At 35.5% G+C, this 67,203-nt stretch overlaps 2 protein-coding genes across 3 annotated transcripts in view; both read left to right on the top strand.

Annotated features, from left to right (window-relative positions):
• Window positions 1-6,525: 6,525 nt before the first annotated feature.
• HIF1A (hypoxia inducible factor 1 alpha subunit) lies at window positions 6,526-43,199 on the top strand. 2 transcript variants are annotated; one of them, XM_011384682.2, is made up of 15 exons: window positions 6,526-6,969; window positions 23,612-23,802; window positions 24,270-24,415; window positions 24,500-24,584; window positions 27,104-27,216; window positions 27,872-28,074; window positions 31,135-31,241; window positions 32,393-32,540; window positions 34,345-34,565; window positions 35,250-35,536; window positions 37,574-37,696; window positions 37,819-38,243; window positions 40,576-40,684; window positions 41,284-41,410; window positions 41,887-43,197. In XM_011384682.2, exons 1-15 carry the CDS (start codon window positions 6,935-6,937, stop codon window positions 42,036-42,038), a joined length of 2,472 nt encoding a protein of 823 aa, XP_011382984.1. In that variant the 5' UTR covers window positions 6,526-6,934; the 3' UTR covers window positions 42,039-43,197. The 2 variants fall into 2 exon arrangements, with proteins under 2 accessions (XP_011382984.1, XP_023382899.1); XM_023527131.1 differs by lacking the exon at window positions 6,526-6,969 and adding an exon at window positions 17,939-18,105 and having other exon boundaries at window positions 41,887-43,199.
• Window positions 43,200-56,915: 13,716 nt separating this feature from the next.
• SNAPC1 (small nuclear RNA activating complex polypeptide 1) overlaps window positions 56,916-67,203 on the top strand; it is a 25,146-nt gene continuing 14,858 nt past the window's right edge. Inside the window, exons 1-8 of the mRNA XM_011384670.2 lie at window positions 56,916-57,131; window positions 59,274-59,433; window positions 59,596-59,736; window positions 60,410-60,514; window positions 61,295-61,453; window positions 62,908-62,973; window positions 63,668-63,730; window positions 66,389-66,539. Of these exons, the coding sequence (XP_011382972.1) occupies window positions 57,004-57,131; window positions 59,274-59,433; window positions 59,596-59,736; window positions 60,410-60,514; window positions 61,295-61,453; window positions 62,908-62,973; window positions 63,668-63,730; window positions 66,389-66,539 (973 nt within the window). The 5' untranslated portion in view covers window positions 56,916-57,003. The remainder of the gene's footprint in view (window positions 57,132-59,273; window positions 59,434-59,595; window positions 59,737-60,409; window positions 60,515-61,294; window positions 61,454-62,907; window positions 62,974-63,667; window positions 63,731-66,388; window positions 66,540-67,203) is intronic.

The raw sequence follows: 67,203 nt of genomic DNA, 5'->3' as shown, positions 1-67,203 counted from the left end.
GATTTGGATTACACTGAGTCTATAGATCAACTGGGGGAAAGACTGACATCTTAACGACATTGTTTTCCTATCCATGAACATAAATTATCCTTCCATTTATTTAGATCTTTGATTTCTTTCATGAGAGTTTTACAGTTTTCCTTTTACAGATCTTGTACATATTAAGTTAGATTTATACCTGGTTTTTTGTTTGTTTGTTTGTTTTTGTTTTTTGTTTTTTGTTTTTTGGTGCTTATGTAAAGATGTTTCGTCTCCCACCCTGGCTTTGTTGAGATATAATTGATGTATAACATTGTATAAGCTTAAGATGTACAATGTGATTATTTGCTACACATATATGTTGCAAAATGCTTACCACAATAAGGTTAGTTAACACATTCTTTATCTCACATAGTTACCATTTTGTTATTCTTGTTATGGGGAGAACACTTAAGCTCCACTCTCACAGAATCCCTCAAGAATAAAATACAGTATTGTTAACTATAGTCAATGGGGTTATGTTTTTAACTCAAATTCCTATTGCTCGTTATTATATGTAGGAAAGCAACTGACATTTTTATAGTAATATTATATCCTAATATTATAATCTTGCTATATAATTGCTTATTAATTCCAGTTTTCCTGATTGTTTTGTTGTCATTATTGTTGATTCTTTGTAATTCTATATGTTGCACTCGTCCTTTGTTTCTTGTCTTCCACTGCTTTTCTGCCTTCTATGGTTTTAAAAAGAAGGATTCCGTATGATTCATTCTGTATGATCACATTTTCTCTCCTCTCTTAGTATATCAATTATACTTTAAAAAAATTTTAGTGGTTGCTCTAGAGTTTGCAATATACATTTATGACCAATCCAAGTCCATTTTCAAATAACATTATACTGCTTCACAATAATATAAATACATTCTAAGAGTTTTCCCAATTCCTCCCTTCTGTCCCTTTTAACATTGCTGCCATTCATTTCACTTATCCATAATATATAATCATTGAATATACTTTTAGTATTTTCTGAACAAATTGTTATTTGCTAGATCAACTAAGAATCAGAAAAAATTACAATTCATTTTACCTTCATTTATTCCTTTTATAGCACTCCTTTTATTATGTGAATTTGAATTTCTAACCTCTATTGTTTTTCTTCTCTCTGAAAAGCTTCTAACATTTCTTACAAGGCAGGTCTACTGGCAATAAATTTACTCAATTTTATTTCTCCTTGACTTCTGAAGGATAATTTTTCTAGGCTGAATTCTAGGTTGGTATTTTTATTTTTCTTTCAACACTTTAAATATTTCACTCTACTCTCTTTTTGCTTGCATAGCTTCTAAAGATAAGTCCAATGTAATTCTTATCCTTCTTCTTTATAGGTAAGGTATTTTCACTCTCCCTCCCTCCACCCCTCCACACATGCACACTCCTCTGGCTTCTTTCAAACTTTTCTCTTCGTCTTTGATTTTCTGCAGGTTGAATATGATATACCTAGTGTTACCAAACCAAAGTCCATGTGCCCAATGTTTCAAAAAGCCCAAATTCAAACGTGACAGTTTGGAGTAAGAAAAGTTTTATTGGTTGAGAAGGGACCAACTGAGAAGTTGGGAGACCTAATGGTGCTTCAAATTCATCTTGCTTTCTGGACTAGGTTAAGGGTTATTAAGGGGTTAGGGGGAACAGGTATGAGGAAGTACTAGTGGGGCAAGTTTTCATTGGAGGAACTTGGAACTTGGCCATTTATGGTAAAGGGGCATCAATACTGGCTCTTCCTGGACAACCAGTATTGGCTTCGGAAGGAGTTCTGGTGTTCAAGTTCCAGTTATATCCTGGTCATTTGGCTGGGGTGGGGGCAAAACTTTCATTTCAGGTGCAACTGGAGGTCAAATCTCTCTCCTCTGCACATGCCCTGGCTTTATGTCTTGCAGTCTTGGTCTATTGTCTCTGAAAATCAATTCAATATCTAGTTAAATAGGATAGGACCATTCTGAGCTTGTTCTGCAGTTACAATAGGAGTCATTTTGGATATTTATCCTGCTTGGTGTTCTCTGAGCTTCCTGAATCCGTGGTTTGGTGTCTGCCATTAATTTTGGAAAATTATCAGCCATAATTTCTTCAAATATTTATGCTCCTCTCTCTTCCCTTTCTGGTATTCTCACTACAGTGAGATTACATCTTTTGTTATTGTCCTATAGCTCTTGAATATTCTGTTGCATCGTTTTTATTAATTTTTTTCTTTGAATTCTGTCTTGTGAGTTTGTATTGGCATATCAGCTGTGTCCAGTCTACTGATGAGCCCTTCAAAAGCATTCTTCATTTTTGTCACATTATTTTTCATTTGTAGCATTTTCTTTTAATTCTTCCTTAGTTTCCAAATGTTAAATTGCCCATCCGTTCTTACATGTTGTTCACTTTTTCCTTTAGACTCCGTAGTATATGATTATTTTAAAGTCCTTCTTTGATAATTCCAAAATCTCCGCCGTATCTGAGTCTTGTTCTAATGTTTGGTTTATCTTTTCAGATTTTTATTTTGCTTTTTAGCATGTCTTGTAATTTTTTTTTGTTGTTGTTGTTGAAAGCCAGACATGTATTAGATAAAAGGAACTTAGGTGGATAGGCCTTTACTATAAAGTTTCATGTTTATCTGGGTAGGGGTTTGGCTGTGTTATTGTTTACTGTAGCTGTGGTGTTTGAGCTAAAATTTACTCTAGTGTCCTTGTTTTTGTTTCTCTTGTTGTCTTTGAATTCTTTAAATAGGGTCTGAGGCTTGCCGTTCTTTTAGCTATAATCCCATTATTACACAGGAACCCTACTGTTGTGGTGTTATGGTAAAGTGTGGGAGGAGCAAAAGCATTTTCTAGTCCTATGATTAGGTCTTAGAGAGCGTGATGAGGTATGTGCCTTCTCCCATATTGAAAGCTGGAGAGGGCTGGAGTTGGGTGTTTCCCTTCCCCAAGGTTGGTTAGGCTCTGGTAAAATAGCTTCCCTTGAGGGAAGACCTTTAAAAAAAGAACAGAGTGCTCTGGAACTATTCCAAAAGAGTTGGTTTTCCCTTCCTCCTGCAAAAAGCAAGGAGAAGTTTTTCACAGTGAGAACCTGTTAGGGTACCTGGAGGTAAAACTCAAGAAAGTTGTGGGGGCCCCTCTAAGGCTGAGCCCCCCTTGGAGTTTTTAACTCTCAAGTTGGTCTACACAAAGCCTCCAGCAATTCCTCAATTACAGTTTAAAGTATCCCTACTAATATTGGCTCCAAATATGATGTTGGCTTAAGCTGCTGTTTTCTGCTCCTGGTAAATTGTGATCCTCTGGTAAGCAGTGATTCTCTATATCTGTCTCTCTCGTTTTTAGAGCAGCAGTTTTCCTTGTGACCTCGATTCTCTGATAGATCTAAAAGTTGTTGGTTTTCAGTTTCTTCAGCTTTTTTTCTTAGTGTGAGGATGAGAGCTTCCAATCTCTTTACATGTTGCACAAGAAACTGAAAATTCTTTGGCATTCCTTTGTAAATTTAGGCTTAAAATGTCTATCAATTGAAAAGTGCTAGTGTCAAATTTTCAGTCTATTCTTATTCTCAATTAACTCAGGCAAATATACACATTTATTTGGTTTTGATTCTTGAAAGAAAAAAAAGCATTTTTAATATCTTTTATCTTCTCAGCACTTATCTTCCAAATGATATACTTTTTGTTGTTGTTCTTATAATACAATAGGCCTACGGGGGTGGGCAATTTAGAGTGATAATAAGCCAAGAGTCACTTATTGATCACTAAGTCTACTTACATAGTTTGATACATTCTGAGTTATCCGAATCTGATGTTTCACTCTTTAAAAGGGTCAGTGCTCTATATATTATTTAGTAGCAATCCAAATTTCAAGTTTCACTTGTCTCCTCCTGAATCACTGCCCAACTTTCTACGAACTATGGGTTCATGGTCAACTGAGTCATTTGCAAGTAATCTTTCAGTCTACTTAGAAAGTTCTGCGAATTGATTTGGAATGAAATTCGAACACTTATGAATATTAGAAAATGATTGAATAAGAATGTTCATCATGGTTTATTTACATCGTAATAACCTAAGTGCATTTATTAATAGATAATTGTAAAGAAGATGATTTATAACTTTATCCCATAGAAATTTTTGCCCTTTAGAATTTCGCTAAACAGGTTTGATTGAATTAAAGAATGTTATTTGGCTCGGCTGTAATTAGTTGAAAACAAGTTGGTCGACTATTATTGTTTTCCATGTTCATGTATGTATGTGTGTGTACATATATATACATACGCATGTATACATATACACATAAAATACTGTATTTTATACATTTTTAAAAAGGAAAATTGAACTCGGGGCAAATTTAATGACTTTTCAAACATATCTTTTGAATTGAATTATCTTTCTGCTTTCAACTTTTTAAATGCTTAAAAAATTTTAATGATTTAGATTTGCTATTATGAAATGCTCAGGTTTTATGTAACAAGTATTATGCACTTTAGCTATATCCACTGTCCAGAGGGAATTTCTTACAAGTATATTAAGAAAGGAAATGATTAAGGATCTCTGCAACCATGCTTATATATGAGGGCGAGAACACTATTGGCAGTTCCGAAGTTGAAAATAGAGAATCTATGTAGATTTATATTACCATAATTGGCATTCTTGTAAGTTAAAACTGGTTGAACTCTGGCATAAACCCAAGCAACTACTGGAGTACTAATAATGATAAAAATAATAAAAAGATTACCAGCAATACTAATGGCTAACATTTATTGATTGCTTGCATCTATAAATTACATTTATTGAAGTGCTTTACATGTATTATCTCATTTAATCATCCCATAATTCGGTGATATAGATACAAATGAGTAAACCAAAGAATAGAGAGGTTAAGTGACTTGTTAGTTTCAGAGCCCGTATTCAATGTCACTCTTGACTCTGACACCAGTGTTAACACTGAGTTTTCAAAATGTTAAATCTAAAAGTTTGTAATTTACGGTTGTTCTTTCCACAATTAAAAAAGAAAACGAGTAGTTATGTTTGGTCCTTTCCTCTTTTCAGGCATGTCTCACAGTACTTTTCAAGAAGACACATCATTCAGCGTTGTAGGCTGGAAACAAAAATAGCATTAAAATCAATCTTTAAACCTTATCTTTATGGGCCTACTGACCAGTTCAAAAGAGGTGCTGTATGAATTGGTTATCTTATCAGAATTTAATGCTATATTATATAGACCATTGTTTTTACACACCAATGTAAATGAAATCTACTACCGATATCTATATTAATATACAACCTATATTAATATATTATCTATATTAATATATCTGTATTAATATACAACCCAAAGCTAGATTGTAACAATATTAACTATATAAAAAGGCAAAGGTGAGAAAAAAAATAATCCAGTGTCAAGTGGAAATATATATATTTATGCGCAATACTTCTTTACTGAACTCAAAATATTCCTTTTTCATTTAAAAGTTTGACAGTCTTGAAAGATACGCTTCCAAGGCCTAAAAGTATTTAAGTCCTACTCAGCAGCTTGCAAAGTCACGTTAGCAAATAGGCAATACTGGCCGCCACCACTGTATCTAATTGACCCCGGTTCAAAGGTCCCCTGCCCAGGTCTAGGTGGGTGGTTGGAGAATCCATCCTCTTTTCCAGTCCACACAGTGAACTCAACTCCAGGTGATGTCTCAAACTAAAGGTCGTATTCTCTTTTTTCGAATCCATCTAAGATTAGTTTGGGTTCTTTTAAAACTAACAAGTGAAATAAAAGTCTACCTAAGGCCTTTTTTTCCTGCACTTTCCCTAAAATTCAGGTTTATGCTTTTATCAAAGCCATTTGTATCTATTTGTAAATGTTTAATATAATTTCGGATTTTAAGATTTTCTTACTCCTTAACTACTTCCTTTGAGAGGTTTACAGCAAGAGGGGTTTTTGTATTTTTATTTGCATTACTCAGGAACCAAACTTCATCACAGAAAAATAGTGGACAGGAGAGTACTCTTATGTTCCATGGCAAAAAGTGCGGTCGGTGACATGGCCCGTGGTTAAGGAACCTGGAAGAAAGACCCCACTGTCACATATCTGAGCAAAGGGACCAAAAGGATTGCTGCCACGACGCGCAACGTCTACTTTCCTAACTGGCACTCAGTAGAGCTGGCGGCAACCCTGCACAGCCGCCAAAGAGAAAGAGAGCGAGAGACTTCGCTGCACTGAGAGCAGGAAATGTGATAAAGGCTTGGGACCCACAAACCGAAATCCCTACTCAGCAGCGCCTCCCAAAGCCAGCCACTGCCTTCCCTAGCTGAAGGCGCAAGGTCCCCAGACCCAGGTTGGCCGCACCCCAGCTCCTTTTTCTTTCCTCCGCAGCTGCACACAGACAGAGCACGTGAGCGCGGCAGTGTGTCCCAGCTGTGCCTCAGCTGACCGCCTCCCGATTGGCTGAGACCGACGTGGGCTGGGGTGGGGACTGGCCGCCTGCGTCGCTCGCCATTGGCTCGCAGGGAACCCGCCTCCCCTCAGGTGAGGCGGGCTCGCGGGAGCGCGCGCCAGGCTTTGCGGGCGGGCGCGTTCTCGACACTCCTTCCCGCCCCCGAGCGCGCCCCCGAGCGCGCCTCCGCCCTCGCCCGCCCCCTGCCGCTGCCTCAGCTTCTCAGAGCCCAGAGCCGCCTCGTCTGAGGGGACGCGAGGATCGCCGCCGCCGCCGCCGCTTCGGCCCGTGAGTCGGGCCAGGCCCTGACCAGCAGCCCGAGGGGAGGCTCTTCTGAGCCCAGCCTGGAGCCCTGCGATTGCTGCCTGCTCCTCCTGCGTCTGGTCTCACGAGGGGTTTCCCGCCTTGCACCTCTGGACCAGCCTTTCCTTCTCTCCCCGCGTGCGGAGGGAGCCAGCGCTTAGGCCGGAGCGAGCCTGGGGGCCGCCGGCCGAGAAGGCGTCGCGGGGACCGATTCGCCATGGAGGGCGCCGGCGGCGCGAACGACAAGAAAAAGTAAGCCTGTCCCTTCCGCCCGCCGCGTTCTGCGCCGGCGCCCCTGCCCGCCCGCCCGCCCGCCCGCCGCCCCGGGCTCGCGGGCCGGCCTCGGCGTTTCGGGGGCCGCCTTTTTGTTTCTGCCTCTTCTCTCCTCCCCTCTCTTTCCCCCAACCTCGCGGGCCGGGCTCCCCCTCTGCCCACGTCGCCATCTTGTCGTGGGGGGCGGGAGACGCATCGAAAGTGCTTTCAGGGGCCGGGGGCTGGGCCCCGCTCGCTCTCCCTTCCGGGCCTCCGGGGCCTCGCACCGCCCTCCCTACCTGCCTCAAAAAAGCCAGCCTGCCCTGTGCCCCCATGCGGGGGGACTTCCCCGAGCTTGAAAGCCCCAGGAGAGAAATGAGCCGCAGCTCGGTGGCCGCCGTTTGTACCCGAGCTTCCGCTCCTTCTCGCCCCCGTCCTCTCCGGTTCCATTGAAAACTCGGCCCCGGGGCGGACCCTGCACTCCGGTCCTGGCTTCCCCTTGGGCTCGCGGCCCTGGGTTCCCGACGGTGGCTGGCGTGGTCGGATGCGATCCTGCCCTGCGGTTGACCAACCGCGGCGGGTGTCTCTGCCTTTGTGCTTTAGGGGTTTGCCGCGATGGCCTAAAGATGCTAACTTTTTAGTTCGCACGTGCAGGTTTTGTGTCGTTTCGTTTTTATCGCCTTGAAAAACTTTCCTCGTCTGAGAGTCGGAGTAGCACGAATTTAGAGAAATAGCAACATTTTAAAGAGAATATTAGAATTGGATACTTGGGTTTTTATCACCTGTCAAGAGAGCCCAGACGTTACAAATGAATGTATGCCTCATTCATTCTTGACAATATTTTAGTGAAAATGTAATAGCTAGCTAAATTTAGGCAAACATTTTTAATTAGATTGGAGAAAAAGTATGTGACCAGAGCAAATGAAATGCAACACTATAAAGTTGCAGAATTTTTAGAACTTTCATTTTCCTGAAATAAAGTATATTAAAGGAACACCTTCGAAATATATCTGAAGTAAATAATCATTCTGATAGAACTTAATGCGGGTTTTTAGAACACCTCGAAGTTTGAGTCTAAATTGTATATTACAGGATTAAGAACTGTTGGTTCAACCCGTGGGATTAAGAGTGACCTTCCCTCACCCCCACACGCACACAGTTTGGTCCAGTTTGGTATTTTAACCTTTGAGAAAATCATTTTAAGAAATTGAAGATTTATATTAAGAGTTGTGGTTAGTAGACAGGCTTTACTGTTAAGTCCTTCCACTCTTCTAGGAGAGATTAACTTCCCTAATCAGTATCAGCAGAAGATAAACTTGTTTATGTTCTTGCTATTTTGTAGGTGCCTTTTTGGTCCTTATTCAGTTGAATGATAAATTCTCAATTTGTATGCACCAGAGAAAGCACTTATAAAATTCAAAAAGTGACTAAACAGGTCTAGACTTAATTCCAAGAGTTGCCAGGAATAAATCGCAATTAATTTTGTGGAAGTGATTACAATGCTTTTGATGAAATGTGGTTGCTGTATTGTAAACCAAAGGCAGATTACCTCTGTGTGGTGCCAATTTTGTCCTTATTATATGTTGAATCATAATACTGTGCATCAAGTTATGCACTAATCACTTCTTTTTTATAGGCAATATTGTATTCTCCTTTGCAATTCATGAGTTGAGAATATCATAAGCAGCATTAATAAAGAAATTAGCTACTATGCATCACCCCCAATTCTAAACCAGTTCTTAGATTTTCCTCCATCCTATCTGTTATCTAAAAAAATTTCTCATTTGAAAATTTAGCAGATTTGGATCAGATAGAATCATATTTCTTAATAAAGAGGTTCTTAACACTGAAAGTTAAGCACTTACCAAATGGTGGCCACTCAGCAATTTTAGGTGCCATTTGATAAAGCTGTCAGTTTTTTTTCCTTTACTAATAATTTTTTAACTTTTTGAAAAGATAACTGAGAGATTGAGGGGCAGGGGTTTTCTCCTTACAGTTTTTCCATCTCAAATGAGCCTTCAGAGTTCAGGTGCGGGAGACAAATTTGTCTTTTTAAAAAAAGATCTAGGAAGCTCATAGCTGAAGTATTGGAATAAATCAGAACAGAGAATGGGAATGGTTATAATAGATTTAACATAGGGCCTTTGATGTTGATTCCTTAGGTGTAGGGACTAGGGCTGGCTTTATTTAATAGCACATTGATACAGATTTTTAGATTTCAGAGGAATGTCAAGAGGTTGGTTCATCAGTCAGTTTCAGGTTTCAGGCTAGCCTCTCAGTTTTCTAAACCAAATAATTATTGGATCATTAAAGTAAAATCTCTGAGAATGAACACTTCTTAACTTAGGTCATTAAACGTCAGAAAGCTCTCTCATTTATTAGTAACTTTTCTTGTTTTACTTTGATTTTCCACTTGTTTAAAGAACAGCATGTTTTGTAGTTAAGAGCATAGAATTTTGAGCCATACACCTCTGAATCGAGTCCAGCCTCTTCACTTTGTTAGCTTTGTGAACTTGGGCAAATTACTGAATGCTTCTGAGCCTATGTATTTCTTTTGAAATGATGATAATAATAGCCATATTAGCGATTATTGTGAAGATTAAATGAGATAGTGCCCAGTGCCTGGTTTAGGAGTCTTGGTAACACTATATACCAAAGGATTACCTGTTGAAGTTCTATTTTAAACTTCCATACACTGAAAAACTTTTTGTAAGTCCTTCCAAATATTTCTTTGTTTTAGTTCCTCTTCTCCCCACCTCATGCATCTTTTCTATACCTTCTGAAAATGAAGACTAACAATTGATCCAGAGCTTTAAAAGGGGTTCATTCTGGTTAAAACAGTACATCCCTGGGTTATGTTGGCATCTTAGCATCAGTTATTCTTCTTGAGCATCTAATCCACTGTCTGTCTACTCTAGGCCATTTTCTTCACAATTCCTTACTCCTTTGTTTCCTCTCCAAATAGGTTACTTTGAATTTACTCTGTCTTTAGAGACTAGAGTAATAAACGTCTACTAGTCACATAGTTCATTTCAGCAAGATACGTGCAAGGCACTGCAGTCTTAGGACTGGCAGTAACTTAAAACATTTTTTTTGTCTTGGCACCATAGTTTAGGCCATTGTATAAATACTAATCTTTGTTAAACATGATGAGTTGATAAAGTATTTCCAGTGAAGTATATGAACCTGCATGGTAAAAAACAAAACAAATCTGGCCTTTGCTTATGAATTTCTCCAGAGTTAAGACCACTGGCTTCCATCTCAAGGAAAGACTTCAACCTGTATTGTTAAGTCTAATTTTTGTGGCTTAATATGCATGAAATCTATATTAGTGCACTTTTCCGCATGTATGTGTTTATTGAATAATCATTTTGTTTTAAACTGATAAAGTATGGTAGTTCAATCCTATGGGCCATGGTAAAGCATTTTGTGCAATTTGGATAATGTCCAATCTTTCTCTGTGTTGACTTCCATTGTCTTTGCAGCTCTAATGGTGTTTAGGTGCAAGGTTAAGATTTTTCGGTTACATTTTATCATTGTAAGAATGGTGTGTAGGAAGCCAAGAAGTGTTAGTCTCTTTACCGATTTTTTTCCTGAAGAGCTTGTAATAATTTATTGCATTTAGTGGTGAAATTAAAAGCTGTTATTCATGGATGTTAAAGATTTGGGTTAGACTGCTTATTCAAATAGAATTTTAAAAAATTTAGGTACTTCTTAAAAAGATAACTTATCTAAGATTGTTAACATGTCTGTTTCTCAACTAAGAAAATAATCTAAAGTAAATGTGTTAGATTAGTTTTCTATTAAGTTGATTTTAACTTACAAAAAGAACATTGTCTTTTTCCTTTTTCCTTTTTTTTTTTTTTTTTTTTTACGTTGGGACTGAATGATCAGTTGATGGCTTTTACCCAGCCTTCTGCTACTTGTGTGTGTGTGTGTTGTGTATGTTTTCTGCTTAACTAGATGGTTAGAAAAAGAATTTGAAACTAAGAGAAGCCAATCTTCTTGTTGCTCAGTATTTTTGGTAAAAATGTGATAAGAATTTTTAAATTAGCTATAGGTCTTGGAATTTTAAAAATAATTGTATTCCTCTCTGTCTTTTGAAGCATGAAGAATTAACTATTTTGTACGTGCATTAAATTTTATCTTAAAATTTGTTTTTTGCAATTTAATCAACCCATATCTACTTGCCAGACGTGATCCTTTTAAAAAAATAATATATAAAATCTAAATTTAATTGTGGTTGAAAAAAACATAAAATTTCACACCTTAACCATTGCTAAGTGAAACAGTTCAATAGTGTTAAGTATATTCACACTAATGTGTAACCAATCTCCAGAACTTTTTCATCTTGTAAAACAAACTCTCTAACCATTAAACAGCTACTCTTGATTTCTCCTTCTTTCTTGAACCATCATTCTGCTTTGTGTTCCCATGAATTTGACCACTGGATACCTCCTATAAGTGGATCATGTAGTTTTTGTGTTTTTGTGACTGGTTTATTTCACTTAGCATAATGTCCCCAGGGTTCACCTATGCTGTAGCATGTGTGGGGATTTTCTTCCTTTTTAAGACTGAATAATACTCATCGTATACCACATTTTGTTTATCCATCTTTCCATGGACACCTGTTGGCTATTGTGAATAGTGCTGATATGAATATTAGTTTGCAAATATCTCTTCAAGATTAGATTTCAATTATTTTGCATCTATCTCCAGAAGTAGGATTGCTGGATTATATAGAAACTATTTTTAATTTTTAAAGAACTGCCATACAGTTTTACTTCGTGGCTACACTGTTCTACATTTTCACCAACAGTACACAAGGGTTCTTATTTCTCCACTTCCTCCTCAACATTTGTTATTTTCTGGGAGTTTTTGATAATAGTCATCCTAATGGATGTTGAAGTGATTGTGTTTTTAAGGGTTTGTTTGTGGACAGTTAACCAAGTTAAAGCTAATGACAGACAGTTGCCTATGGAAGCTTTATCAGAAGTAAGTTAAGCACCTCTAAAATAAGAATTAAGTTTTCCCAGTGACTGAGGAAGATTTGGTTTGCCAGTACTTTTTCAGAAAAAAAAAAAAATTCATTGTTAAAAATGTTCTATACCTATTCTGTTGTCGATAAAGTCTCATTTAACTAGTAACTTTGTTTTAAAAGATTTAAAACAATAATTGAAATGACTTATTTTTATAAGAAAACTGTCCCTAAGATGTTACCTTTTAGTTATTTTGGTAATCTCAGCTGTCACTTTGAGTGTGTGTTCATTTTAAAATTTCACTTGGTTATAATTATTAAATATAAAAATTATTTCAAAGTATGATTTTCAAAATGTTTTTTAAATGGTACAAAAATCTAGTGATAGAACAACTTGCTGCAGTTCTTCTCCCAATTGTTTTGAAAGTCACAGTTGATTTCAACAAATTAAAACTTAACTAGTTAATCTTACAATTTTCACTCATGACAATTCCCTGTGCTTCTTTCCTTTTCCTAATAGTTCATGAGAATTTGTTTTTTCAACCAAAAAATGCTGTGGTAAAAATAAACATAAGGTTTAAAACCAGAAAGTTTAAGTCTTTAAGAATTAGGATATAGCTCTCTTCGTTTAGATCTTTTCTTATGAATTTAGATGTTAAGGAATTTCTTTAAAGTGACCCCCCCCTTCCCATGTTTCAATGAGCAAATCACAAATAGATTGAATTTGAAACTTGTGATATAAAAGAGAATACCAACACACAGTAAGCTCTTAATAAGTATTTGAACAAACAAACGAAGCAATGAAAGCATAATTGAATGAACAAAGAAGAAGCAGAGAAAGATTTTAAGATTTTCAAAAAGTTTTTTGAAGGCATTATTGTCTCCTCTTCCTATGTCCCACTTTTCATAGGAATTTTTCTTATGCTTAGGAATCCCTTGAGCTACTTTAGAACTTTCTTGAATCTTGAATTTTAATTTTTTGTCATTTAAAAAATATTTATAGTATTTATTAGAACCAGGCTAGTAAACATTTTGTTAATAAATACAGCTATGTACTATGCCTTGAAAGTAACTTAGTACCCTACTTTAAGGTATATTAAAAGTTAATGCCTGCCAATTCTATGTATTCAGAACACTGGGGAAAAAAAGTTTAATAGAAAAGGTATACGTGTATGACTGCAGAACATTGGCTAGGTAGGTAAATGTGTGAAAAAGTATCTTTACCTTTGTTTAATTTTTAACAAACATTTCTTAAGTCTACTTTAAACTTCCAGAAAGTTTGGGTTGGTTTATACTCTCTAGCAATTAAAGTTTGTTTTTAGTTTGAGACAGTGGGAATTTTTAAAGTGTATTAGGATTCTTTTTATATCAAGTGATGCAACACAGCTGAAACTAGTTTAAGGGCGAAATAAGGCAACTGTTGGCTCATACAATCTAGCTTTGGTTTAAGGGGCAATTAGATCCAGTCTCAAGTGATGTCCTCAGAGTGTAATCCCTGACTTTCTCTTGAATATTACTTGGTTTATATGCCTTTGCTCTGTTTGCATGTTGGTTTCATTCTGCCACTAACAGGCTTTCATATATATATGGAAGATGGCCACTAGCATTACCATGCCTGCATTTGTACAGTTTGTGATTTTTAAAAAAAATCAAAAGAAACTTCGTCTTTTCTAGCATCCAGTTTCCTGGATGAATGCCATATTATCCTGCTTGGACTGTTCATTTTTAACTGTGTCAGTGAGGCTCCCTGATTGTCTTATTGTAGCTTGTTTGATTGTCTTGTTGTAGATTGTCTCCTTGTACAGTACTCTTGATCAGTTCTGGTATTGTAATGAATGGGCTATGGGTTTTTGTTACAAATCACCTGAATCTGTATTCTACAGTTTTCTACCAAGCTTAGTCATTCTGTAACTGTTTTGCTGTGCCTTTTGAGAAGCTGGGAGTCTCTTCTATTGTGGATTGGGGTTTTCATTTCTTTTCCTGAAGAAAGGTAATAATAACTAATGGTTAAGAGCTTAGGCTCTAGAGATCGGCTGTTTACCTTGCCTAACTGTGTGAATCGTCACAAGTTGCTTTACCTCTATCTAGGTCTCACTTTCCCCATCTGTAAATTGCCTTATAAGATTGTCGTGAGGAAAACAAAGATGTTAACCCATATGAAACACTCAGAACAATTCTTGCCACAAAGGGCTTAATGAACTAGAAACTACTATTCTATTCATATTACTATAATATAATATGTTTTTAAGTTGTTTTCAGAAGTTTCACTCTCTTGAAGTGTCAGAATACTTTTTAGAACCATTTAAGCCTTCTTTGGGACAGTCTGACAAAGGCTGATGTCCTTTGGTCCAAACTATCAGTGAACTTATTACAGCAGTAGAATAGTGCTGCTTTTCTTCTACATTGGTTTTTTCTTTTCCCATGAATAGCTGGACTTTGCCGATTAAATGAAGATTTTTTTTTTGTACATGTTATTCTAAAATAATTTTCCATATCGATAATAGTAAAGGAAGAAGTATATTTTCAACGGTATTTATTTGGCCGTTAGAGGGTGGGAAATTAAGAAAGCCTACTTTTTCATGCTCTTGGTATCAAGAATTCAACCAGTCTTTTAACCTGTTGGCAGAGGAGGGTTGGAAATTGCCTCCCTTTGCACATAACATAGCTAAAATATTTCAAATGGGCTACATGTCAAGCAAGTAGTCAAAGCTTTCTCTGTGAATGGAGGAGGGGGTATTTTCTTGGATAATGCAAACAAGTTGATTTGTCTCAGTGGTTCAAAAAATTTTTTTCAACCCTAGACCTCTACTCTAGCACTTAACCACTCTGGCTTATAACAGATTATTGTGCATTTGTTTATTCAACAGATATTTGTGTGTCTAATTTATCAAGCAAAACATTGAATTGTTGATGGCTTAGGCCGCAACTGAAAATTCAGTTTTTGGTGTTAACTGATTCACTCATAACATATTCCATTTTTTGTTTTTCATTACAGTGTGATGTCAGGTTTGAGGTTCTTGGAAAGTTTTGAATTTAGGATTTAAGTTTTGTTACTTTAATATAAACCATCACAAGAGCATCTTCTTTAGTTGTGTTTACTAATTTGGCCAGTCTACTTTGAGAATTTTCTTAGATACACAAAAAACACTCTCACTAGACAGTCTATTCATTTTTGGCAACTTTAAATGTTAGAAAGTTCTTTATTCCAGTATTTCTCAAGTCTGACTGATGTTTTGGTCTCTGAGAACACACTAATCTCTATGATCCTTTGAGATGTACCCAGTGACCTCAGGGTGAGTATACCACATTAAAAATGTAACCCTGTTCTTTTTAGTGATCATTGAGTACCAATTTGATCATAAATAAATGCAACCTCAAAGGCTTATAGCAAAAATATAGACCTATATAGAGATAATTTAGGTGATCCAGAATATGCTTTTTCTCTTTTTCTTACATGGCCAACAAAATGAGAACACAATTTCAAAATTCTGAGTTTACCTTCAACACAGTAGAGCTTCTCCTTTGTTATCGTTTCCAGAATCTTTATCATGGTCCGGGTTTAGAACTAAATAAGAAAAACCTTCAGGGTATGATTTCTATGTATGATTTCTTTATTCTGATACATACGATTTTTTTTCTATTATATAAATACTGTAAGTAAATATATAAGGCCACAGTCTTCTGAATACATGCAGACACACACCCACAAAGTTTAATGTCACTGACCTCTTAGGTTCCACTCTGTTCTGGTACTATCAGAAAGCATATAATAAGGGAAATAGAAAAGCATTTACCAGCTGAGTGGGAGATAATGGAAAGGGAGAAGAGTGGTACAGTAAGTGATATGATTTGAGGAAAGCCATTAACACAACTCTTACTCAGCTACAGTGATTCTCAACCTTTTGATGTTGATGACATTCATAAAGAGATTGAAAGGTGATTTTTTAAAAAAATCGTTTCAGAAAATTGAAAATAACCATTCACAGTTACCATATTTTTCATTTGGTCCTCTTTGAAGCCTAATCATGATCTTATATTTTTGAAACAAAGTTATTAGATTTTATTAAGCACACACTTTATTACTGGCTTGTCCTTGAATTGTACCTCTAGCTTCTTATTCCCAGCAATTGTACCTTGTTCTACATAGTATTGCCCAACCCATTCACTTCAGTGTTCTGTCTGACAAATGTAGTTATCATAGCATGCATCCGTAGTTACAGCTAAAAGTAAATCTTTCTCATTCAAAATTTGCTGGCTAACCTGTTAAAACTATAAAACCTGCTAATAGTTCTCAAACTTGTGTAGCTTAAGAACCATCTGGGCGTTTAGTTAATATAAGGATTCCCAGGTACTCACCTCCAGAGATTCTGATTTGGTAATTTTGGGATGGAACTCAGGAGTCTGTAAAGTTTACAGGCAACCATAGATGAAACACAAACCCTGAACAGCTAAGAGTGCTCATCAGAATCATCTGTGAAATTGTTTTTTTTAAGAGACATTCCAAGCCTACAATTTGAATTTCCAGGGTTGGGATCTAAGATGTATATGGGGCGGGGGCAGTTCCGTTGGTGATTTGTGATGTTTATCACAGGTCAACCATTGACTAATCTAATCTAAATCCTTAGTATATTTTATAGTTACTGAGTTCTAAATATGTGGCAATGTAAATGAATGTCTTAGAGATTGGATATGTTTCCCGTATTTGTAGAGCATTTGGGCAGATTTTTAAAGAGAAAATATTTCATAAACCATTTTTCGAGTGTTGATAAACAATCTTTGGGCATTTTTGAAGGACACATTTTCTTAGAGGGGTTCAAAGTGTTCCTTAGACCATTGTCGTTAATACTACCGGCTAATTGTTAGAAATGCAAATTATTCAGTACCACCAGTCCTCCTGAATCAGAAACTCTGCAGTTAAAGCCCAGTAATTCTGTGTTTTAAGAATCATTCCAGGTTATTGTGATTGTGTCTTTCTGGTTTGATCTGTGCATTTATAAATTATGTGTATGTGTGTACATATATACACAGTGATATATGTACACATGCATTACAGACATACATAAATGGATTCATACTTAAATTTTATTGTATAACCCACTCTTTTCATATAATACTATATTGTAACATCTATCAGCACATTTTAATTTTTGTAGATTTTTTCCTCCTAAAATTTTATGGAAAATTATTCCTACAACTAATGTTTTGTCAGGGATGGATCCTGGTAACTACTATTAAATAAAGATGCTCCATGAGGGCAGGAACTTGGTCTGTTTTATTTATTGCACTATGCCCCCACGCTGAGAACAGTCTGGGCTCATAGGAGATGATGATGAAATATTTATTGAATAAATGAATTACATTATCTAACATGAGTATACATACTAAAGTCTCATTTTTAAGTTTATTGAAGATGATTAGAACTCAGAAGACATTTTTCTGGAGAAAGCAATTACAAATAATAGGTAGCTATCCTGAAAATACAATTTATAATTAATTTTAAATGTCAAAGTTTTGCTGTTTTTCCATTAATTAGTGATTTTTTAAAAAATTAAACCGTTTGAAGTATTCTGGTTTTGCAGCAATTATCAAATGGTAAATTTAACAACAATCAATAATAAGAATACTCCTAATAATAAATATGAAATACTTATCTAAGAGTAACACCCCTCTTCTTTTGCAGAATCACTAATTCTCCTTGATATTGGTGCTATTTACTGTTACAATGCTTGGTGGATTTTTTTTTTTTAATCAGTAGCTTTTTTTTCCCACTCTAACATCAAGTATGTTACTTATATTTGAAAACGCTTACCCAAATAATCACAATGAATACAAATAGTATGCCCTCTTCATAGTACTGACATTGTTATGCTGTTTTATTGTGATTTTAATCTATAGGATCACAGGAGCACTGATGAAGCACAAATTCAGGGATCCCATAAAGAATGTTGAAAGGACAGTCAACCTTCCATGGGCTGAAGTCAATGTCAAATAGCAGATCTGGGCCTAATACAAAAGCCAAGTAGAACTTTGCACATCACTGCCAAGAATACAAAGATGAACGAGGGAGTGTCCTGCCTCCAAGAAGCTTTAAGTACTGCAGAGAAGATAAAATATAGCAAAATAACAGTTTTGGAAGACAGAACAGAGACAAAACGATGGTAGAGTTTGAAGCTTGAAAGTTCCTCACATAAACTTCCCAGGTCACATACTTAGAAGGGTACCCCAGGCAGAGAGAGTAGGATAAATGAGACAGAGAGAATGAAATATTATGCTTTTGATTACCTGCATGTGGCTGAAGAATGTGGGAAATGAAGATGAAGAGATGAGCAGGGAACTAGGTAATGGTAGGTTTCCTTTGAAAATAATTATATTTTGTCCTATGGACATTTGATAGGGTTGTAAGGAAGACATAATATCAGATTTCTTATTCCGGAAGGATCATTGCATTAGTAATTTGAAGGAAAAATTAAAGAGAAGTAAGGGAAGGACTAGTACAGTCCGTGTACCCCAGATTTCACCCGGTATCATATGCATGTTGGGCATTTTTAAAAACCCAGATTTGGGGGACTTGCTTCAGATCTATTGAATCAGAATTTACAAAGGAGGAGCCCAGAAGTTTGAAATGTTGAATGTCCCCAAGTAATGATGGTGCAATTAGACTGGCATTTGGGAATATAGCTTTAGATAACTATTTCAGTAGACTAAATGAGAAGCCATCTAAGCTCCATGATTGCTGTTTGGCTTATCAATAGTAATTCCTAGTACCTAGCACAGTCCATGGTACTTGATAAATGCTCAATAAATATTTCCCAAATGAATATTTCTTGAATGAAGGAGGTTATTCTGAGGTTCAGGAAGGCCACTTCTCAACTTGTGTTTTGTTTCTCTCTAGAGTTGTTATGATCATTAAGCTAATAATGTGAAAGTACTTAACACAGTGCCTGGCACATAGTAAGTGTTCAATAAATGTCAGAAGGGGGAAAATTCTCTTCATCTTTTCTCTCGTGGTACTTTGTATGGGTAGGTATGTTGGCAATTGGCTTATGCCTAACCAGATCTCCTGAATGTTAATATGCAGATTGCTTTTACTTTAGGGATCCAGATGTTGAGCAAATAAAACACCAGTAATAGCTAAGATGTTGAAATAGTTTGTCTGCACAAATTAAAATAAAGTAGTGGGAGTATATGAGATAGATTGAATTATTGTGCTCTGGTTCCCTCCTCTTTGTGATTGGCACTACCCATTAAAGGTTGCCTTGCTTTGAAGAACTGGTAGACAGTGGAGCAGACAGAGAGCATTGCCATTGTAAGTAAGTACCTTTCAGTTAGGATTTTGGATTTACTGGCAGACTCCAGGTAAGAGCCTGGCCATTAGTCCCTCCAAATAGCTTAGGGGAAAGTCATAAATTTAAAGTCAACCCCTATACCTCTCCTTTATGTCTTCAGAGATGCAAACACATTTTGAACTTCATAATAATGTTCTGGACTTAGGAATACTTATCTTGGTAATTAGCATGAGTTTCTGAGAGGCAGCATAGCCTATTTTTAATAGCATTGTTTATAGAGCCAGACCGCATGAGTTTTTAAATACAGGCTCTACCATTTATTAACTGTGTAATCTTGGGTAAGCTATGTAACCAGGTTCCTTATCTGTAACATGATTATGACAATAAAGATTAAATAAGTTAATGGATGAAAATGTTTAGAATACCACTGTGTACATACTAAGCAGCATATTTGGAGTTAAGCTGCAGGCCAAAATACCAACTAAGGAACATGATAATGTCCTTGGAATTTCCTCTGGCCTGAGACTTTAAGAAGTGCAGGGCAGTTAAAGCAACGAGATAGAATTTTCACCTACCAGCTTGGCAAAAATTAAAAAGATATAAAAGATCTCTAATATATATTACCGCATAGTGCATAGGGAAATGTATACACACATTCATGGATTGGCAGAGACAAAAATGGGTAGAGACCTTTTTGGAAAGGAAAATTTAAATGTCACATCCTTTAGATCATGGAATTTCACTTCATAATGTCTATCCTGTAGAAGTACTCATGGAAGAGATGCAAACCAACAGCTTGTACTTTTCATAGGCCAGAAAGAGTTTTAAAATTACCAAGTAATAGAGTTGAGAGATTTTTTAAATTTATATATTAAATTTTATCAGAATTCTGATTATCTGTTAACGTTTTGAATGATTATGATCTATCTTCAGTTCTTAAAACCATATATATTTATAATCAAGAACGCTAACAGGCTTTTCTTGTGCAATTAGTAGACAACACAGACGACTTAAAATAACTGTACTTATTTGTATTCTTAATCTAAAGAATAACAGGCATTCTCTATAAAATGGCTATAGCTTATTCATGAACTTTGTATACCAGAAGCTTTTAATAAGACAGTGGCTCTAAATTATCTTCCTAAATACATTTCCTATATAAAATTTCAAGATATAGTTGTTAGCCTCTTGTCCAGTACTATGTGCTAAATAATAAAATAATGTGTGAAAACTATAGTAAAACAAAGATCAAGCTACTTTACTAGTTTACTCAAACATTAGTTCTAGAACAGACATGGAACTGGATAAGCAAACTGTTTCAAAGATGGAATTTTTACTGTACTCTTAACTGATTTCCAGTATGACTGGCAGTCTGTGAAATAGCACCTTATGAAGATAGGTAGCAGAACTTTAATTGATCTGTATTTAATAAAACAGCATAGATAGAATTGATAATTTTGAATAACCCAGTGACCTTATTCTCATGCTGAAAATCTGCCAGTTTCCTTCTGGTCTACAAACCTTTTATTGTGCATTCTGAGTAGTAAGTAAACAAGTAGTACAGGATTCATCTCTGTGGTGCCTAGACCACATGGTCAAACAGAAGTAATTCTTGGTCAATACTGAATTCTGTTGGGTATGACCTTATGAAAAAAGCCTTCCTATCAATAGACAAGAAGCTGGGCAGCTCAGATGCTGAAACTGATAAGAATTCTGGAAGCTTTAGCTTTAAGCTTAGAAATGTTTTAAGAGCTCCCATAGTCACATGTGAAGAATATTGGATAAATTTCTTCATTAAATTTTTATTATAGGTCTCCTAATTGCTTTATGTCTAGATTGATTATGTGAGGACATATACTGATTTTCATCAGTTTCACTTAGGTTTGTCAACTCTTAAAGTATATTACTTGTTTTATTGAGGCTTATTTTTCTTCCAAAATTCTGGCTCATGCTCAAATTCTTATTCCTACAGTCTTCACTAGCTTAAATATATTTTCCTTTAAATTTTTATACAAGCTCACGTTTCTAATGGATTTGTCTTATAAATTTAGTTGCCACATCTTGGACAATCATTATCTTTAAAGTTCTGGACAGTACAAGTTATTTCTAAAGGTATGGAGATAAGCTATCACCATGGTTATTAGCTTGAGCAGATACCCTTTATCATATAGGTAACAAAAGGATTTAAATTTTTCACCAAGTATTTGGGTAGTCATTTGTTGGAAGCTTGGATTTGGTTGAGTTATTAAGAGAAGCAGAGATAGTAAGTCTGATGAAAGTTGCTGATAAAATTGTGACCACCTGGACTAATTGTGGCATTTGAACTAATTAATTTTCAGGTTTGTAATGAGATCATTGATCATCGCTCTTTTTGGTGGTTTACTTGAACTAGATAGGGATCTGTTTCCCATTGCTATCGCAGCCTCTCACTTGGCAATGCAGTAGGGGAAAGAAGTGAAAGAAACTAGTATCCAAGATGCTAGGGCGAATGGGAACGTACTGGTGCTCTCCCTCCACCCTCAGGAACTCCAGTATATGTATAAAATAGATTTTTCAAGAACTTTTATTGTATATTTTATCTTTAAGTTCAAATTTAAAACAAAGTCAATGAGAACAATGAGGCAGTTCAGTCTAATGCACATTAAAAAATGAAGTTTCAGACTGTTGACATTGTTGCATTTCCATGGTAGCCTCAGCTTCTCATTTGTTTTCATGTTTTTTTAATTGTACAGCATTGAGATCCTGATTCATATAGATAAGAAGTTACAAGTAGTAATAGTTTTAATAATTCACTTTAAATCTCAAGATACTCAAGTTAAATTGATCTAGATGTTTGAATTGAAAATTTTGTATCAAAGTTCCCTTACAACAGCAAATACTGATATTCCTTATTAAAGTATAAAAATCAGATAAGCACGCAAACTGAGTAAGTGCTAAAAACTATATTATCACTATTGCCATAGTACAATTATTAGGTACTTGTTATTACACAACGTAACAGGAGCATGCGCTGAGAACCCAGCCTGTTTCTTGAGAATGTTGGCACTGCTCTGCAAATCATTTGGAGGAAGGAAAGATTTGAGATGGAGACAGTTGTGTGCTTCATTCATAGGATGTAAGAAGGATTAAGTGAAATAGTGCTAGCAAAGTCCTTAGCATACCGCTAAGTGCTCAATAACTGGTATTGGCTATTTTCAACATTTAATAAAGAACTGACTTAACAGCATTAAGTTGAGGGTCATAGGAGGGCAGTTGAGTATTTGAAGCAGAAGCAGCATTCTCCATTAAGACAAAACGTGGAAGAGCAGACTTTGGCGTAAAAACAAACAAAAAAAAAAACAACAAAAAAAACCCACCTGGTTCAAATCCCATCTGCTACATAATGGCCATTTTTAACCTACTAAATCTGTTTCTCATCTGTAAAACAGGGGTAATATTTAACCTATTTATAGGTTGTTTTGAGAGAACCAGGCACCTAGTACTAAGGTAGTGTTTGGCACATAGTAGGTTTTAATAAATAGCTATTAAAGAAGAAGCTAAGGACAGAACCAGGTTTAGCTTTGTTTACCTTCAGCTGGGTCAGGAGGAATATTTGTTGCTAAGCAAACGAAGACAACTTTGCTTGGCATGACTTGATGAAAATCTGATTTTATTCTTAAAAGAGATCCCTAGAGATGTATCATTGTATTGACACCTTATTAATCTTTGTTAAACCATTCTTTTAAATTTGTAATATTGTGCCACATCTTTGTTTTTCTTCCATACCCCACATTTATTTGGTATCTGTTGTGATAGTGATAAGGGGCTTCTAAGGGAGCAAGCAACCTGAAAACAGTAGCTTATTATAGCTGCTAATATAAATTCCTATAGCTTATAGTCAGTATTGTCTATGTGGCAAGGTGGACGGTGGGAGGAAGGTCCTGGAGTCAAAAGAAATGAGTCAAAAATCAGTTTTATAGCTATTGCTGTTCTACCTGCTTAAAAACACCTGTTTTCAAGTTACTTTGTACAACTTCCATTTCTCTAGATTTAATCATGATTTCTCTATGTTGAGACTACTTTGAACCCATGAAGGGGCAGCCTTAGATATAGAGGCTACTTTTCAGATTTTGGCTAAAACAGAATCATCGTCTCCAATTTGACATGCCAGGGAGGAAACATCTACTTCAGACAAGGTTAAAACTTCATCTTGTATAGCTGTCTTTAATAAAAGTACATTTATGTAGTAGACAAATTTCTACAAAATATAATTACATGGCATCTTGTAATTTTTATGTGGTAAACAGAATGTAAAATTAGTTTTATTCAGTCAAGGTCAAACTAACATATATAAATTTTGTTTCTTTTCTCTCCTCCCCCTCCTTTTTTTGTTAAATAGGATAAGTTCTGAACGTCGAAAAGAAAAGTCTAGAGATGCAGCTAGATCTCGGCGAAGTAAAGAGTCTGAAGTTTTTTATGAGCTTGCTCATCAGTTGCCACTTCCCCATAATGTGAGTTCGCATCTTGATAAGGCTTCTGTTATGAGGCTTACCATCAGCTATTTGCGTGTGAGGAAACTTCTGGATGCTGGTGAGTTGTTTTACAATGGCATAATAGGCCTAAAAAATTAGAAATTAGAAGTAATTAGAAATATTTAGAGGATGGTCATACTCTCAATTCTTCCTTAATATGATGGACTTTTTATTACCTGCTTTTAAAGCTTCAGTCGAGAATATAAATATTGGCCTTTTCCTCCTCTTTTTCTCCTGTCCCACCTAGCTACCTACCTGTCTTTTAATAACATGACCCTTGTTTCTCTTTTTAGTGGTTTGCCTTGCTACATTACTAAAGCAGCTGGCAAATCTAATTTTAATCTTTCTGTCCTCTGGCTTTGACTGTTGTGTGTTTAAAGGAAAGTGGTGAAAAAAATTATATCTACAGAAAAAATATGTCGTGTATATTAAATAAACTATATGGGAAAACTTTATAAAAACAAGTATTATAATTTAAGTATAACTTTTTAACTAATTGTTATCCTCTTTTTGTGCCCTTTTTAGGTGATTTGGATATTGAAGATGAAATGAAGGCACAGATGAATTGCTTCTATTTGAAAGCCCTAGATGGTTTTGTTATGGTTCTCACAGATGATGGTGACATGATTTACATTTCTGATAATGTGAACAAATACATGGGATTAACTCAGGTAAAATACCCATGTAGTAAGAATCCTTCTGTATGTTTTTATGATTTTATGATATAGATCTAATTCTTTAAAATGTGTTTACAGTTTGAACTAACTGGACACAGTGTGTTTGATTTTACTCATCCGTGTGACCATGAAGAAATGAGGGAAATGCTTACACACAGAAATGGTGAGAAGAAAAGTCTTTTACTTAATCAGATTCTGTTGCTAATTTTTAAATTTTGCTATTCTAATCGAAGGCAAAATGTCATTTCATGTTTAATAAAATGTTACTTTAGTCTTTGTTAAATCCATATTATTTTTTTAGGAATTTCATTGAAATAGATTTAAAAAATTTTAAAGCTCACCTAATTTCATAAATATATAGATAAGAGAATAGATAAAATAAAATGAAAAAAATAAATAAAAATCAGGACCAAAGAAGTTATAAATTAAAATAAAACTTTAAGGCTAAGAGAAGTCACATAATACAAATGGCAGATAATAGGATTTAGACAGTTATTTAAGTTGAGGTGCCAGTTTGGGTTCAGGCTTTCTAAAGGCCCCCAAAAAAGAAAAGAGAAAGTTCACCAGATTTTAAAGAGCATAATAATTACTTAGTTGACCTCTCAGGATGTTCCCAACAATTTGATAGTATGTGGTTAGATCACAAGCATTATATTATGGGTGCCCCCACGTTAGCAACAACAAAAAAGACCTGCTAAGACCTCTAACTCTTAGGAATGAATTGTTAAAATAATCAAATGTTCCAAGATTTGAGGAAGTGCTTCTTAAATTACAAAAACTTAAAGTCTTTTCATACATATGCCCTCTTAAATACAGTATACTGATCATAATTTAAACTTTCTTTCATGACTGAAAGTTACCATAATGAAAATTTGAATAGTTTTTTCATGGTTTCTTTTTCATCTCATTTATAATAATAAACCTCTCTTGAGAGGTAACTTTGTGCCAGGACAGGGTTCTCTGCATTCATATGATTTAACTACTTTATTCCTCACAATAACCGTGTGAAGTTAATGTTATCGTTTTCACTGAGGAAACTGAGGCACAGAATTACTGAGTAGCTTGCCCAGGATTACTGGGTTAGTAACTGGCAGAGCATGGATTAAATTCGTGTGGACTGGATCCAGAGTCCACACTCTAGCCCTCTAGCCATTTTGCACCTCATCAGTAGGAGCCCTCTCCTGTTTTTTAATTCCATACTGTTTATTTACTGTGATTTTGGAAAGCAAATGCACACTTTTTAGAATTCGGTGTAAAGGAGGAGTAAATATATCCCGAGCAAGGACCTAAGTGGTTTGTCAATGAGTTTAATATATGAGTTCTGGTGTTTAGACTTGGAGGTTTGTGTTGACTGCTCATTGCTTTCCTTAGGTTAGATTATAAATGATGGATATTAGGAAGGCTTCTTTTGATTTAGTAATGATATTAATGCATTCTAAATTCTAAATTGCTGACTGCTTTCCAACTCAGAATTTTGAGAAGCTCCATGTTGTCTATTTAAGGCAACTCATTGTAGCATTTGGGGTCCTCCATAGTTATCACTCTAACCTTGCCTTCTAACTTTGTCTCCTTAGTCTTCTGCATGTACTTTATATTGTGGCCAAACTGAACTATCTAGTACTGTTCCCCAAACATGTGCTATTTTCCCCCACCTATGCACTTTTCATTCTCTTGGCTCTGCCTGGAATACTCTTCTAGCTACATCTCTACTTACTGAAATTCCAATGTCTTTTTCTAAGAACTTATTGATTTCCCCTTGACTGGAAGTTATCTCCTAAGCTCTCTCTATACTTCTTTAAAGTGTTTTTGTAAATCTAGAGCACTTACCCTGCATTGTATCATTTCCTTGGCCTCACTACATCTACTAAATTTGTAACTTATTCAGTATAGGGACTGTAACTTATTCATATTTGTATTACCTTCAATATCTTGTCCAGTTCCTGAATGAATACTTTTGTATTTGTTTTGAATCAGACTGATTAATGAAGATAAGAAATTAAGTTGCTGTTTTCTTAATTAATCACCTGAGTATAATCTCATATTTTAGTAATATGAGGTTTGGAATGGGAATAGATCTGAATTTATTTAATTCTAACTTCCCTTTGAAAAGTCATTTAATATGTTTTTTCCTCTGGTAACAAAGTAGAAATAATTTCCTGCCTGCATTCTAGGAAGATTTAAGGAAAAATCAGATATATAAAACTATTATTTGCTATTAAAAGGAAATTTGCTATTTTAAAAGTTATATAAATAATAAAGTGCTTATTATATATAAATTGAGCTAACACTTAGTAAAGGTTTGGAAGGGTTCGCCGAAGTTCTTTTTTTGGGTGTGTTTATACATTGATGGCATAGTTACAGGACAAATTCATACCATATTTATATTCCTTTGCTATTTGACCAACTTTACTGGCTTGAATGTGAAATGATTAACTGTAAGCCAAATACAGATTCTCCTCCCACCAACTCACGGAATCACTGCTGTTGTGAATCCGTTACTGACCGGGGTGTGTTAGATTGCTGGATCTGTTGGTGTGGGCACAACTGTGTGAATCTCTTTGTTCATGCTGAGATGTTTAATTGAACCAGCCGGGGCCCATAGGTGCTGGGTACTCTGCTACTCTTATGTAAAAAAGTTGCATATTTAATTATGTTTTTAACTTTATTTCATGCTTTCCTCAGGCCTTGTGAAAAAGGGTAAAGAGCAAAATACACAGCGAAGCTTTTTCCTGAGAATGAAGTGTACCCTAACTAGCCGGGGGAGAACTATGAACATAAAGTCTGCAACATGGAAGGTCAGTAAAAATGATTTGTGAGTGGTGATGCACTTGATTTATAGATAATTTCATATATCTTGACATTGCTAGTATTAAGGTAGCATTAGAATTGTGAGGGAGAACTTAAGAGTTTTTCCTTGACATTTGCAGGTTTAACTTCGAAAAACATTGTATTAATTTGCCAGTTTTCGGCATGAACAAATTGTGACACTGCTGTACTGGGATAACTTAATCAGTTGGCTTTGCCAGCCACCCAGTGTTTGAATCTTGACAGAGCTAATTTTCTATTCATCGTTGTTTGATGTCTTTGTTCAATGTTAAAACAATCATCAAAGCAAGAAATAACCATCAAACAGCTATAATAACCAAATGAATGAAAAATCAGCCCAGATTTGTATAAAGGAGATTTTTAAAAAGAATAATTTATAGTGCCTAAGGAGTAGGTCATGGGTGGTGTTATAGGGAAAACATTTATTGAATTTCAGAACTATAGTTAATCTATTAATGACAGTAAATTTTAACAAAGCTTACTTGCCATATTAGACTCAAGTACTTACATCTGCATTTTCTTTTTTTCTCATGTTGTGTGTGTGTGTGTGTATGCATGTATGTATGTGTGTGTGTGTGTGCGCGTGTATATGTTTTTTAAATGCTTTGTTTTCTTCATAAACAGGTACTTCATTGCACAGGACATATTCATGTATACGATACCAATGGTAATCAGTCTCAGTGTGGGTATAAGAAACCACCCATGACATGCTTGGTGCTGATTTGTGAACCCATTCCTCACCCATCAAATATTGAAATTCCATTAGATAGCAAGACTTTTCTCAGTCGTCACAGCCTGGATATGAAATTTTCTTATTGTGATGAAAGGTAAATGAGAGTCTACAACTTTTTTTTACTATTTACTATAGTAAAGAGTATGCATGCTTCCTCCACTAAGTTGAATACCATGATACATCCTAGAACTCCATAATGTTAGATTAACTTTGTGAATTAATTCATCTACATTGAGCACTTACTATGTACTATGAATCTTTACCAGGTGCTATTCAGAAATTATTAAGATGAGGTCTTTTTTCTTAAGGGACTCTAAAGAGAAAACATATTTCAAAGGCGTACAACACAGTTTGACGAAGGATAGATTACTTTTGGTCATGGATGAGAAAGAAAAGGCTTTGGTCATCTCCTCACCCTATGTATTTTCCTTAAGCAGCTTTACCCTTGCCCATAGTTTCTGTTGCCATTTCCCAAATTTATATTTCTATTTATATTTAATTGCTAATTTGATATTTTTATCTGGGTACTCTTCTGTCTTGTAAACTAATTTCTGTAAATGAACTGCCTCAAAACAATAACAAGTTCAAACACTAGTTTTCTTCCTATACTGCCTATCATAGTTCATTGTCTACCACTGTAGACATATGACTCCAGCAAAAATTTGGAAGTCATCCTTAACTTTTATCCTTGTTATCTACACTTAATTGGTTTCTAAGTCTTATAGATTTACTAAGTACACATATCTCTTGATCCATTCCGTCTTTTCCTCACTTGCTCTCCCATCATTGAATTCTTCAGCTCATTATTACCTTTGGTTTGAACTACTGCCAGTCTCTTAAGCTAGCTCTCTGCCAACAGATTTGCTCGCTTTTAATCTCTCATTCAGGTTTCTAAAAAGTAGACAGAGATCAAGTAAGGTTTTGAGTTTGACGAGGAGATTGTTAGTTTTCTGGTTAGAGCTCTTCCTACGAACTTCACATCCATAAACCCTAAGAACAAAGATACAGAAAAAATTTTGCTGAAGTTTAAGAAAATCTGCGTTATCAAACATTCAGCACATTTATTTGAGCACCTCCTATTGCATGGCACTATAATTGGCACTAAAGTAAAAATGAAGATTAACAGTTCCTGCCCTCAAAGGCACTTAAATGGTTACTGCATAGTTGCTTTAGATCAGATTTCCTAGTCCATTAAAAATACTTTTGATCAAATTTTCTGGATCAGTCCTCTTTTTGGTAGAGAATATAAGCTAAGTAATTCTCTGAAGTTTAATAAACTTTACCTTTCTTCTTCAAATATGAATAAAATTGACCTTCTAGGAAAATATGTGCTATTTATATTTTGACATCTGCATCCCTTAGTGGTAGGCATACATACGCTCAACACAGGTCAAGAAGCACTGGTTGATATCTGATTAAATCAGAGCTGCTTAACCTGATATACAAGGCCCTCATTAATCTGATCTTCTTGCTTGCTTTTCCAGCCTCTTCTCTTTCCACTTGCCCCGTTAACCACATCAGAGTCTTCTTTGCCTGTACAATGTCGAGCATTTTCTCATCTCTGTCTTTGCTTGTGTACCTTCTTCCTGAAATGGTCTTGCTTTCTCTTATACTCTTTTGTATTCAACTCATAATCTCCTATAGAAAGTCATCCCCTACACCATCATTCCTTCTCATGGGAAGAGGTGGTTCCTCTGATTCCTACAACAGATTCTCATCACTGCACTTAACCATGTTATTTTACAAGTACAGTGTGTACCAGAAGATTAGGCACATGTTGAGTTTTGTCTTTTCATTTTCACACCTAAAACAGTGCCAGTCATATAAAGGTTTAAATAATGAAAAATTATTTCCATAGGAATATTATTTAAATATATAACCTACATAAGACCAATTAAAATAATTTTGAAGCATAATTTAAAGAAAGAGGGCTGTTTAAAAAAAAAAGTTTCCTTTGAAATGCTGCCACCTAGTGTAGATGTGTTTAGGCATATCCCTTTGTAAAGAATTCTGGATTTTGGCTTGGTTTGGTTTAATTTTTGTGTTTTTTACAAATCAGCTTTCTATTTATTTTTGAATAAACTATGGCAGATCTTGCCTTAAGTGTGATAACACAAATAGTATCTTTTTTATACATTTCTTAGAAGAAGGATATCTTCCCTGTATGCTTTTTGCAGTTAATTGGGGTTTGTTTGGGTTTTTTGGGCCACAGTACATTATATAACTTTTGCTTGCACCTGAGAAAGTCCTTTGAAATCTAAAGTCTGAGAACTTGAAAAGCTTAACTTATGTTCTGTTCCCAGAAAATAACATTTCTCTTCTAAAAACTGCATAGAAGATAGCTTTCTCTTTCTCATGAAATGGGTTCCATTTCAGACTGTGGTTAAAGAGAGTAATAAGATTTAGTCCCTTTCATAAAGGAACTGTCAGGAAATCAGAAGGGGTAACTGGATTACTTTCTAGTCCATTTTCAATTTGATATTGTTTCATCTGAAATAGATTCCTATAATTTTATGTAATTAATTTCAAAAAATGAAGTACAAGAGCATCTTCCAAAACCCACATAATAGGTATTCCTTTATTCCCATTTAGTGTGGATACTCTTTGGTTAATGATACTTAGAATTTTGTAGTAGGTATTGATTCCCCAAAGTGCTGCCTTGCCCAGGGGAGCCGTTATATAAAGAATCTGGTTTTGTACATACACACAGAAAAAGAATCTGGTTTTATGGTAAGATAATGTTATGGAGGTCGTCTGTATTTTAAATTAAATGTTAGTGGCTCCTTTATAACTTATTTAATTTAGCAGCACTTCATATTTATTTATTAATACCCTGACTTGTTAACCAAATGTATGTATAATAAAATGTGATAAAAATAGGTAACAAGTTGAGGTGAGAGGGATAAAAAGGTCAAATAACAGGATGAATCAGAAGACTTAAAGAAATGAATGATGCTGCATTTAGTATCCGTAAACTTACTAAAGGTGAGATGTAAATTTATTCTCAGGAAAGAAAAATGCTCTTTATTTTTGAAAATTCACTTGTCCATAAGATTAGTGCATATCAGTTACTTGGAAGAAGCAAAATTTTTCATTATCAGTTTCTCTTTTTTTCTTCTTAATTTTTTCTTTTCTTTTCTTTTTTTTTTAACAGAATTACTGAATTGATGGGATATGAACCAGAAGAACTTTTGGGCCGTTCAATTTATGAATATTATCATGCTTTGGACTCTGATCATCTGACCAAAACTCATCATGATAGTAAGTACAATGGAAGAACTCATAGACAGTTAACTCTTGTAATCTCTTTTCCGTTTGGTTATACATCTAATTTTTGGTTAATATTAACCAGTCTTCCTAGATCCAGTATTTTAACAAAATTCTTCATAAGGGATTTTGACCATTAAATCTATGTTTTGTATTTGTCACAACCTATACCAGTTAAAGTAGGATCATTTAATATCTAAAATTTCTATAGCATTTTAAATACAAAGACTCAAATATGTCCCAGAATATTATAGCATCATTTTCAGAATTCACACCTAAGTATTTCAGAACAGTGTGTGGCATATAAAAGGTACTCAGAAAATAATTGTTCAATGAAGTGAATTGTTAAGTGAGGTGAAGGTGATCAACAGCATGCACTAGTGGTAATAACTACCCTTGACATAAGATATATTTCTCGGTTTTAGTCGATTGTTATTTGAAAATCCCATGGGAAGTAAAACTTTTGAATTTCTCACTTGCCTGTTTAATCTATACCTAAACATGACTTCTCAATATGATTAGGGATGCCTGAATATCACTCAGTTAGTGTGATTAGCTTTGAACTACAGAATGGTCCCAAGTCCATATTCAGGGCCCCAATACCCACAATAATATATCATCATTACTATTTATCTGGTACTTTCCCAAATCAGTAATTGAGATTGCCCTAACTGACAAAAGACTTAAGCATAATTTCAGTTGACATTCAAGTATATTAGTACAGCTATTTGAAACGTCTTTGGTTCTCTGGAAACTATAGCAGGAATTTTAGGAAATGATAGCAGTGCTTTCTTTCCTGTTCTCTCTGGAATCAAGATTATTCTCTAGTCTTTCTGATGCTTTCAACATATAAGTTTTTAAAAGAATTTTAGTCACTGCCATCCCTCATTCCTGGATTTCATTTTATTTAAAGTGAAGATTGGCAGGAAAGGAGTTTATTTTGGAGTTAGAAGAATGAAATGGGTACATTTTCAGCTATGCAGGGGCTTTTCCTCTTGCTCTCAATTTAAACAGTTACAACTAATTCCATTAAAATAAAAATTTCTCCCCTTTTCTAAAACAGTGATCAAATATTTAGCATCTATTCATTTGATTGACAATTCAGTATTTTTCTCTGCGTGACTCTTTTTCCATTTTACTCCTAGTGTTTACTAAAGGACAAGTCACCACAGGACAGTACAGGATGCTTGCCAAAAGAGGTGGATATGTCTGGGTTGAAACTCAAGCAACTGTCATATACAACACTAAGAACTCTCAGCCGCAATGCATTGTATGTGTAAATTACGTTGTGAGGTAAGCTTAGAAAATAAATATTTTGAGGTAGCAAACAATAACTCTTTTTGGATACCCTGTTCTTTTATAAGAAGAAAAGATTATAAACATTAACTGGATTTGATTTTACTTTCACATTTCTACCTAATTAGTTTTCAGTTTTCTGTCCTGTGTTTCCAGGCCAGCTATTCTACAGTGATACCACCAGCTACTATCAGCAGCTCTCCTTTCCCATCCTATTTACTCCAGTTTTTAAAGAGACCTTGAAAAAAGGTCTATAAATGAGTTTGTTCTAGTCAAACAACTGTCAGCATATATTATGAAGGCAGCTAAGTTGGGAATAGTTGGGTTAATGTCATAGCTCTGTCATTTCTCCATAACCTTTGAGGAAGTCTCATTCTCTGAATTTCATCCATATAGAAGAGAGAATACTTACCTCAAAAAGTTATGAGAATTAAATTCTATGTGAAATTATTGTAAAAGGCTGTATAATGTATATTCTTGAACTCTTGTATGTATATTCTTGTGAAATTACTATAAAAAGCTGTATAATGTATATTCTTGAACTCTTCCCTTAGTTGATGGGCTTGTGAATATTATGAATATCATAGTTTTCATTTGCTCAACTTCAGTAGACAACTGCCCCCCAGGTAGTCCATCTTCCGTATTACCACCAGGCTGATTTTTCTTAAATGGATATTTGCTCTTCTCATTTACCTTAGATTTGTTTTAAAGATCCCTTTATCACCCCCAGGATAAATCCTTACCTATTTGCATAGCATCATTTCTTGTCATTATCTTCTGTACTCCCATGTTTTCATAGATGTAGCCCTCTTTCTAAAATCTATAGCCACCTCTCTTAGGAAGACTTTGATCATTCGTGGTTTTTTTTGTTTTTTTTTTTTTGCCAATTCTGACATCATCCTTTAATGTTTTAATATTAGTGCCAAAGAGTCCTTTTGTGACTTTCCTGTTACATAAGAATCAGTTTCTTGAAATGTACTTTTCCCCCTACTGCAGTCTGCCTGACAAGTACCCCTTGAGCCCAGGTTTCAGCTTATTGGCCTCTCTATGAAGCAAGCCTTCTCCATTTTAGAGATTATCACTTTGTATTTTAATTGTTTGCACATTTCCTTTCACACTGAGTTATAAACTTGAGTGCAAGGGTTAGATATTTGAATTTTTCTATCCTTAGTTCATTTCACATAGCAAACACTTAATATTTGTTGATTAAAAGAAAAAATTGACATTTAAGCTAAAATGAATATGGAGTTGTTGTTCATCATTCCTTTTCAATTCTATTCCCATAGGTGGTATCAACATATCATTTTCCTACCACCAAAGAAAATATGGCACCCCTCTTGCAAAGACCTTGGTCATTTATCTCTGCATCTTTATATTCTAGGACCATCCTTAGGCCATATCTCATATATTAGTGCCAAAGAGTTCTGTGCCAATTTCATTATATGTGAGTCAGCACAAAATTTGGGAAGATGTGTTTATGTCCTTCATCTGCTTGACTGTTACCTTTCTTTGTCACTACCACTCTTCCCAAAGGGATAGTTGCAGTTTCTTAATTGAAATTAGTCAAATATTTGAATTATTTTATACTGTAAATTTTAATAGGCCTTTACTTCAGTATTGATATTTTAAACCCTGAATGAATGTGACCAAGTATGCATGAGAGATTAGGTCAAAACATCTTAAAATGTTCCTTTTCATAAAGTAGGATTTTTTTGTGACAAAGTTATTTAAGAATACTTCCTCTACACCTACATTGTGTCAAGTGCTCATTTAAGAATTACTAATCTCTCTTTTTTGACAGTGGTATTATTCAGCACGACTTGATTTTCTCCCTTCAACAAACAGAATGTGTCCTCAAACCAGTTGAATCTTCAGATATGAAAATGACTCAGCTGTTCACCAAAGTTGAATCAGAAGATACAAGTAGCCTCTTTGATAAGCTTAAGAAGGAACCTGATGCTTTAACTTTGCTGGCACCGGCTGCTGGAGATACAATCATATCTTTAGATTTCGGCAGCAATGGTGGGTCTTTAGTTATTTTGTAAATTGCCTAAGTTATGTCTGCTAATGCAAGCCCATTTAATTGAACTTTATGTTGACCTTTCTGCCAATAATCATTTGGACATTGTGGTCATATATATTTTGTTTTTCGTGGTCTTCTTGAAAGTATTTGTTTATCTTTGTTTGCTCCTGTAATTTCTCAACATTTCTGTTTTTGTCACATTGTTGGAAATTGTGCTTCAAAGAGTCCTTAAGGTATTTCTTCTTCACACTTTAATTTTTCTTAGTTACTCTGCTATTTCTATATCCTGTTGTCATATTTTCTTCACAATTTAGCAGAGTTATATTGCAATAGGTCTAGTTGTTTAAAGGATAAATAGGCAGTCATACCATAACATCAAACATTGAAAATGAAAACTAATTTCAAACTAGGTTCAATTTTAATGAATCAAAGGTATTAAATGGTTAGAATTGCAGAGTTGTTTTTTTTTTTTTTAAAGCCATAGTTTAAGAGTTGTCAGTAGTGTGTTGGAAAGATAACTCAGGCTTATAGTTATACCATTATATATGTTTACTTTCTGATTAAGGGCAACTTGGGAACATTTTTGTTTGAGTGAACTAAATAAATCTTTGGTAAAAAGGGTCATATTTCTATATCTGTTAACATCTAGATACTCTTCAAATTGACTAATTTTTTTCCAACAGACACAGAAACTGATGACCAACAACTTGAGGAAGTTCCATTGTATAATGATGTAATGCTTCCCTCATCCAGTGAAAAATTACAGAATATAAATTTGTCGATGTCTCCATTACCTGCCTCTGAAACTCCAAAGCCACTTCGAAGTAGTGCTGACCCTGCACTCAATCAGGAAGTTGCATTAAAATTAGAACCAAATCCAGAGTCACTGGAACTTTCCTTTACCATGCCTCAGATTCAAGATCAGCCAGCTAGTCCTTCTGATGGAAGCACTAGACAAAGTTCACCTGAGGTAGGTGTCATAATATAATAAAAGGATAACTTTCAGCTTTTAATGTTCGGAAATGTATTTGTAAATTTGATTAAAACTTTAATTTGAACTCCATGTCACACAGTTTTATATGCACGAATTTTCGCACTTTAAAATTACTAAAAAAGCTATTAAGAGCTTAATTCAGACTTTGGTGCATATTTTAGTCAAAGATAGTTAGGAACATGGGGAAGGGCTTAACATAAACCAAAAGGTAAAACTTATGTTGTTCCTCTGTATATTTATATTAATAAGACAAAAAAGTTTTGGATTTCAGAACTGCATGTGCCTACAATAGCTCTAAGTCCATACATACTACCCTTTGAGTTGGAGAACTGCCCACTGGCTAAAGGCTTTTGATAAATAAGCAAGGCTTAAAAGGGAAGGGACTCTAAGCTCTGCCCAGATTAATCTAGTTTCTGTCACTGTTTTGAAATTCTGGATAAGTACCAAGTTATATATGCAACTTGTCTTGATATTAGTTTTTCTGTAAATAATAAAATTCATCTTTAAGGGTTCAGCTAGGCCAAAACTAAAGGTATCACATAGGAGTGCTCTTATTTCTAAATCTAGAGTGCTTAAATTTCAAAGCTTCCTATGGCTAAAAATATGCTCAGTTGGGCACAAATAGACCTTAATACGTGGTAGATAATTTGACATTAAATATTTATTGATCCAAACTGGCAAGCTGAGAATAGGAGATTTGACATCTCAGTGTTCTAGAGAATACATCCTATGCTGTGGTAGGTAGGTAGCTAGCTCAGTTTGCCGAGCACAAAAATGTTTGTTTTTAATCTAACAAAAGTAAATGTTCTAACAAATGTAATGAGGGAAGCAAAAGTTTATGCTTAGAATAAATAGCTAATTTTTCTGTTAGAATTCTTAAGGTGAATGCAAATAAAGAACTTAAGTCTCTACCCCTATTCCCCAGAGTAGCTGTGAGATTTTTAGGTAGATCACCAGAGGTATGTGAGCTCTCAATACAAAGGTAGATTCCAGTTAGCAGATAAATGCATCTTTTAATTTTATAAATGCTATATTACATATAGTCATAAATATGTATTCAGTAGGTCCCCCCTTATCTACAGAGGACACATTCCAAGACCGAGGATAGTACTGAACTCTAATCAACTTCTTCAGCTCTGCTGGAAATGTGGCAGTACCTTCTTCATCAGCAGATACAGCCTATCCAGTAATTGTTATATTTTTCAGCCCTTACTTGCAGTAAATGGCTTAGTGTCACTTGTTTCACGTGTCACTTGGTGTCCCTTGCTGGAGTCTTCATATGGGCTCAGCGCTTTTTGGTGCAACATATTGCCCTCAGTCAGAACACATTTTCTGTTCAGTCTTCCACCCACAAATTTAATGTCTTTTCCATCTTAACTAAGCACTGTGCCTGTAACTTTCCCAGTTTAAGATGCGACAGCAAAACTAGCAGGAATTTCTTATTTAGTCAAAATCTTTCATATTTTCACTTCATGGAAGCACTTTACGGCTTCTCTTGGGCATATCTTAATTGGCAGCATCACTACTCTTTTACTTTGGGGCCATTATTAAGTAAAGTAAGTTATTTTGAACACAAGCACTATGGTACTGTGACAATTGATCTAATAACCACAACAGCTAGCTACTAAGTGACTAACGGTCAGGTAGTATATGCAGTGGTATATGCTAGACAAACGGATAATTCATGTCCAGGATGGAATGTAGTGGTACAGTGTGAAATCTCATCACACTGCTCATAGTAGTATGAAACTTAAAACCTGAATTATTTACTTCTGGAATTTCCTATTTAATAATTTCAGACTTCAGTTGACCACGGGTAACTGAAACCACAGAAAGTGAAGCTGCAATAAGGGGGGACTACTGTATTGGCAAAATTAGTTAAAAGTGTAAGCTCAAAAATTTAACTTCTCACTAGTTATATGAAATTTAAATGAACAGATGGACTTCATTGTGTATTCTAGAAAAACATGCTGGCTTCTTTAGGAAAGTTAACACATTTAATTCCTTTTACAGCCTACCAGTCCTAGTGAATATTGTTTTGATGTGGATAGTGATATGGTCAATGAATTCAAATTGGAATTGGTAGAGAAACTTTTTGCTGAAGACACAGAAGCAAAGAATCCATTTTCCACTCAGGTATATGAACGTGTTTATTATATTTTATATTAAACTTTAGTTTGTGGTGACTTTGGGTTTAACTTGTTTTTCTTTTATAAGGTGTAGCCATTATAAAAACTCATGTATTTGTTGTTTTATAGGACACTGATTTAGACTTGGAGATGTTAGCTCCTTATATCCCAATGGATGATGACTTCCAGTTACGTTCCTTCGATCAGTTGTCACCATTGGAAAGCTGTTCTACAAACCCTCAAAGTGCAAGCACAATGACAGTATTCCAGCCGACTCAAATGCAAGAACCAGCTATTACCACCACCGCCACCACTGCCACCACTGATGAATTAAAAACATTGACAAAAGATGGTGTGGACGACATTAAAATATTGATTGCATCTCCATCTCCTACCCACATACCTAAAGAAACTACTAGTACCACAACATCACCGTATAGTGATACTCGAAGTCGGACAGCCTCACCAAACAGAGCAGGAAAAGGAGTTATAGAACAAACAGAAAAATCTCATCCAAGAAGCCCTAACGTGTTATCTATCACTTTGAGTCAAAGGTATTTATATGTAACATTATAGTTTTTATTTTTAGAAAATGTGTATAATGATAAATTATTTCTAAATATAGCAAACCTTCTGATGTATATGCTTTAACATACATAAAATTGATAATACAAATTCTGAATTTAAGCACTCCAAAACCTGTTTCTAAATTAGCTTATGTATTTATTTTCTCTAAAATAATCATATTGGGGGTGGCTCCATAGTGTCGTGGTTAGCACATCTGCTTTACATGCTGAAGGTCCTGGGTTCGCGCCCCAGGTGGAGTCACGGACCATACCCCAGGTGTGGCAGGCCCAGGGTGTACCAGGCTCTGGGGGTGCACCGCTAGTGCGTGGGAGGAGACACCCCGTCTTCAGAGATCCAGTTTTTAAGGGGAGATGGCAACATCCATAGTTCAGGGGTGGAAGTGAAAGGGGAGGGGATCAAAGAGGGGGGATAAACAAAAATAAAATAATCATATCACCTATCTGAATGTAGGAGCTTTTTTTAAGCTTACGTGAAAAAAAACCCTACCGACTTAAGGATATTTGCAGTTCGCCATTCCAAATTGAGCCTAATGGTCTTCGGTCCTTAGTATTCAATATAGATATTTCTAAGGTTTCTTTTTAAATTTTATGTATACTTACATTACAATTGCTTTTATTTTTCATTACATATTTATATAACATTAGCTGTATTATAGGTTAAATAGATTTTTAAGAGCTGCAACATGATCTAAGCATGATTTTATGACTGCTTCTATTGAGCTAATTTGAGCAATTATCTGGACCAAACAAATTTTAAATTATAATTTCTGTATATAATTTGTAGTAAGATTTGACATTTTAAATTTGAAGCTATAGTCATAAGAAACAAGTTTTAGCCAGTCAGTGGGACAGTGTCTGGAGGAGAAAAATGATTCCTTCTCTACTATGCCTAGACTGATCCAGATAGCAACAGCAATAGGAAAAAGCACTAACCATAGCCGAAGCTTAGGGCGTTTTTCTCCTGCCTTACATCACTACTTTGACCTAGATTGCTGGGAGAAGCTTTTTCTAGAGTTAGGAAAAGAGCTTGGGGCTTTAGATTAACAGAGAGGCATTTTACATTACTTTTAAAAATTACTATGTCACCAATTGAATTTAGACTTTGAGTTCCTCTAGGGCAATGACAATGTCTCGGACATTTTACTGGTATTAATACTTAATTCAGTACCTGTTTTGTAGTTGCTCAAGAGATGGTTATTGGATGAACAGATGAATGAATATAGTAATATTAATGAAGATGAACTGTAATTTACAGTTTACTGTTAGCTTCAGAGGACTGTGGTATATTCCGTTTTCTAAACAACTGTACTCATCTAACATCTACTCTCTTTAGCAATGTTTTTACTTTAGTTCCAATATAGTATGCACAAAATACTTTAAGAGATGAACTTTATGAACTATATGGAGGCTTTTTCCTTCTCTAGGTAATTATTTGCAGAATTAAAGGGCTGTACCAAATAACTTACAGCTTTAGAGCAAAGATTAAAGATAACCATGAAAAATACTCTTACTGAGATGACATTTACATGTTACATTAATATTGGAGGTTTTATAGAATTTTTAAAAACAAAACTGCGTAGGAGAGCAGTTTGAAGTAATATATATCACTTATCCATATGGCATTCTCAACTGTAAGGAACAGAGCAAGGAGCCATTATCATTATGTATAAAGGGAGCAGTTCTTGAAAAGACAAAGTAGCTACAACAATTTTATGTATTTGACACATGAAACAGTTCTTCACTATTTAATATAAATTTTAGATGCAGGTAGTTCAGGTTTGTTAAAGAGATCAATGCTGAAGACCAAATGGCTTAGTACAAAGATCACTGGGAGGGGGTGGGTATAAGGGATCTAGAATGCATTTCCATAACTGCAACTAATTGGCAATGGTACTTTGAGATAGTTACCTAACAGGCCTCAGGTTTCTCATTTATAAAATGAATATTATATACCCATGTTACTGTCTTGGGGATTGGAGTAATGATAAAGTAAATGAACATGAAATGTTTTATAAACTGAAAATGCTATGCAAATATGAAATTAATCTTGTATTACAGTAGTCCCATGAATATATTATATTACATGTACTGAAAGGCCAGTATTTAACAGTTTTAAGTTCAGTTCCATTTTATAAATAGCAAAATGCAAATTATAGGATATTTTCTGCTTTAAAAATTGAACTTTGGCTTTTAAGGTGATAAACTTTAGTAATCAGGAAAGTTCTCATATATAATATTATGTTCCTAAATATTAGAAAACAAGCATTATATATATTTTTTACTTAAAATTTTTTTTCAGAACTGCCGTTCCTGAGGAAGAACTAAATCCAAAGATACTAGCTTTACAGAATGCTCAAAGAAAGCGAAAAATAGAACATGATGGTTCACTCTTTCAAGCAGTAGGAATTGTAAGTATGAGAGTGTTTTCTTTTCTGTTCTAGCTAATGTGCTAATTTCCTAAGTTATATATAATATATAAGTAATTCCTTATTTCATCCAAATACTAAAATTGTATTTTCAGAAGTTATGCATTGGTTTTTTCACTTTGTGTACAATTTCTTAAAAGCATAAACATTTAATGATTATATTCTCAATGTAAAAATTCCAAACAATACAGAGGTATTTTGAGTAAAAAGTGACATTCTTCCCTGTTCTACCCCATCACCACCAGTCTCGTTCTCTTTCCTTTAAGTTACTTTCTGCTTCTTACCCCCAAAACACAGTTATGTTAAGTCAGCGTTGGTGTAATCTATATTGGTATTTTCAGACTAACCAGATTAACTAGAAAGCATTTACAGAGACATTAGCCATAATATGTGGCAAATGTCTTTATCATAGCAATAGTAAGGGTCTTTATCATAGTAATACTAAAGGAATTAAAAACAATTTGAGGCATTATTTGATTTAAGAAATCTACCTACATGTTATTAAACTTACATTGATATCAAAGTTTTTGATTTTTAAAAAACTGAACACAGTAAAATTGAAATAACTTTACTCTTTTTAGGGAACATTATTACAGCAGCCAGATGATCGTGCAGCTACTACATCACTTTCTTGGAAACGTGTAAAAGGATGCAAATCTAGTGAACAGAATGGAATGGAGCAAAAGACAATTATTTTAATACCCTCTGGTTAGTTCATTCTTTTTGCCCTTGAATATAACAAAAAGAATCATATGACTTTATGTAGAAGCTTTACTCCAAGCGAAAGTGATTTTCGTTCCTTAAGATTAAAAACTAAGGTAGCATTTTATCTAATGGCTGTAACACAGAAATAGCTATTTGAAGATGGAACTTTAATTTTTTTGTAGTTGTCTTTGATATGTCTAAGTGCTGTTAAAATTGAATAGAAGCTAAAATTTGTACATTTTTATGCATTTTTCTAAATTGATTTATCACTCCTTCATGCCTCCATTGTTTCCTATAAACATTCTTGACATAGCACCAGTAATGCTTGCACTTGTTTACATCGCCATAGTTCTGCCTCATAGACTAAGAACCCTTCAGAGCTTATTTGCCTTATTTTCCCAATACCTAGCACATAGTGGGTATTTAATAATACTCATTGACTAGATGAATGAATACTTAAGCATTTCTTTGTCTTTCAGATTTAGCATGTAGACTGCTGGGGCAATCAATGGATGAGAGTGGATTACCACAGCTGACCAGTTATGATTGTGAAGTTAATGCTCCTGTACAAGGCAGCAGAAACCTACTTCAGGGTGAAGAATTACTTAGAGCTTTGGATCAAGTTAACTGAGCTTTTTCATAATCTCATTCCTTTTTTTGGACACTGGTGGCTCATTACCTAAAGCAGTCTATTTATATTTTCTATATCTATCTAATTTTAGAAGCCTGGCTACAATACTGCACAAACTCTGTTAGTTCAATTTTGATCCCCTCTTTACTTAATTTTCATTAATGCTCTTTTTTAATATGTTCTTTAATGCCAGATCATAGGCAGCACATTTTCACAGTTCTGTAGTATTTAAACCATTGCATTTGCAGTAGCATCATTTTTAAAATGCACCTTTTTATTTATTTATTTTGGGCTAGGGAGTTTGTCCCTTATTGAATTATTTTTAATAAGATGCCAATATAATTTTTTTAAGAAGGTGGTAACCTTTCATCCTAATCAGTTTGAAAAATTTTTATTCTTTTTTTTTTTTCACATAAACAATGATTTGCCAGCAGTACATGGTAGCCACAATTGCACAATATATTTTCTTAACAAATACCAGCAGTTACTCATGCAATATATTCTGCATTTATAAAACTAGTTTTTAAGAAGAAATTTTTTTTGGCCTATGAAATTGTTAAACCTGGAACATGCCATTGTTAATCATATGATGATTCTTAAATGCTTGTATGGTTTATTATTTAAATGGGTAAAGCCATTTACATGATATAGAAAGATATGCATATATCTGGAAGGTATGTGGCATTTATTTGGATAAAATTCTCAATTCAGAGAAGTGATCTTGATGTTTCTGTAGTCACTTTGCTAGCTCAAAAGAAAACAATACCCTCTCTGTAGTTGTGGAAGTTTATGCTAATATTGTGTAATTGATATTAAACCTAAATGTTCTGCCCACCCTGTTGGTATAAAGATGTTTTGAACAGATGTGGGGGGGGAGGGGGAAATCATGCTGTTAGCAAAATTGCCTAGTATGTTAATTTGCTCAAAATTTGATGTTTGGTTTTATGCACTTTGTCGCGATTAACATCTTTCTGTTTTCATATAGATTTCAATAATTGAGTAATTTTAGAAGTATTATTTTAGAAGTATATAGTCACAGTAAACACCTTTTTTTCTATGTGCATTGTACAAATTTTTCATTCCTTTTGCTCCTTGTGGTTGGCTCTAACACTAACTGTATTGTTTTGTTACTTCAAATAAACATCTTCTGTGGACCAGGCCCCCCCTTGATCAGCTTTTTATGTTAATGTTTGCTTCAACACCTCCAACTCCTAAAGTTGTTTACCAACAATTTAAGTATTTTATGAAAATTACATTGGCATTATTTCTCCATTTATCTTACTGCTATCACCTTAATGTATATTGTGTCCCTAAATGTCATGTTAAATAACAAACCATGTTTTACTATTGAGTATGGTTTTAGAAAAGAAACTTGTTTATAAGTTTATGAACCTATTAAAGTAAAACAATTTTAAGGGTTTAATATGAATGGAAGCAAATCTTGAACATTATAGTCACATGTTATAAGGGCTAGAAGGTCCTCCCCCCTGAAGATTTCTAATATTCCCATTCACAGATGAAGAAATTTAGATCTCAAATGGTAAATGGTTTGTCATTTACTTAGATTTAAACCTAGGTCTTCTGACTCTAATATGAAACTGAGAACTGAACTAACCTTGCTTTGTTTTTGTTTTAATGATACTGTATATTTAAAATGTTTTGAATAGCTTTTTCTGTATATTTTTGTGAAACTGCTGTATTTTCTGATTATAAAATACGTTCTCATTTTTTTACAAAGATGGCACAAAAAGATATAACAAGAAAAACCACTGAATTCTTGCACCTAGGGGTAACCACAAATTGTTTTTATGAACAAATTATGTAGTTAGTGTGCCATACTCTTAGGTCCTATATCCTGAGGTTATAGGAACAAAATATCTTGAACAAAATAAACTAAACCACATATCTTAGGTGGCTGTTTTTATCTTAGAATGAAGAAAATGTTACAGTTACATAAAAATTTGGTAACAAAAGTTTACAATATTAAGACACAATCCCAGATTTTGAGGGCCCATGTATACTTCACCATAAATACTATGATCTAAAGTGCTTGTGCATTTAATTACGCTTAGTACTAGAGGTGGTATTTTTTTTTCACCCCCCCACCCCTCTAGAGGTGATATTTCAGAATAAAGTGGTTGCTTAATATTCCCAAGTCAAAATGTCAAAAATTCTGCTTATTCTGATAGCAAATTAGCTTCAGTTGAAAATTAGACATTTATGTCTAGTTTTCAAATATTAATGGTCAGATTATGTAATAACCTGGAGTCCAGAAAAAGGACCTGTGAGAGCAATGATTTAGAAGAGAAAGCCACTTTAAAGGACAGTATTGCTGGAAGAAAACCAGTACCAGTACTCACCTATGGATCATTCAATAAACAAATCCCATGGACTGCTTGAAACTGTTCGAAATAGCAGAACCAGTCCTTCCCAGTGCTGTGCTCACTCTGACAGTTATATACTTTTAAATAGTGCCTTTATCTAAGAAGTATAACCCCAACTTAACTATAATTCTGTAATACCTCTTCCCCTTTACTATTCCTGTACACTCCCTGTGCATGCCTACTTCCTTTACTCTGGTGCTGCTGGGAATGAATGACCATAGTATTTTCACACTTGAAGAAAGTATGTCAAAGGAATTTAGTGTATTTAAGTGTGTAAACCTCACTATTAACCTTGGAACTTGAAATAGTTCCCCAGGGAGCTTACCACTGCTGGGTGCAATGATGCACATCGACTAGGAGTTTAAATGAATCTAACATCTCTCAAGTACTATATGCTAGACTTTATGCTAAGCATTTTGCATGTTATCTCATAATCTTCAAAGACCCCTATGAATTAGTACTTGTATCTCGTTTTGTAGATGAGAAAATAGTCTTGGAAAGGTGGCCTAAGGTTCAGAGCATTTGAACTAGCCATTAGTGACTCCACAGCCCATGGTGCTAACCACCTGGCAGTGCTAACCAGTCCAGCAGAACATACATTTTTCCTCATTAACTCTTCAAATAGCAAACAGGAGAAAACAAAGGGGGTGCAGGGAACTGAGGGTGGGTGTCTCTTGAAAGTAAAAATCGTACAGGACACCGAGGGGATGTCCTAAGAAAGGAATAGTAAGATATGAATGGAAATTAATAAAAGTGCTATTTAGCTGGGGTTTAAGTTTGAATTAGAGATTCATTCAGGTGTCTGGTTATGACGACAACCCAGGTAAATGAGATGGTGTGTGAAAAGAACGGTAATAAAACTATAAAAAAGGCTCTATGAACATATGGCTTGATTCTTCCAGAACTGTTTGACTTAATGGAACAATGGACGTGTTTAGTTTAAGTTTTTATAATCTCACGATTATTGCAAATCTTGATTCCCCCCTGCAACCTCTAAAACACATAAAAGATTAAAGTTACTGGCTTTGCAGAAACTTAAACATTCTGTAAGTTCAAATTTAGAATGCAGCAACGTCAAAAACAGGTTGCAAAGAATACGAAACCGTAACAGGGTTTGGTTAAATAAAATGCAAACAAACACGTTGCTAGCTGGAACCAACAAAAGTGTAAAGAAAAAAAAAATCTTTTAGGTGGTTTTTTAGGTCTACCGCTAACCACTTTGTTCGTAGTTCATCACTTTAAATAGTGCTAAACCTGTTGTCTCAGATGATTTTACAGAGAATTAGTTTAACCTGTAGAATTTAATACGCAGTAGTTACCTATAAGATAAAAGCTACACCTTACCACAAGTCCTTTGAACGCCTTCTGGAGCTTTGTTGTGTTCACACCTTTCAGAGGTTTGGACATAATTTGTTTTCTTACCTGTAGTGGACGGTTTTACCCAAGACGCTGCTCAGACACCCGATCTCCTTGTACTACATTATTTCCTTTATTCCCATGTCTTGGCTCCATTCCGGGACGGAGTGTCTCTTGAAAGGAAAGGCAGGTGCCTGAGAGCAGCAGTGATCAGACCCGCAGCGGGGAAAATACCAAAGATGCGGAAGGGACTCAGTACCCCTTTAGTCCCCGATGCGGCTGGTACTACATTATAAAGATGCGAAACTCCAGCCTCCGGGAAAAAACTTACCCAAACCCCGCCCGCCGCGTTTCGGGCCACGCCCCGGTACGTGCTCGGCCGCAGCACCGCAGCCCGGCCCCCGCCCTCGGCCCCGCGGCCCCCGCGTCTGCTCTTGGCTCCCGCCTACGTGTGAGAGCGCATGTGGGAGGCCAGGCCCTGCAGGCGTTAGGATGGGCCCGGCCGGTGCTCGAAGGGTCAGCGCTCCTCTTTGTCTTCGATGGCTTGTCCAATTCTGGTGCCTGGCTCTTACCAAAATTTTTCTCAGATTGGGGGAATGGCGGGTGGGGGGGTCAGGGTCGGGGTCGGGGTGTTGAGGGAATGCGATGATTTGTTATGGTGGAACTGTCTCCCAAGTGCCAGTCTAAAGCTTTGGGGTGTGAAGCTGTGCTGTGTGGAATGGGAAAAAACATCTGAGGTCGCCTAATAGATTAGACCTTGGTTAACTATATAACGGTTTTTTAAAAATTAGTTGTATACTCATCTGCTCAAAAATAAAGTTTGGTTATTTAAATATTCCTTAAGGGTATATTTAAAGACTTTGTTCATTTTAAATAAATCACTGAGCTGTCCCCGATTAACTTTAGCTGCCCCAGGTGTTTTTGTTTTGTTTTTTGCTTGTTGTGTTTTTGAATTGGTTGTGTGCCTGGCATGTTATTGAGGCCAACTATTGAGAGTCCTTTGGGAGAAGATAATCGTGATGGACAGAAGGGAGGTGCATTTATGGAATAAGGCAAAGCTTGGGTCCCTAAATTTAATCTGCTGTAATTAGTATGTTAGGATTGCGCAGTTTGTTGTAAAGTACAAAGGCAGGTTTTGTTTAGAATAAATCACCTCGCCTCTGCATATCCACAGCTGACTACATTTTACATTTTATTTTAAATCGTTTTCTTCAGGAAAATTCATTGTTTATGGTTTTTCAAATAGAATTTCCTAGAAAGTAATGGTCTATTTTTTAAAAAGTGGTTAGGGTGTTTTAAATAATTTTTTTTACTAATAAAAACTGATTGGTAGCCTCAATCATCTTGTGTTTAATTAGAGAGGTGCCATTTAAGGAGAAGGCTACAATTATTTTGGTATTATGGATGCTTAATAAATCATTATAAACTGATGGTTCACCAGAGAAAAACAGGCTGGGGTGTGTGTGTGTATGGAAGTGTAATGTTTATCACAAAGGGTAATGCATTTTAAAACATTGAGAAATGTATATAGCCTGATGAATAAACTGGACCTGTTAAATTTATCTTTTAGATATCTTTGAAATATGAAAACATTAAGAGATACTATTAAATAGAGAGATCCTTTCCAGATATTTCCAGATAATATTTGGTCTTAGAAACAGATTTTTTTAATGGTTCTATAAATAACTGCTATGACAAACTCCAATAGGAGCACTGAACAAGCTGTAGGGTAAGCCATTATAAATTGTTGCCTCACTCCCTAGTCGATGATAGAATATTTAGAGCGAAAACCTAACCACAGTGAGCTATTAACACTGCAAATCAGGTATAAGCCAGCACAGCCTTCCTCTTTCAGAAGTGCAAATATTTGCCACCGCTGTGAACTTCTATGTCACTTCACCTTTAGATTTCTTACTGTACTATATATATATGTAAATATATATAATTTTTTTACCTTCTATGATCATTTATGCATGTCATATCTCCCCTACTAAACCCTTAGTTCCTTCAGAGCATGATACCCATCTGATTCATCTTTGATTGTTCCAAAAACCTTCCACTCTGTTTACAGGAGGACGACTCACAGATGTTTGAAGGTGGGAGAGGAAGTCATGTGACATGAGGACCGGGGAAGAATTATGACCAGAGTTGCAGAATGGGGAAAACACCAGGTTAAACTAAAATCTTCCCAGCTGAAAACTTTTGTGAGAGAGAGGGTTTATTGAGCAATAAGCCAGCCAGAAAAAGGACCAGGTATTGAGACATACAGTCTAAATCAACAGCAGCAGGGCTAGATGGAAAAAAATATGCATGCCCGCTTTCCTGGAGCTGAGCAGACTCTTGTATACACAATGAGTTTGGGGAAGAAGTCAGTTGTTCTGAAAGAATTTACATTGGCTGTAGATAAAGGGAGTGGGAAAAGGTGAAGCAGGGGCAGCTCTAGGATAGGTGCATAACCTATACGGAAGAAATGTTTACTTCTTGATTACCTGTGAGAACAGTCTGAAAGTTAATGTATAAAGCAGGATGCCATGGTGTCTGCTGGTGGGCTTTTTTTAAAAAAATTTTTTTTAGATACCTGGAAGTTGATTCAAAGTTTCAGCAAACAGTTGGGAATGTGAATAGTCTTCTGTTAGTTTTGGCCCACAGCTATTAACTGAGTACTTCTCTGAGTATCTCTCTCCCACTGTCAACCTCTATTATTTAACTTAGGATATCTCAGAGTTTATCTGAGATAACCATTGTCTAGCTCTTTCCAGTGAAATCCTTTCATTCAATGAACAATTACTGAAGATTGAGTGAGTCCAAGATGTTTGCTATGCTCCGAATGTTTTGTGTTCCCTCAAATTCATATGTTGATATTTAACCTCCAAGATGATAGTATTAGGAGGTGGGGGCCTTTGGAGGTGATTAGATCACGAATATGGGAGATTCGTGAATAGGAACCATACCCTTATAAAAGAGGCTCCAAGAAAGCTCCATCGCCCCTTTGACCAAGTGAGGATACAAGAAGTCAACCAGCCTCCAGAACTGTGAGGAACAAATTTTTGTTGCTTCTAAGCTATGCAGTTTATGGTACTTTGTTTTAGCAGCTTGCACAGACTGCTGTTCTAAGACCTGTGGGTGATATAAATATTCTAGAATATGGTGCCTGCCATTAAGAGTGTAGTTAATTCCCACTCCATGAGGTACTCACACATTCACTATGCAAACAATTGAAGTCTAAATAGAATTTTTACTCTCCATTTGAGATGTTCTAAATCACCATTACTTTTCCTTTTTATGATTGTCTCTACCTTGATACTCTATATCCAGGCCAGATTACTTCCCATAGGCATCTCAGATTTGGCCTCTCAAAAACTAGCTCCTCCTGTGTCCTCCAGAAGGCTCTTCCTCCTCAGTGAATGGCACCGCCCAGTGTCCAAAACCAGAGTTTAGCGGCCACTTGTCACTTATACCCTTATCCACCACATTTAGTCTTAGTCCTTTCCTTTCCCTAAAGTTTCATTATGGAAACTTTTGGACATGTACAAAAAAGTAAAGAGAATTGTGCAATGATGCCAAAATGTCTGTAGTTCGGGTTCCCTGGGAAGTAGACTCTTGAGATGGAGATTGCTGGTCATTTATTGCAGGGAGTGTTTTAAGAAACAACGCATGTGGAAGGGGAAAAGCAGAAGTGGGCAGAGGAAGAAGCTGAGCTGAGATGCAGTGGGCCTTCAGCTGCCACATGGGGAGCTCTGCGCTAGGATAGCCCTTGAGAGTTGTCCCAAGTTACAGGGAAGGTCAGGGCCTTTACACCCCTACACTGATCAGTCATTGGATGTGGGATGCCGCCCAAAAAAGAAATGGCCTTCCATGAGGTAGTTTTCTTTAGCTAAGACAGTCCCCAAAGAAGACTGACAGCTGAGGACCATCTTTTACTCTACTCCCAGCGGCCAGGAGAATAGCTCTCTTATTCCTGAGACACCTGGCTTTCTCATCACAGCATCAACCATAGTACCAGCTGCAACTATCATCCACTCGTGGCTTTTTTCATCTCTACCTTTACACATCTCTCCCATTATTTTGAGAAAAATTTCCGATATACAATTTACTTGGTAAATAATTAAATAATTTTTACTTGGTAAAAAATTTCCGATATGCAATTTACTTGGTAAATAATTTATCTCTAAAAATTATATTCTCACACTTAAAAATTTAACAATAATTCTTTAGTATCATCGAAGTCAGTGACACGAGTTCTTTTGCTTATGTTTCCAGGTATTCTTTAATCACCCTCTACTCCACATGGCCACTAAAACTGCCTCATCAGTTCTTGCCTGAGTTTCCTCTTCCTTCCCTGTTAATCTGCCTCATCCCTGCCACACTGCACTGATGCCAAACTCACCTTTCTGAAAAAAAAAAAACAAAACTGATTAAGTTATATACATATTTAAAATTGCCTCAACAGGAATAGTATAATGAATGTTGTTAAAAAACAAAATTCAATCAAGTAAATTTGGAGATCTGATTGACATTATTAATTGATTCATGAATTGGGCAACATCCCATCTGTTAACCAACTAAAGGAGTTTGTTGCCTATCCGCATCAAAGACAGCGAGACAAGAATTGGAGTTTGCAGCAAAGAAAGTAAAGGTGAGCTAGCACTCAAAGACCTGGCTCCCCGATGGCATATAGGTTACAGATTATATAGGGCAAAATCACAAGATATTGTGGGTTAGTGGTTCAGTCGTGTTGGGAGCTGACTGGTTGGAGGTGAGGTAAGGGTAATTAGTCATTTTTTTCACATCTTGAGGACAGTTCTGAGGTCTTTTCCAGAGTTCTTCTGTCTGGTCTTAGGGGGTCATTCTATCTTAGGGGTCAAGAGCTGAAACAACTTAGGTCAAGATGTTATGTTTAACCTGCCAGAGGTCCAGACCGCTGTCTTCTGCTACCTTGGGGGTCGCTGATTATCCAGGGAAAGACTGGGGCTCTGAGAGGTGTGTATATGCATATATAGAGAGAGGGATATGATTTTGAGAGAGCTAGAATTTAAAACTAAATTTAATCAAAGTCATAAAGACCCTCAGTTTCACATCCAGTAACTAGAAGGGCACTCTGAGGGTTTATACAAAATGGAAGGATTTTACCGGCACAAAGAGGGTGGGACTTGATATTAAGAGTAGATTACTTCAGGTGAGGACACCTTCCCTTAGGGGAAGGCAGGGGATCTTATCAGGCAGATGACCTCACTAGTGTGGAGCAGGAAATTGCAAACTGATTGATTTAAAATTCTACTCTTGGGAGAGGCCGAATCTGCAGTTAGGTTTGGTACTAAACCTAGGCTTGGTATCATGGATATTTAGCACAAGAGGCATCATTTTGGGCCTGTGGTTTTTCTTTTTAACAATGTAAATAAGTAGTTGTTCTTGGGAGGTAATGTCCCAAAGGACTTTCACTTTCTACAAAATACATTTCTGTATCTTTGTAATATTTTAGAGTATGATTACTTTTTTTAAGAGAAAAAAAATTTAATTTGTAGCTATTGATTGTCTTCCGATGAGAGTTCAAATGCTTTTATATTTGGTGTAAAGTCCAGAACTGTGGAGGAGGGGTCTGTTATATATTTTAGTGTATGTGTGTGTATACACACACACACACACACACACACACACACACACACACACACACTAACAGAAACCAGGCCTTTGAACAGAGAACAGACTTATTCACAGAACATATTAACGCTGGTTCCCTGTTCCCCAATTCCCCAGGAGCTACACAGTGAGGGCCAGATGTTCACCTGTATGTGTAGCAGGGCCTGTGGTTTTTGTACCACAAGAGAGGAAACCTCAAATTATGAGACTTGTAGTTTATATATAGTAGCTGTCACACTGTCATCCTCCCCTACAGAGCATTGCTATGGAATGTAAGCAAATCTCTGGGGAGGAGAAAGAGAAAGTCTCTTTCTTTACCAATGTAGAATATAAGCAAATGGCTCCAGGGGAGTTTAGTCTTTAAATCTCTTCACAGTGTTCTATCTTTAGGACTTATATTCAGGCATCCTTTGCTCAGAAAACTCTGAATGTGCAGGAACACTGAGAAATCCAGGGAGAAAATCTCCCAGCACAAAGCATGCCAGGCCTTGAGATCTGCCTGTTTTCCCAAATACTATATCTTCTTTCCCTTGCATCCTGTGCTCCAGTGATATAAACACCTAACCTGCTCTCTTGCCTTTTTGTGCCTTTTGCACCTGCTTTTTTCTGTGTCTGTAGCCCTCTTCCTATCTCATCTTTATCTTTTTAATTCTTTTCTCATTTCACAACTCAATTCTACTTTAGAAAGCTTTTTCTCCCAGGGGCTGGGTTTGGTATCTTCCTGGGAGTACCAGGATGCCAGCATTTCTCATTCTCCTTAGTTTCATGTTGCAAAGATGAAATCCCAGGTGAGTATGGCCTGGAGGTTGCAGACTGAGAACTCCTTTCTTACCGTCTGACACTCTATCCCAGGTGAGCAGCCAAGAGTGCTGGGACTGCAATCATCACCCCAGCTCATATGTAAGATGAGAGTTCTATGCCAGGAGAGGTATCCCAAAAAGAACAGGAGCTACTGCCCCCTCACAGAGCCCTGCTTGTAAAGCAGGGGTCTCCCTCCGAAAGAAATGGGTCACTGTCCCCATCTCCAGCTCTGAAGCAGTGACTCAGATTTTCCTCAGAGGGAAAGTCCATTAGAACAGAGAACTCTGAAGCTCTCTCCAGAGTTAACTGACATTATTTGTAAGAGTATGAGACAATTCAAACATAAAGGTCTTCTTGAACACAGTGGGTGCTAAGTAATTAAAAGGAGACTGGTTAGTCCATGACAGTAATAAGCCAAACTGTAGGCAAGCTAGTTTACCGGCTACTGCAAAGGATCCTAAATGTAATTGGATTAAAATGTGGGAGCAATTCATGCTCCCAGAACATTGTCAAAACAATAGAGTAATCAACCAGCAATTAGTGAACCCTGATAGCTGCATGTGACACCCACAGGGGCAGACAGCTTAAAAGAGAGATCTGTGAAAGAGGCAGCCAAAGAGAACCTTAGTAAAACCACTGTCATCCCAGGGTGACTGTGCACAGCCAGGGCTGTGCCTTGTGAGAGCTACTTAATAGGCTGTACACTCTGGGGGAAATAAACTTCTCTAAAATAATCCAACTGGGTCACTAAACAAACAAACGAACAAGAAAGCAACAAGCCCCAGGGATCGGGGGGGAGAATCAGTATTCAGAATTGCTACAATAAATTATCTAAAATGTCTAATTTTTAACAAAAAATTATGAGTCATGAAAAGATACAGGAAAGGTTGATCCATAAGCAGGAAAAATGCAGGCAGCAGCAATTATATATCAGATGGTCCAGATGGCAGGCTTAACAGAAAAAGACTTAAATCAGCCATTAAAAATCTTGTTTAAAGAACCAAAGGAAACCATGCTTAAAGATGTAAAAGACTGTATGATGACATTGGGCCATTAAAAATCTTGTTTAAAGAACCAAAGGAAACCATGCTTAAAGATGTAAAAGACTGTATGATGACATTGGCTTATCAAATTCAGAATATAAACAGATAGAAATTAATGAAGAGTCAGATTGGAATTCCAGAATTAGAAAGTAAAATAACTAAAACAAAAAGGTCGCTAGATTTCATTGAGCATCTACCGTGTACTAAGTGCTTTTAGGTGCTGGTGATATAGTAGTGAAGAGACATATGCCCATTCTCCTATGTTTATATTTCACATAGTATAGGAGGTCTTAGCTTGGGAAATGAAATAAGAGGAGAACAAGAAATAAAAGGAACAAGGATTATGAAGGAAAAAGCAAACATTATCCATAGCTGCTGATATGATCTATATATAAAACCTGTAAGAATCTATAGAAAAAACTTATAATTAATACGAATTTAACAAGGGGACTGGATATAGTAAGTAGATCAATATATAAAATTTGATTTCATTTTTATATATTAGAATCAGCAGTTAGAAAATGTAAGGAAGTAAAAGATACCAAATACAACAGCCATAAAAAAACAAGGTATATAGGAATAAATCCAACAAAAGAAATGTAAAAAGTACTTGGGGAAAAATTATAAAACTTTATTGAAGATGACTTAAATGTATAAATAGGAAGACTTAATATAATCAAGATGTTATTCCTTCCCAAATTGACTTAGAGATTTAATGCAATCAAAAGCCAAGAGGCACTGTTAGAGAAATTTGACAAGTAGTTGAATTTAAAATTTCTATGAAAAAGGAGAAATCCAAAAATAGTCAAGATACTCCTGAAGAAAAATAAGATGAGAGAACTTTCCTTCCTAGATATTTTTTAAAACTTTTGTCATTAGAGTATGGTATTAGTGTAGTAAAATATAAATTGACCCTTGGAAGTAGATAGATATCTGTAACCCAGATACAAATTTGCACCTTTTCCACAGATTGGAGTTGTTGCTGGGAGCAGGTTTCCCAGTTAGAGATTACATTTCCCTGGTTACTTTGCCACTAAATGGGGCCATGTGACTGAGTTCTGGTGAATTGAATGTGTACTGAAATGTTACACCAGTTCTTCCCAATTTATTGTAGACCAGTACTTTTGTAAACTAAAAAATAAATTACTAGAAAATTTAAATTTAAAAATTCACACCAAATACAAGCCCATTTTTTAATTATTAGATTCAACAGACATAAAATTACTTCGTTAAATTGTTATTCAAAGTTTACAAACACTTATTCTTAGTTGCCATACTACTGGGTGCTGGAGTTTGCTGACCAGCAGAGGTCAGTAGACCACCCTTTGAGTGTATTCCATTTCAGACATGGCCCATAAAGTTCTCTCATTCAATCTTTCACATTCTCTTTCCTCCCCTGTCTACAGGTTAGCTGTCTATGATCAAGATGGCCTTGAAAGCCAATGGGTGAAGATGGCAAATCTGCATCTGCCTGGGTCTCCAGGTGACTTCTTGCAGTAGAACCCTTCCCATCCCATCTTGCCATTAATTGAACTTAATGTGAAAGAAAAATAAATTCATTTGCATTAAGCCACTGAGCATTCAAGGTTTATTAGTTGTACTATTGGTATTAGCTTAACTAATAATGTAATATAGGAAAATATAGGTAATATATTGTAATATAGGGAATATAGGGAAAATGTAATGTAATATGGGGAAAATACTTGTGGCCTTAAGATACAAAAGTCCTTATCAGAAAAGATTTTAAAATTGACGATACTAAAATAAGAATATCTGTACATCAAAAATCACGATAAATATAGTGAATAAAAATAAGTCACAAACTGGGAAAAGATATTTGTAATACATAAAACAAACAGTTTAGTATTCAGAATATATAAGGTGATCTTACCAATCAATATGAAAAAGTCGAACCAACCCATTTGAACTATGGACAACATATATAAACAGGCATTTCACAATAGAGGGAATATGAATAAAAATTAGAATTTGAGAAAATGCACAACTATATTAATAATCAGAGAAATGTATATTAAGACCACAATTGGATACTAGAGTTCTGAAATGATATGGCTGAACTGGGAACTTTTATTCACTGATAGTGAAGCTTAAATCAGTTCAACTACTCTAGAAAAACCATTCGACATTATCTTTTAAAGTTTTACATTTGCACCGATTATCATCCAAAATTCCCCTTGTAGATATATTCTAGACTGCTGTAATATATACAAAGAATTACCAAATTTAGAAAACATAAATAAAGGTTGCCCAGTTAAATTGTAAGATAAACAATGAATAACTTTTAAATTTGATCTGAAATGCAAATTTAATTGGGCCTCATATACTTTATCTGAGAATCTTACAAATAAGAGGAGGCATGTGTAAAAGTGTTCATAGCATTGTTTATAATAGCAAAATCTGGAATCTACCAAAATTTGCATTGTGGAAATAATGGATAAACTGTATATTCATATAATGGAATACTAGGCAGTACTGAAAATGAACTACAGCTATGAGTGAGAACATAAATGAATCTTAGAAACATTAAATTTAAAAAGCAGTTCAAAGAATATATATTGTAAATTGCAATACCATTTTCATAAAACTCAAAACCAACTACAAGTAAATAATATATTGTTTGGAGATCCATACACCTGTGATAAAGTATATACAAGAGAATCAGAAACAAAATTAGGTAGTTGTTATTAAGGTAGTGGTAGAGGCAGGGGAATAAATTAGAGGAGGAATTCACAGATTAACGTGACAGTGTTGGTGATGTTCTGGTTCCAACACAGGTAGAACGTACACAGATGTTCGTTTTACTGCTATGCTTATCTCAAACATGTTACATAAGTTATTCTGTATATATAAAATATTACATAAAATTAAAAAAAAAATAGATCAGTGATCAGGAAAGCTAAGTGAGTCGAATCTCCATCTACAGACAGAAAGCCCAATGCTTTTCTATTAGGATAACTCTCCTAAAGAATAAAAATAGTATGCCCTGCAATCAGAGAAATGCTGAAAAGTCCAAAACACTACTCCGGATCTAGCTTCAGGGATAAACTAAGAGATGGAGTGTACACAGAAAGCCAATTCAGCCAAAAAAATCAGTAAGTATATATAAAGCAAATACTTTCTGTGCTAGTTTGTAGCGTAGGGGTGGTGGGTGGTGGTGCGATATTGACAAAAGAGCTCCTCAAGAGTGGTTACAGAAGAGTGCTAGGGCTACGAGAGACACGCATTAAGCTCCATATTAAGGGACTGTAAGGGAATGAGTCCAGTCCGTTTTTTAGCAAACCTTCTTTAGGTCTTCTTTCTATGAGGGGTAGGTTCCTCACTTCTGTTCTTCCCTAGCTCTAAAAGTTGACTTCCGTCACTCTAAGGTCATTTCAAAGGGCAGTGATGGGAAGGATAAAGCCAGTTTAGCCTAATGTAGACCTAAAACCCTTCTTGGACTCACAGGACACTTGAGATATAAACCTCTTCAATGAAATTAAAAGGGCTTATCTTTATCCTCTAGGTAAAGGAGAAAGGAACTTGTAATAACATCATGCGTCCACGCACGCGCACTAAGCATCCTGACCACTAGCGCGAATCCGGTAGGAGGCGGAGCTAAAGGGGCCGGATATCACGTCACGGAGCGCGTGTGCATCACATCGTAGGAGGTGGGGCATCCGGGCCAGGTTTCCTCGGCGACCGCCGGGGACTTGACCGCTTGCGGTGTATGCGGGCTTTGCAGTCATGGGGACCCCTCCAGGCCTGCAGACAGACTGCGAGGCACTGCTCAGCCGCTTCCAGGAGACGGACAGCGTGCGCTTTGAGGACTTCACAGAGCTCTGGAGGAACATGAAGTTCGGGACTATCTTCTGGTGGGTGTTTGTCGTCCGCTACTCTCACCTCTCCACACCGCGTCTCCCCTAACCTCCCACATCGCAGCACCTGGGAAAGGCTGAGAAAAGCCTCAATCTTGGAACGCCATCTCTTCTCTCCTGGGCCTTCTCCAGTGCTCAGGCTCTGCGCTCTTCTGGGGGCGATTTCATTGGCTTTGGTTGCATTTTTTTGCGGCCTTTTCCAAAATATGTATTTTTGCCTGCCTGCTCTTCTGAACTTCCTTCTCCATCTCCACTGATCCATCCTGACCCAGGTCACCATCATTTGCCGTCCTCCAGGCTTGTACTCTTCGAACCCCATATTTCAAAACAAACACCTAAGCAAAGACAAAATCCTGCAAGATCGAATTCATTCTACAACAGAATTGTCTTTCTAAAGTGCAAATTTGATTATGTCACTCCTCTGCTAACCACGCTTTAGTGGTTTCCATTGCCTTTAGGATACAAGTCAAATTCTCTGACATGGCTGGCAAGACCCTCCATGACTGGCCTCTGCCCATCTCTGCAGCTTCATCTATTAATCCCTTCCATGCACTCACTTTCTTGCTCCAGCACCTGTCTGTGGCCCTCTACAGGCGTTTCCTCAGCCTGGAGCTTTCTCCCAACTCCCTTTGCCTGGCCACCTTATTCTGCACTCAGGTTTAAGCTCATATGACAATTCCTCAGTGAAATCTTCTTTTTCCCTTCTAGACTAAGCAGGTGTTTTGCTCTTTTTTTCCTGTAGCACTCTGCTTATTTTATCTCTTGATTTAGTACATTTTACTGTAAGCGTGTAGTTCAAAAGGTTAAGAGCACAGATTATGGAACCCAGCTTCCTGAATGTAAATCAGAGTCTACTAACTGACTTTTCGTAAGTTACCATGCTTGAGCTTCCTTATCTGTAAAATAGGAACAATGATAATATTTCATATTGTAATTCTGAGTATTAAATGAGTTAATATGTGTTAAGTGCACCGTAAGTACTCAGTAAATGTTTATTATTATTATTATTATTGCTTTTTAATTTTCCCTCCAGTAGACAGAGCTCTTCATATATTTAGAAGACAGTTATTCTGAATCTGTTATCCATTAGTATAATACATATAATATTGAAAAGGCTAAATAATTGATTGAATGAATGAGTTCTTGTGATTAAAACTTTGTTTAATGAATAAAATTATAAAAGTTCTCTTTTTTTCTCTCTGTCTATGTAAAATAATTACCGATGTAGTTTGCGCATTGCGGAGGATGGAGGATGAAGAGATATTTGTTGTAGATTAACGAAAGGAGAGAAATTATTTTTTTAATGGCTCTTAAATGTAATGCATTTATATCTTAATGTATTTCATAGAACAACTCTGAAAATTAGGTATAATAGATGTCTTATAGGTGAAGAAATTGAGGTTTAAGGAGGTAAAGTAATTTTTCCTTGAACTCAAAAGGAGAAAAGTGTTGAGGTTACCTCAATTTTAAGCTAATGAAGAAAACCTAAAATGAGAAAAAAAAGTAGAGACCACTTGAGGAGTGGTGGATTTTCTTTAGAAATTGCTTTGGTTGCCTGTACTATACTAAGTATTTTGCATTCTTTTACTGTATTTATTATTTGAAGAGCCCAGGCTTTGAGAGTATAGTAGAATCTGCATTCCTACCCTGCTCCTTCTTTACTTTGGTGAGCTTTGCCCTGCGGAAGTGGAAGGATGGGATGGGTGACATTGTATTGTGGTCTCTAAATTTTTTTTATCTGAGTGTCCTAAAGACAAATGAGTTTTAGTGTGAATCCCTGAGAGTATTGGAGAAAATATCCATTATATATTAAAATGCATGTAACTTTTGTATTTTATTCTGTAACATAACCATGGTTATTTTAATCTATTAAATATTTTAAATTCTTAACCAGGAATAATTTGTAACCCTTTTCTTTCTGATGCTTTATGAAGAAGTGTCATGTTTACCTAGTGTATGCTTATGCCTCATAAACACAGAAGAAACACAGCAGAACATTAGGTCTTTGTGTTTGAATCAGGAAGCAATCAGATGTGTAATGCTCATCTGTTTCTAGTAGCAGCTAGAATGTACCACTTCTAATTTTTGTTCATTACTCATTTACTTAAAGTCATAATATATTTTCTCTTTGTTTTCTAGTGGTAGAATGAGAAATTTAGAAAAGAACACATTTACAAAAGAAGCTTTAGCTTTGGCTTGGCGATATTTTTTACCTCCATACACCTTCCAGATCAGAGTTGGTGCTTTGTATCTGCTATACGGATTATATAACACTCAACTATGTCAACCAAAACAAAAGGTAATATTTGGTGTGTTGTTATCCCCTAACAAAAATATGAAAGAGGTGCAAAATTTTACAACAAGCTGATTTAAATAGAAATGCCAGTGTTTCAAAATTATAATACATTTGTGAAAGAAGATTTGCATTTACTAACAACTGTTTTGCTCCTCTTCTTTGCAGATTAGAGTTGCCTTGAAGGATTGGGACGAAGTTTTAAAATTTCAACAAGATTTGATAAATGCACAACATTTTGATGCAGCTTACATTTTTAGGAAGCTACGACTAGACAGAGCATTCCACTTTACAGCAATGCCCAAATTGGTATGTTACTCAGATTGTTTTTTTCATAATGAGAAATGATGCTTCATTGTCCATGAAATACCTCAGTCTACATAGAGTGGAAAGACTATTATATAGTTTCCAATACTTATAGAAAGGCTTCTTAAAATAGGAGAATATGCTTTCCGATTACTTCTTGTTGCAAACAAAAATCCAGTCTCTGTTTTTTAAATTTCATGTGTTTCTGGATGCCATCTGTTAAGCATATATTTAGAAGAGGGAATTAAATTCAGCATCTGCATTTGCTCATTTCTTTACTCAGACATCAAGAAGGGTACTACTGAAAGAGGACCGAGGAATTTTAATGTCAGTCAGTGAAAAGTTGAAGCTTCCACTAATAAAATATGATATTTCTTTGATCTTATGACTGTTGAGACACTAGATTAAAAGAGCACAGGGTTCTAATTCTGGTTCTGCCATCAGCTGGCAAATTATGGAGCTTCTCGAATCTTATCTGGATTTATAAGCATGTGTCATGGCATCTTAAGGGTTGTTTCAAAAGTCTAATAGTCTTTGAAAAATAGATCATTTAATAAATATAGACTTAGAGCTGTTTTTGTTTCACCCATGTTTACTGATAGACAGTTTTTACTGCTGTCTTACTTATTTCTGTACTTAAAAACATCCACTTTAAAAGACATTCATTATTATATAGCTGTCATATAGAATGAAGAAAAAAATTCAGCGAGCTGAAGTTACGGAAGAATTTAAGGACCCAAATGATCGTGTAATGAAACTTATCACTTCTGATGTATTAGAGGTAAATTTGCTTTTACTCTCTTGAAATTAAAAAAAAATTGTTTTATTGTTAACTGTATATTGTGATTATCCTTCATCTACTGGATACGGCAAATTATTATAATGATTTTAACCAATCATAGAATGTTTTTTTCCTTATTTCTTAAGTCTGCCTATAATGTCCTGTCTTTCTTCTTACCCCATAGACTTGCCTATTAGGAGGTTTCTGGGGGAGGAAGGCATAATTAATAAATGATGCCTCAACTAGTGTCATAAATCCTCCTTTATTTCTTTTAGTCCTGAATCTTAACACTGAAGTAATGATGAAGCTCATGGGGACAGGAACATAGGTTTTGAGATTTGTGAAAGTCAGCACATCTCTGCAGAGAATTGGATGAGAGTCCTTATATAGGAATTTCCAGCTGAGCATAACTATGTAAACAGCCTTGATGTAACAATATGAAATAAAAAAGTGATCTTAGTTATCATTAGTGATTTTTAATGATCTGTCATGCCACAAATAATTTTTGTTATATTCTAGAATGCAGTCCTATGTTAACTAGTCTTTGCCCGTTATTTAATGTTTGTTGAGTAGAAGTCAATGAATCCATTTCCCTGGAAAGCAGTGTCTTCATTAATAAGGTTATACTATTTTGTTTGCATGATTATATTATTTTTAATATATTGTAGCATATTATTCCTTATTAACTCGGTCACTTTAGAATGTCATTTTATTTTGTGTTGCTTTTGCCTTTAAGTTTCTCCTATGAAATTGAAATAAAAGACATCTTTTCACCTTTAGGAAATGCTGAATGTTCATGATCATTATCAGAACATGAAACATGTAATTTCAGCTGATAAATCCAATCCAGACAAAGCCCTCAGCTTGATAAAGGATGATTTTTTTGACAATATTAAGAACATAGTTTTAGAGCATCAGCAGTGGCACAGAGACAGGAAGGTATGTGACTGTTCATTTGATACTTCACCTTTGCATTTGCATTATATAGTAACGGCTAGATGTGGTTGATAATGTTGAGAGTCAGCCTAGCTGAGGAGCTGCATTCCTGTATAGCGACATTCCTATATATTTACTTTTCTTTACCACTTATTAGCTATGTGATGTTATTTAACCTTACAAACAGATGTTATGTATAATTATATATGTAATTATGAAATTATAATTAATAACAATGATATAATATATAATTAAATAATGTTATATATACATATATAGAGGAATAAGCCATCTTAGTATACCACAGATTGGCAGTCTTTGGGCCAAATTCTGCACACAGATGTGCTTTGTTTAGTACAACATTGATCCTAACATTGTTTTAAAAATTTGAGTTAATTACTAACATTTAAATACTTGTAGACTTGTACAATTCCAGACATCCCAACTTCTCTTAAAAATCAGAGTTTTAGTAGCACCGTTTCCACTTTGCTGCAGGGCAGCAGGTTCTAGACCTGATTGGTGGCCTCTCTCATTGCAATAGGGGGTCTGCCTCTCTGTTTACCACATGCTCTACCGGCCTTGGTTTATCCACTTACAGATCTCATCACAAATCTTCAGTTCAGTTTTCTGATCCAAATACCGAGGCTAGAGCTATCTGTATTCCACATTAACCTTTTCAGCTGGAGAACTATTTTACTCTGGAAACCTAAAGGCCAGCCTTTCTAAATTTACCTTTGAAACCACTGTTTCATCTTATTTTAGTAAATACTTACTAAAAAGTAAAAATAAGCAATTTCTGATTACTTACTACTATATGTGAGATAATGTATTAGTATTTTCTCAAATGCTAGATAGATATTATTATCTTACATGTTGTTTTTCAGAAAGATATATTGCCACTTTTTGGCTTTCCATTATATAAAGGGAGCTGGCTCAAACTTAATTTTAGAAAAAATATATAAGAAAGTGATGAAGAGATGACAGTCTTGGGAAGAAGGAAATACTTTGCTTCCTTTACTCACATTTATTTTAATGAGATAACACATTTTAGAATGTTTAGAATACTTTAATTGCCACAAATGACCTAGAGATTTAATGTAAAAATCTATTATAATACTCTCTTTTAATAAATAAACTGTCTTTAATGAGCATTACCAAGACGTCTGAAAACCTGAAGTAAAGAAGAATAAACCAATTTTCTTAACTATCACAAAAAGTGCATGTTATCCTTCATTAGTTAGGAAGATTTGGGCATTTTATTGATTAATTTTAGAACTTTTCTGAAACTTGAACATAATCTTGTCAGGTGGTGAACTCTGCTGCAATAACAGGAAACAATCTTTTAGTTTTTCAGTAATAAAAAGGAAATGATTCTCATTGTTCTGAAATTGATTTGCAATTAATTTTAGTTAATTTGAACTGTTAATGTGTATGTATAAATTTTTTTGCTCTTTTAGAATCCCTCAAAATCAAAAGCTAAAGATGGAGAAGAAAAGAGAGAAGGAAATTCACAAGAATCAGAGGTCAGAAAAATTCACTATAGAATTGCTTACAAGGCAGTAGTTTGATTAGCTTCTTTTTATTTTATGTGTGGCTGTGATTCCATATACTAAACATAATTCTTGGTCAGTGTTATAATAAGTATCTTAGAAAATTATGAAACATGGATTCTTTGAAGAGCTAGTCAGTTCTTTACTGGAAATTTTGTGAAAGACCACATCAGATATAGACTGTGAGTGAGGATGTTAACAATTTTCAGTAGGGGTAGGGAAGGATGATGGTGGACAGTGTCCTGAGTCTTTATAGGGGCAGAACAAGGCTCTTGTAAAATTTCTCTTCTCACTTCCTGTCACACTTTCAACCAGTCTGCTTCCTGCCTCCAGAGTTTTCATCTGTCTCAGTGGATGAGACAAAGAGCCATCTTTGGGCATAGGCAGATGAGCAGGGAATGGCCTGATCACCAAGGCTTTTGTTCTTATCCTTTTAAATCCTTAATGAAAACAGTTAATAGCTGCGAGGATGGTATCATGGCACCTGCTATGAGAATGTGGTGTATGTTTGTGTCTTTACTCAATATATGTCCAATAAATGTTAGTTCCTTTTACCCTACCTTCTATCTCAAATCCTATTTCTATGGGTTTTCGTAATTTCATTTAATGTTTATGTGTTTTAACTTTTTCCCCTTCCTGTTTTTTTTTTTTTTTTTTTTACTTCCAGAGATGCGAAAGGGCAGAATCATTAGCGAAAATAAAATCAAAGGCCTTTTCAGTTATTGCTCAGGTAAGTTATTTCTTTAGTAAGATAATTTAGCAGTTGACTGGATGCTTTTTAAATTACATTTTTATTTTCCATCAAAGTGATACATGTACATAGTTTTAAAAGTCTGACAATGCTACATAGCTTATATAATCTTCTGCTCTACCACTTCCCACCCTTAGATTTCTAATCTCAAGAGACAACGGTCTTCAACATTTTCTCTTTTAGTTATGTCTTCTGGTATTTACCTGGCATTTTGATGCCAGTTTTTTATGCCATTGTTCTTTATTGTCTTCTAGCTTTTGTATTCCTGGTCGTGAAAGGTTTTAGGATTTTCTCTTTATCCCTGGAGTCTTGAAATTTCATGATAATGTAATCTGGTGTTGGTCTTTTTCCCATCATTGTTCTTGACTCTCATGGTGGGCATTTTTTGGTCTGATAGCCTTCAGTTCCGAGAAATTTTTGGTATTGTTTCTTTGATAGTATTCTTTACTGCATTTTTGCTCTTTTGCTTTTCTTGAACTTTTATTTTCTTATTTTTCTTTTCTGTTTTCAATCTCTATTTTTAGGGAGATTTCTTAAATTTTATCTTCTGAACCATTAAGTTATTTCTGCTGACATGTTTTTATTACTAAGATTTTTGTCTTCTCTCAATCTTTTTAGTTAAAAAAAATGTATTCTTCATCTTACCCCCACCCTACCCGGGATGCATTATCTTATCTCTTTGAGGATGTTAATGATAGTTTTTTGAAGTTTCCTCCTCTCCCCTCCCCATCCCCGAATTCTTATTTTTATTTATTTTGATTTCTGTCTTTTATTTTGGTGGCTTTTTTAAAATGTTTGAAGAGCCTCAGATCATATTTAAGAGTAGCTTTTTAACCTCTATATTTCTTTTTCTTGGATCTAGTCATTTTTACCAGATAGTAATCTTCCATTCCCTGTCTGGGGGAAGACGGTGGTAAATAAGCTGCCAATGTCTGGGGAGCCTACCTAGAGAATCAGCTGAGAGGCTTGCTATTCCTTCTGCAGGTTTCACTTAAACTATTTTCAGTAAGAGGCTCTATGCCCTTCCTTAGCTATACCAGTTTCCTCAAGCCTAAAGTTTCTCTAGTTTAGCCTCTCCAGGGAGCAAACCTCCTTTTTTTTATATGGGGGGGTGGGATCAGTTCTTTACTTTTAAGCCTGGGAAATGAGATACTATTTACTTTGTAGATTTTCAACCTGTCTACCCATTTTTTTTAGCTCATTTCTGATGACTCCATTTCCTGATCTCCTTGGATCAGCTTGTGTTATAGTAACTTCCTCAATATAGTCAATAAGATTTCAGGTTTCTTCTTTCTGTTGTCAGGTATCGCTCACTTTCCCACTTTCAAATTTTATTATCTTTTTTTATAGCAGCTTTGTTTCTTATTATCTGTGTTCTGTGATGTTTTGTGAGATCATTTTTGTTCCTTTACTCTTATTTTAGTGGGTTTCAGGAGGGAGCACTGATAAATTTATGTGATTAATCCCATATTTTATCCTGGATTTTCTTCATGAATCCAAGAATGTCTTTATTCTGTGAGAAATTACTATCATTTTCTGGTTGTAGAGATATAAGAGAATAAATAAAAAAATTAAAAGAGACTATAGGTTAGTTAAGTGTTATATAGTTGCTGTATCACAGTTAATTATGTACAAAATATTGTTGAATGTCAGCCCCAAGAACAATAAATTAATTATTCCAAATTCTTTTAAACCAGAACTGTTTCTATATTACATAGTGGTAATTGATGTTTAATGTATGTCTTAAGACATTATGAAATAATTTTTTAAAAATCATTAAACAATTAAATTATAACTCCCATAAATTGTTATATGTGTGTGTAATTGCATAGTTGTGGTTTTTCTCCTTTATTGAGGTACAATTAACATACGGTACATGGTAGCTTTTAAACAATTGTTAATACCTACGTGCACTGCATATGTGACGTTAACTGAAAACTCCTGTGTTAGTTAGGACTCTGCTTAAGCAAATAAGGGAATTCATTGACTGATGTAACTAAAAAGTCCTTGGATTCTCCCTCCATTTCTGCCTTTTATGTTTCTTTCACTTTCTTCAAATGCTATTCATGACAGCTCTAGCCTTGCGTGTTCCCAGCTATAGGTTCAGTGGAAATGGAGAATTTTCCTTCCTAATAGTTAAACAGGATTCTAAAATTGAGTTATATTAGCTACAATACAGATCATCTGCCCACTCCTGAACAAATCACGGTGGCCATTGGGATGTGAAACTCATTTTGACTAGATCAGTGTCACATGGCCAGACCTGGAGCCAGGCATAAAGTAGTTTCACTCGAAACATGTGGTAGTAACTAAGGAAAATAAAATATTAGAAGGAAGAAAAGGTTATTACTCAGTAAAAAACAGTACTTGTCCTTTACACCTCCATTTCCCAATCGTGCAACCACAACAACCACATTTTAACCCAGTTTGAGCAGATGATGATGACAACTGCAGGAAACTTTTCCTTTGTAGAGGTAAGAGTATATACATGCAACAGATATTAAGCAAGCTAGTATAATGGTAAAGTACTTTATGACAGTAATTCTGCAAATCTTTCCTCATCTTTGATTGTTTCGTCTTTGTCAGTTGCATTCATTTTGTGATTCATTGTGGTTAATTGGATTTCTAACTTTTAAGGCATCCAAGTCAAGAAGGCATCGTCAAGTCAAACTTGACTCTTCTGATTCTGATTCTGCATCTGGTCAAGGACAAATCAAAGCAACTAGGAAGAAAAGAAACAAAGAAGTATTGAAATCGGCAGGAAGGAAGATGTCTTCCAGAAAAAGAGGTAACTTTTTAGAGTCTTTTTGAGACTCAACAAATGTGAATAGGTCTTATTTACAATGTCCCCTTGCTTTTTTTTCATTATTAAAAGGGATTAGATACTTGTTTGAGAACCTTGTGAGATTAAAAGTAAATTATCGTAGATATTTAGAATTTTACTGCTGAAAGGAACTCTAGGAATCATCAAATTTATTGTTTCATAGATGATGAAATTTAGGCCCATGTAGATTAAATAACTTCTCCCAAAGTGATATAGCTAGATACTTATAGAATCAATCTAGAATTTTCCAGGGCATATTTTATTAGTAATTTTCATGTGTGAAACAAACACGTGTAGAATAAGGTAAGTATGATAATAGCATGCTATAAACCATATTTCCCTCAAGCTGCACTAATTAAACTGTACCTTCTTTTGAAATAGTGTATCTATAAAATTAACTTTGGTATTTGGTTCTTAAAAAATGACTATATATTTCAATAGTTTAAATTTTTAAATTTACACAAATAATATATATTCACCATACATAAAGTTGAAATCTGATTAGCAGACCCAAGGGGAGAAAAAAGGTATTAGAAACATTAGTAAATATTTAATGCCTAATATAAAACACACTCCTAGCTACTGCAGCAGTATATGAAGATATATTACCGTCTTTTAATTTTTTTTC

The sequence above is a fragment of the Pteropus vampyrus genome, unplaced genomic scaffold (genome assembly GCF_000151845.1).
Source record: "Pteropus vampyrus isolate Shadow unplaced genomic scaffold, Pvam_2.0 Scaffold15, whole genome shotgun sequence".
NCBI lineage: Eukaryota > Metazoa > Chordata > Mammalia > Chiroptera > Pteropodidae > Pteropus > Pteropus vampyrus.
Note: the sequence above shows the minus strand (reverse complement) of the source record. Positions and strands in the feature narration are given on the sequence as shown.

Excerpts from the sequence above, each read along its gene's own strand:
- HIF1A (XM_023527131.1), top strand. The coding sequence starts at position 18,002 with ATGAACGAGGGAGTGTCCTGCCTCCAAGAAGCTTTAAGTACTGCAGAG. Across the intron at positions 23,803-24,269 it reads GAGGAAACTTCTGGATGCTG|GTGATTTGGATATTGAAGAT; the intron begins GTGAGTTGTTTT and ends TGCCCTTTTTAG. Across the intron at positions 40,685-41,283 it reads TCTTTCAAGCAGTAGGAATT|GGAACATTATTACAGCAGCC; the intron begins GTAAGTATGAGA and ends TACTCTTTTTAG.